Genomic DNA, 72,089 nt, shown 5'->3' with positions numbered 1-72,089 from the left:
CCAGCCTGTCTGGACTACACCACATTTCTGGAGGGTGATCCCCCACGTTACCTACATTGCAAGAGAAGGTAACATTTTAATGTTTGGGCCCTACTGCAGCAAATTTAGGCACAAGACTGAACACTGCAACTCTAATTATCACTAAAGGAGAGAGAATTTTCCAGATACAGCCATTCCATTAAAAGCACCTGAGATTTGATTGTACCAAACACAGAACACCCATAGCCAACAGTTTGTAACTGTTTAGGGCTGGCAATGGGATCATAGTCATTGCAAAGAGGGTATTCACATGGATGGATACTGCCACAAAGCCATGGCAGGCTCTGAAAGGAATGTGAGAAAAGCTATGTTGACTTATGTGGAAGTGCTGGCCAAAAGAAAAACCCAGAACACCCCAGAAAACATACAGCCAGCAAGAAGGCAACAACCAACATAACACAGCATATTTGCACTGTGAAATATCAGTGCAACTCACTGGAGTATAGATGCCAGCTACACCAGCCAGAGCACTCACTGCATTTTCAGCTCAGGCAACAACTCCCTCACCCCCAGTTCAGGGTCTTGAAGCACAAGATAACAAAATAAAAATATTTCACGGGGCTTCCTGGCGGGCAGACTTCACTCTGCTGGTTAGGTTTCTCTGCAAGACATCACACAGTTATGTTGAACTGGTTTGTGTTGGCTTGAGCTCTTCTGCAAAACTCTTCAAGATTGTTCAAGACTCAAGATTAAGGTGGGGTTAGATTAATGGATTTTGCTCTCTCGCAGGTGTATGTAGCTGCTGATGCTAGAGGCAAGAGTAGGACAAAGAAGGCTGAAGATCTGAAATACAGCAGGCAATGACTGCCTCTGGTGGAGATTAGAGACAATTTGTGCAGAAACACTCTATCTGAACAGTATTTATTTGTGCACTGTGGGTGTTAATACAACTCAGATCCATCTTCACAAGCTGCATCAAAGTCTTTGCAAAGACTCTTAGGAAGCTTTTTATTCTCTCAAAGCAATTCCCATTAGTTTCCAGAGGAGATCCAGAGTGATATCACGGGAGGTCATAGGCCCATTAAAATTTGCAAATGGTAACTGTAGCTTCCCATTGGTGAAGCACTTTTATGGAGATGCCCAGTAAATTTAGAAAAAAATCAGTTTATTCAAGTCTGATCAGAGATCACAGTGAGTGAGAATAGTCACCATTTTAAAATCAATTGCAGCTTTCATGAGTTAGGTGCAATTTTCAGAGCAATCATGTCAATTCTGCAGATAATCATTCTGCAAGATTCGAATATAAATTGTATGATATCAAAGAGAGAGAAAAAGCCAATTCCTTTTGAGATCACATGATTGCAAGTGAAAGGCAGCAAGAAACATCACGGAGTCACTTTTAACAAAAGTACAGATAGCAGGTGTTTAATTAGCCTCAGATCATATGTAGCTGACTGAAAACATGTCATGCATAGGTAGCGCTTCTACAGGAGACTAGGCTGATAATCTGTACTTTCAGAAAATATGTAGAGAAATCATCCTGGCCTCAAATAATCACAAACTGACTGCTGCAGACCTGCACAGAGGATAACTTTGGGCATAAAACACCTTAAAGTATTTATTCAGTGAGGCTGTAGTTTGTATATAATAGAAAAAACCTTCCTGCTAGACCTTGCCCATCAGAGATGTGAAATTTAAATTTAATGAAAACAACCTACAGTAAGTTTTTGAGTTACTTGGATTTATTTCCCATCCATCTGACTAAGATGAAGACGTCATGTTTAGGATCTATACTAGTACATTTGGGGAACAATTTTGTAGAGCTATATTAACAGCTATAGGTTTTAAAACTGTTTGACTTCTTGTGCCAAGAAGAGAGAAAAGACAGTGATGGGTTGATCATGGAAAAGATGCTGGTGCCAGGGAGAGTTAAATGTATATAAGTACATTTAATTTCTGTACAAATGAGACACCAGTTAGGAAACACACATGTCTTCTTTATCCAGTTGTTACAAAATCTACCAGCATAGATGGAATCTACTAGCATCTGGGGACTTCTCCTCAGCCACCAGCCTGCAGGAGAATAAATAAACCCAGATTTTCATCTGTATGTTGTTTGTTTGAGTACACAGCTCCAAAAGAGACTGTAAACAAGAGCTCTTCATGACCCAAAACCCAAACAGATTTCTGAAAATGCCACTTGATGAAGCTTACAAATTTTCTTGTGCCTTTTTATATTAAGATTTCTCCTGGCCTCCAATGCTTCTCATGAATCCCTGAAATGCGGGGGAGGTTTCCCTATACTTCCAAAACCCTTGAGGTTTTGGAAGTATAGGGAAACACTTCAGCCAGGAGAATGACAGCTTAGCTTAGTCCAGAAATAAACCTGATTTATGGTTGAACAAGACCAAGAATTAAAGGATGGTCTTTGGGCACTCTGCTGTAAGTTGGAGATATAAATTATTTTTATGCTCAGGTGCTCCTGTTTATGTTATACCTTATGTCATTAGTTTAACAACGTAATATTTCCTTGAACAATTATGACATAAGAAGAGGATTTCAGAATTGGTTCACATCTATATTAGTAGATTACAGGCTAAGTTGCAAAAGTTCTCTGACTTCCAGATTGTCAGGAAATAGAGATGTGATAGTTTATCACAAAACCACTGAAGATTTCTCTTTTTTGTGTGTGAGCTTTTCTCCCTAAGTATTCAAATTCCTTTCTTTTTCACATACCTGTGGACCATGATCAAGTTACCTCTTAACCTTCAACTGCAATAAGCAAATAGATTAAATTTTATATCTTTTTTCTGCCATTTAAAATTTTTCTTAAACTCTTTTAAGCAAAGCATAGTACAAAAGAGTATTAGGTCTGGAGCAGGTTGTTTTATTCCTGCAGTGGTGGTATTATTAACCTGTACAGAAAGAACATATCCTTTCTGCTCATGTGATATTTCTCTGCTTATACCTCCTTTGGTCCAGGACCAGGTAGTCTCTTTACTGTCACAAACTGGTATTTGAAGAGTGCTATAATGCACATCAGAGCAGAGTACTATGTTACTCCTCTTCCCTCAGGAGAAAAAATACAAATTCATTAATTAATCAGATTTCAGTCCCTCTCGTTGACTTTAATATTCATTGATCATGGACTGTTCTTGTTTTTTTAAAAATTAAATATTATTTATAGAATATGAAACAGGTGCATAACGGTACTGGTCAGTTTAGTATCTTGACTAAATACTCTGTTCATGCTTCTATTATGCAAATGTCTTTAGATTCTAAATAAGTAAAGCATAGTAAAAATAGAAAGTAAAAAATAACAATGACATATATATTTATACATATATGTAATATATGTGTGTTAATAGGAATATCAATATGTTAAATAAGTACTTGTAGGCATACCCATTCTAAAACACAGTATTTAAATATCAAAGGAATGATTTTTAAAATACTTACTAATATGGGGGGTTTGTGATATAATCCTCCCTCACACAGTTTCCTGTAGCACATTTGCCTTTTGAGTGTTACCCCTGTGCTCTTCTTGTTTTTTTCCAGAACCACATTCTCCTCCTCCACGAAACCATAGTGTGATCATGCTTTGCTCGTAGGCACCTGTAGAAATTAATTTTTAAAGTAGAAACATGTTTTTAGAGATAATTCTGTCTAGCAGACACAGAATAATCCTGAGCCAGTGGCAACACCTTGTTTGGAAAAGTAATATTTAGAGATTTGACAGGTGTATTGCCGTAGGCAGGAGCAGCCCGATCGTATGTGACCTGAAATTCCCTGTGACAATGCAGATCCTTTCTGCACACAAAGGAGCTGCTAATCTCTGTTCTTCCCTTGATTTGGGCAGGGTTACAGACACCCTGCAGGAAGTCCCATCATGGAACCAGGCACACACCATCCTCCCTCTTCTGTGTGTCAGTAATTACAGCAGATAACATCACGCCTGTGCAAAGTGCTGATCTCTTCTCCCTTCCACCAGCTGGTGGTTCAGTCGAGGCCCACCTTTTTCCTTTTAATTTCAAGGGAGTCAATTAAAGAAAAAAAAAAAAAAAGAACTCCCAACACATTAATAGATCCAGATTTATGGCAAACTAAAAATGATATCCAAGCGTGTTATGACTTTTTTCTTTTTTAATATCAGTAGAAAGCAGGTTTGTGAAAGAGCTTCCACATATTACATAGATCAAATTGTTTGTCAGAGTTTGTTATTCCAAATCTTCATTAGACACGCAATAGATAATTTAGACTTCTGAAAAACCACAAGTGGTCTGCATCTTTTGAACCTAAGGCTGCTTTCTCACTTGAGGCACTTGAAAATATCTTTTTGTCATATGTGTACATAAAAATGAAATTTGCAGTGGAAAGTCCAATCCCAGAAGGTCTTCTTCTGAAGATCTAATGGGATTTATAAATCCCATTTTCACACGCCACTTTTATACGCCATAAACACATGAGCCCAGTTTCTGACTATTTATTTCCAGACTTTTACATCAGCTGCATGTTTTGATCTCTGTTTTTTCCCCAGTAGAACTACTTCATGCTTATTAGGTAGATGCAAATAATCTATGAATATTAAGCAACACAGAAAACAAGTAGAGATAATATATGACTTCCACTGATCTCCAAATTACTTCCATATCCCACAGACTTTGAGCCATGCTCTTCTGGAAAAAGAAAATTAAGGTGGCTGCTCAGTCTGCCTGTGAGAAACAGGTATTGGAACGGGGACTTGTGTGTGAGCCTGAGAAGAAGAGTGTCTTAGCTGCTACTAAAGGATGGAAACATCTGCTGGCAGGTCAAACAGAATGCAAAATCCATGATAAATTGAAGAAGAGCACTGAGGTACATGACGCAAGCATTGGCATGACAGACGGCCTCTGAAAGTGAAACCAGGACGATCACCTGGGCAGTCAGTGAGCAGTCCAGCAACATTTTGACAAGAATCATCCTTCCAATACTCAAACTAAAAGGTAACTTATGTGTCTGGTGAAGCTCAATAGGATAAGAGCATCTGAAAACTTTAGCCTATCAATTATTTGAAGATAAAAACCCATTTATATAAGAAAATGTGTACAACACTTGGGCCAAGTGAAGCTGGATACATGTCTTCCCTCCAAAGTGATGAGGACAGCACAACTATTTTTTTCATAAGTAAAACCATCTACCTGGAAAGCAAGTTGTGGCATCATGTATGCTCAACTAATTGAGAGAAGTCAGGGTGTGAAGGCCCTGGTCCCAGACTGGTACTGAGGATCTGCTGGAGGATGAAAGCACTCAGGTAAGATGTAGAACCAAACCTCTACCCTCTGCAGGTGTCACCTTTTGAGGACAAGGGCAGGGAACAGCAAAGTATTCCAAGAGATCAGGTAAGACATGGGTGATACTTGCTAACACTGGTGCCATGGAGAGCTGGAAGAAGACATGAGACTGGTGACAACCCTCTCACTCAAGAGTGTGGCCATGCTTAGTTAATGTCCTTCCTTGGTCTTTCTGCAAAGGAGGAAAAAGAAGTATATGTATCCAGAGAAGAGGCACTCATACTCATTTTTTTAGTCAGGTGGGCCAGGAATGAAGCTGGCCACTGCTATTTGATACCTCACATAGCCCTTCCAGTGTTCAAAGATGCCTCAGGAGAACTTCATCAATGAGTTTTGGTCAAATGAACTGGCTGGTTTTGAACATACTGAAAAAAATGGGATTAAGAACATTTTTTAAATCAGAAACGGTTTCTTTGAATTGTATATATTTTCAATTCCTTTAATTAATTTTAATAGATCAATTTTATAATTGTACTTATCTGTTGTTAACATTTAATAAAGAAAGAGGTGATTAGAAGTTTCCCCTCTCAACAGAATTACTTTTCATACCAAACTGTCTTGTCAAGAACTCACAAAGCTAAACTTTTCCTTTCAGATTAAAGTATTTCTGACTTTTCCTTTTCTGCTCAGTCACCAAACCAGGAGAAAGAACTCCATTGCATTAGCAATCCCACCCAGAGGGTAGGCAGCAGAGAATAATCTGTTGTGTGAGAGACTGCCTTGTGTGATGCTGACTGTACAGAGGAGGCAAGGGATGAACAGACAAACCCGACCCACACGGAACTTCTCCATGCGTCTTCCCCATGCCCTTCTGCTGACCCAGTGCCGTCCTTCAAACCCTATGATTTCCCACATTGAAAGCAGTTTCCAAAATGCTGTTTAGCTGTTGCTTGAGCTGCATCACTTTTACATTCAATCTTTCTTTGACTTGTCATACCAAATGCGCAGCACACTGCATGGCATTGGCAGTGTAGGCATTATCCAGCCCTATAGCTCTAGGGGGGGGTCTTATAAATTAAAGTCTGACCATCTCCTGGCATATCAGCCATTTACCTTCGTAGAGAATTTCTACTGAACACACCTGCAACAAATCTCTTTTCTCCTTTCCTTTTCTTGGATTATGAGTAAAATAAAACACAGCCTATGACATTAATGGTCTTGTAATATTGGTTGAACTATCTGGATGCTAGGAAACATTACAGCTGAGGTCATTTTTTCAAACAGTGTATTGAATTACAGGTTTCCACTTGCTTTTTGCTTTTCCTTTCCTGTGGGACCCATTTGTACACGGAACAAAGTAGGAGCTTGCTTGATATAGCTATTCAGTGTTTTATCTCACCTTCATTGTTTTGTCTGACCACACTATTTCTGGGTTTTTTTTTCATGAAAAGAAATCTGTTGCCTCTTTTGTGTTTTTCTGCACACTCACACTAATGTCTGAGTACATAAAAATAGGTGTACATTTACTGCCACAGACATCTGGTGTCAAGGGACTTTTGCTTTCTCTTCTTTTCTAGGTGGAGGATAAAGAGAAATTGAAATGTCAGAGCATCCATTCATGGCATGGTCAGCATCAGATGAGAGATTTCTCCTTACAGAGCACTCACATTATACAAACTTGTAACACATGATAATGAGAGAGTTCTGTAACAGCAGATGTGCTGTGGGCATGATGACACTTAGACTAGTTCAGGTATTGTAGGTGAACCAGCAGTGAGAGCCACAAAGGATTGCAGTATTTGCATTGTGCTGGGAGCACCAGCCCTCTCATAACCCAGTGCCACCTCACCTAGGCACCACCTCTAGCTTTGGAGCCCGGTTCCTGGCTATATAGTAGTGGTGTGTTGGAGTGTTGAGTGCCTTTGTAAGTCTTAAATCAGAAAATAGGGGGAATAAATTACAGGATTTGTCCACACAGCAAAATGAGGTGTTTTGGCTTGTGCACATGCTCATGCTGTGGGAGAAGGAGACTCAAGCAGGCTGTGTCACACAGGGAAGGACCCAGGTGGTGGTGCATGTTCACTGCTCATGGTCTGTGTACTCAGACAAAACTTTTTGTTTCTGGTTCTGTTTGTGGCTTGCAGAAGCAACTACACCACACTTACTAGGTGGTTATACACAGTAATTCTGAAATGAGGCCACTCTTTGTCTGTTCCCAAGAGCTGTCACAGTGTCTAAGCAGTGATTCAAGTGGGAGCTCAGTGCCTGAAGGCAGTTTTGCCTGATGTCAGCATTTAATTGCCAGACAGCTCCCTCTCATAGAGGCTTAGAACATGAGTTTTGCAAGGTGTGACCCTCAAAACTGCATCTTCCTAGGAAGAAAACCAACAAGATCTATGCACTTCTCTTCCAGAAGCTGTCACTGGCAACAGTAAATTGTAGAGAATTAAAGCCTTTCTGTCCACATGATCTACAAAAGCTCAAATTATTGCCCCTTCTCTCTGTGTCTTACTTCCTTGTGGTCCCTTTTGGCATGGTCCCTATTTTTGGTCTTTCTTCCCTTGGTGTCCCATCCTGTGTTGCTCTTTTCCTCTCCTGCTTCCCTCAGCTTATAAGCTCAGCTTTCAAAACTCCTGCTCCACCATCTGCTCCCACAGGACCTCGCCCAGCTCTGCCAAATCTTTGTGCAGTGCTTGTTCCCAAACATATCACAAAGCAAATCAGCATTCCAGGCTGCTACAGACATGGGCAGAAAGTCCAAAGAGAGTGGTTTCTCTTTTGCTGTCTTCAAGACCAACAATCAAAGCAATGGATTCTTCTGCCCAAGAGCCCTGGCCATCTCTCTGTCAAGTGATGAACAATTGGTTGCACAGCAAACACAGGGCACAGAGAGCAAGTGAGGCCACAGAGAGTATAAAAAGCAAATTGCCCAGCTGCTGAGTTGATGAAAGCTTAGAGCTGACAGTGTCTGAAAAAGCATTACTTCTTCCAGTGAACACCAGATATTTATTATGAAGTCTGGTCTAGGTTTGAAGGCAGTATTTTTTAACTAAAAAAATTTTCAAATGTGTGAAACCTTGAATCTGGCTGTACTGTTAATGCCAGCTGAACAGCTTGGGAGACACTGGCGTTCTACACACAGAGTTCACAGGATTCAGTATTTTTCCTTTTTTCCTTTCACTCAGCCTTAGTGTTTTGGTAGAATACAGAATTGGAACCACCATTTTTTTGAAAGAAACAAACTTAAATACAGCCATAAAGGGTTTATGCTCCACAGTCTTTAGAAGGAAGTACCAGCTGTTAAGGTTTGTGCACAGGTGACCAGACCTTAGGCTGAACTAACAGGAAAACAATGTAGAAAACCACCAAATATTGCTCAGAAGAGAAGAGAGAAAACAACTGGCCAGCCACACCTGGGACTCAATAATCCAACAAGAACTGGAAAAAACTACCAGGCATTTCAGCAAGTGAAACGGGAACATGGGAAACTCCCTTTAGGTGAAACCCCAAGAGATAGGGAGGTGCTGATTTATTGGCTGTCACTGAGGTCAAATCAACAAAACCGAGCCCTGCAGGTGAAAATTAAATAGAGGCAGGTTGGTTATTTGGGAAAGGGAAGGTGTTAAAAGGGATTGCTAGGTGAAACAACCCCTGTGATTTGGGCTCTGTGGATTACTTGTCAAACATCCATGCAGCAACATCTCAACACAGCCTGGAGCAGGACAATAAACCTGCTGTTGTAACCATGCTCTGTGCATCTGGCTTCCTTCCCTTGTCAGAGGGGGAAGAGGGTGAACTCAAATGTCAGCCTGGATGGGTTTGGAGGATGGAACAAACACCACCTTAACACCGAAGGTCCTAAGCAACCTTCCTAACACAAACCTAACTTTGTTATTTATTTTTGTTTTAATGAAGATTCAGCACAAGAAGAAGAGTTTAGAAGTAGCTCTGTTGATGCAGAACACTGCTCCAAGCCTGTTTACAGTCTCCCGCCACGCTGTCCTTTGTAGCAGCCCTTGGCTTAGCATGGCCATGAGAATGATGTCTGTGCTCCAGCCACACCTTGGTGCTCTGCCTTCACCCTGTCCCACTTGTTTTCCTTCATTAATACACTGCTGAGGGAAGGCTGAGGCACTTGGCAAAGCTGGGCAGTTTCTGGAGCTGCTCAGTAATGGGAGCTTGTGTCAGTCTGTCTTGTATGTGTGCCCTTGTCCTCTTCCTCCTTCATTCCCTGTCAAGTATCTTCCCTGGTCAGCAGAGCAGAAATGAAACTTTAGCAGCACAGAAAAATCCTGGGGGTGCAGTCTCTCTTGAGCCAGTGGATGACTTTGCTAATTACCCCACAAAGAAAGTTAGGGAGAGAAAAAAATCCTTTAGAAGGAAAAAACCCCAATAAAATAGATGTGCTTGTAGCTGACAGTCAGCTAAAGATAAACTCAGAAGCAGGAGCTCTGGCAGGCTGCAGCCATGCAGTGTGGTTTTCCCCAGTCTAGTCACATAAAGGGGGGTTGACAAATCAAACACACAAAAGCTGTAATTCTGCATATCTCAGGCAATTCCATCAGCAAAGCTTGGCACAACAATAAAAAAACCCAAACAAAACAAAACTAAAACCCCCTCACTCCTCTGCCACCTCGCTTGGTGTGGGATGGCGCTGGGACATCCTAGCCGTGTGGGCAGAGAAGAGCCCTGCCAACATCATGGCTTCCTGCAGGCCACAGCTCCCCCAGCTGGGACCGTGTGAGATGCAGGCACGGCATGAGCCTGCCTAAAGGAAAACAAACCAAGGAGAAGGGCTACAGGCACGTGGAGGTCTGTGATTGCACCTGCAGGAGCCCAAACACTACTCCATGCAGCATACCTCCGAAAAGGCTCAAACTCATATTCCATGTGGGCTTGTTCATTGTGTCCTGTGTTGGTCCTCCAGGAGCAGCTCCAGGGCTTGGGCTTGGTGCTTTGCCTTGAGAGGACACCCTCAGTCAGAAGGCAGTGGCAAGCACCTTGGGCCAAGAGACATGCAATTTATGCAGGAAAGAAGAGAGGGGTCCGGTCCTCAGCTCCGGCTTCCTGGGGTGCTCAGGTGCTGTGTCCCCTCCACAGCTATAGGTCCTGCCTCCTCTGCTGTGGGGTCAAGCAGAGCCTCAGAACACATCCATATGCTCCACAAGCCGTGGTGTGGGTGAGGTTTTCATACCAGCCCCGACTCAACCTGGCTGTCCAGCTCCTGTGTACATTGCTGTGCCTCAGCCCTAGGTGATCACCTTCTTCCCACAGGCTCAGCACAAATGTCATGGTGTCCCATGTCCTGCAGGTTACCACCAAGTAGGAAATGCACCTGAGTTGTTGCATGTGGAAAAGACATTTTCTGTGTGAAATTTCACTCAGCCTAAACACAGCCAAGTGCTGGCCTTAGGAGGAGATTGGACAGGTGTCTCCCGTCCAATCTCCTCCAATATCATTACAGGTGTGCTTTAGGGCAATATATACTTCCACCTACCCACAGGAGGATGTCCCATGCAAAAATCTCTCCCAAATAAGCATAGTAGAGACATATCAGACTTCCAGTCTCTGACAGCCTACATTTACCTGAAGGCTGCTTCATTTTTTGGAACTTCATGAGCATTTAACCCTAATGCCTGACACCCCATGGAAGTCAGCTCTTTGGTATTCACTTGGCATCACAATGGGGAGATTTCTTCTCCTGGGAAGTGTCTGGAGCAGCTGGGCTTGTAACGGTACCAGAGACTCACCATGGAGGCACTTTTGCATCCCAATAGATTTTAAATAGTTTTTTTTTAAAATAGTGGCTTTTTTGGTTGTTGTTTTTTTTTTTTTCCTTGGTGAATGGGACAGGGACAGAGGAAAGAAGAGCCCAAGGGATCCCCAGAAGGGGATAGTTCAGCAGGAGGAGAATGGCGACAGGGGTGAAGGGAAGACTGGGAGAAGAAAGGAATGGGCAGTCAAGGGGAAAGCAAGGAGGACTTAAGGCAGCTACAGACACTGATGGGGGATCACTTATGACAGTGATATGGGTGACAGCTGGGATTTTATGAAGCATTTGCAAGAGAGACATGCTTTTTAGGCATTTTGAGTCTTTTCCACTGCTGTGTGATAAGGGAAATGCAGCTGCAAGAAGGCATATGGCTCAGATAAGAGGCAGCTAATAAACATATGAATGAGGTTTAAACCCAGCTAGATCAAAGGAATGTATTTGGCTATTCTCATAACAAGGGCTTTATCCTTGCCTTGCTATTTCCCTCAGATAGGAAACTCATACTTTAGTCCCAGGGCAGTTTAGCCTTTTTCTCTAGGTCTCCAAACAGCACTTATGGGAATCTAAAAAGAAAATTGATCTTCTACCTTACACTTGCTTTCATCACAGTCCTCTGATTCCTTTCTAGTCTCAGCTCCTCACTCCCCAGCATCACCCTCAGTCCTTCACAGCTGCACCCACCCCAGGCATCAGCTGCAATCCCTCACCAGCCCTGGCACCCCTAGATCAGGCCAGGATGCTGCACAGCTCTGACCCTGAACTGGAGAAAGGTACAAGTGAGCAAGAGATGCACATTTGGGTCTTACCTTTTTCCAGGAATGAAGCCAGAGCAGTTGAACATCCATGGATGCACTGACCTGGATAGTCTGCCTGCAAGGCTGCTCACACCTCCTGCCCCTGCCAGCACTGACAAGAGTCACCATCACTCTCTGCTGCAAGCCCCCACTCCACAGCTAAGGCTGTCAGGATTTGTTTCACCAGATGGATTTTTTTCCTTACATTTTCATGATATTCCTTTTAATCTCTCCACAGAGGAGAAACTCTTGCCCTTCAAACCAGCCTCTCCCCACCCAGCCACCGGTTGCCATCACCTACATCAGCTGCCTGGCTTCATTGAGGCCAGTTAGAGGTGGAGCTGCCTGAGCCCCAGAGGACAGACTTTTTCCTTTAAGGAGCTCCACAGATCATTCTGTGCCTGTGCACTCATGTTAATGCCGCAAAGTTAGCAAATATGTTCAGCTAAAAGAAAATGATAACATCTTAAAGATAGCATTGAGTATGATTTGGGGGCAGGATTTGGTCTACTGAGGAATATTAACTCACCCTGTGAGGTAATATCTACTTTATCGGTTCGAAAAAAAATACAGCTTTGTTTACCCTCTGTTGGTGTTTGCCCAACAGACAGTATTGTCTAGTTTTGAAAACACATCAGGCCACACAAAAGAGCTGCCAGGCTCTTACTGAGCTGATGATTCCTTTTTGTACGATTCCTCCATCGTTTTCCTTATCTTGGGATCCAGACTGTCATCTTTAATTATTTTAAAATGAACTGCCACATCTTTATCAGAATATTTGATCCCCTGGTCACTCTTCTATCTCTTCCTTATTCATAAAAGCAAAGAATTGTGATTCATTTTATTTGATTATTGGTGTTTTGCTTCATTGCTTCTTAAATTGAGGAAACTTTAAAAAAATATATATTCAGCTTCCCTTTGTATTCTGGCCCTCTAGTGTGAGTGCTTTTCCCAGCAGACTTTTCTCACATTCTGGATGATCAAATGCTGTGTCCTCCTTCCAGTTTGCCTGGAACTTATCAGCTCTGTGATGCTGGAGAAGAAAGACTCCTGGTGTCTAGAATAGGTGATGCACAAGCCCAGCTGTTCTGTCTGCATTATTCCATTTCTCCTGCTTCATCAGCCACAGATCTAAGGTCCTGGTCCCTGTGCCCTTCCCCACCAGCACAAACACCATGGCCCTTTCCTGTGTACACCAATTTCCTTTATTTTAATTGCAGCCTCCTACTCACAAAAATCCAAGTCTGATTTACACAATCTAATCCCACACAGCATGGGCAATATATCTATCGATCTATCTATCTATCTATCTATCTATCTATCTATCTATCTATCTATCTATCTATCTATCTAGATACAGCTACAGATATAGATATAGATATAGATATAGATATAGATATAGATATAGATATAGATATAGATATATAGATAAATGCCTAGGTAGCTACATTTCTATTGCTTCAGCACAACACATGCATCCAGTGATCAACAAAACATAAATTTGGAAAAGTGGGGGTGAAGTAAAATAGGTTTTTAGCATTTTCATTATCGCAGACAGAATGTAATAAAGTAGCTCTATACCAGGACACCTAAAGAATCATATAATCTACATGTGCCTCTCAAGAGCCATTTATTTAATATTTTACCATATCAGTCATAAAATTAAGAAATACTCTGTGCAGAATTGCAATCACATGAACCTGCAAATACAAGAGGATGGGACATACAGGTAGAGTAGAAGTGGACCAAGTATACAGGCTAGGAAGAAGTGAGAGTGGGACACTGGGCAACAAGCTTCCCTGGTACAGGCAAGAACTTGATGAGAAGAGACCCAAAGAGTGGTGTAGAGAACCCCACAGAGCAATCAGAGCTCCACACCAGAGAGCAGAGCAGTAACTGGCATGAGAGCAGAAGCTGAAATGAAAGCTGACAGTGGAACAAATGTTGGTTGGTGAAACACAGGCTGATTATGTACCAGTTAGCATTGATTCCTGTGCCAAGAATAACAGCAGGCATTGCAACGGAGTGGGGGAGTGTGAGGCACTGAGAAAGAGCTCAGCACAACAGAGCAGGAGATGATTAAACAAACAAACAAACAAACAAACAAACAAGCCCTCACCCCAAGGAAGAAATTATTGAAACAGCATGAACATGGAGCTGCAGCCATCTTCTGTGGGAAGCAAATTCTTCAGAGAGCCTGCAGACTAGGAAAGGCCACAAATGGCACCTCTGCATTACTGAGGAAAAATGGATTGGTGAGAGCTGCTAGCCAGCACATGTTTGACTTTTCTGAGAAAAGTGGCATAAGCACCTTCACTAATGACCATGGCAGGGAGAAGAATGGCCTGGAAGGAGGTTTGATTTCCAGACCATCTGCGATCCTGCCTGCCAAGCAAGGGGAAGGCACCAGCCAGCCCAGGTCCTGGCCAGCATTCCTCCTCACAGGCAAGGGAAGGTGAGACAGGCTTCTCCTCACTTCTCATCTGCAGGGAATCTCATTTAACTCTTGAGCACTTGGGGACCTGTTGGAAATTGTGCAAACAAAAGGCACTGCTCACTTGAGCAGAGGCAGATCCGGGCTCTCTGTGGTCACCTCTTACTGGGAGGAAGGGAAGGATAGCAAACAGAAACACCCAATGGATTAAATCATTTCAGGTCTTGTATTCATATGTCCTGCCAGTGTTTTGGTATCCATCAAGACACAAGACACTTGCTTTTTTCTTTCAAGCACACATGGCAAGTATTTTTCATCTCCTTTGTGACATTTTACCAATGAGCAGGGGTAAAGCTGGAAGATCGCTAAACCCATTATGCTCACTGAAAAGAATACGTGATCATAGAAATATCTGGCTGTTACATACAAATACATACAAATGGGAAGCACTGTGAAGAAAACACAGATTGGTTGGCGTCGTCTCTAGAGGAGAATTTAGTACCATGACTCACAAGAGTTTGTTTGCAAAGTTGGGATGTACTTCAAGAATTACAAACAACCTGAGGACGTGGGCAAACAGGACAGTATAAAGAGATCAATTGGTAGGGATGTTACCAGCCCACAGAGGTGTCTCAAATCACAGATCAACCCATCTCTCTTCGTGCCTATGGTGCAAGACAATGCCTGTATTTATAATGGATGACTGGATTCTCTCATAGGAAGAATTAGGTACTCCTGGAGCTAGTAAGAGTATGGAATGTGATGAGAAAAGATTGTGGCATAATTCACCTGGGAACAAAGAAGAAGGTGTGTTGCCTTGGGCTGAGATGTTTTCAAGGGATGCTGAAGAGGAGGAGGATCTGGTTATACTGCAAAACCCTACACTGCTGCTTAGGCTAAGTGCCACAGCCAGGAAAGATGTGATACTGGATCCAGGAAGAGTCACATGAGAAGTTTTCCGCAGTGTCATGGGAGGTCCTGGCACTGGCTAAGTCACCACAACAGCCTCATTGAGCTGTCAGTGTGCACTTCTCATCAGCTGCCTTTCAAAAAGAGGATTTTAAACAGACAGATGGGAAAAGGGCTGGAGTTGAGTCCCTCTGTTTCTGAAGGGTAGATCAAATAGCCTGTCTTGTGTAGCTGTGTTAACAGAAGACTGAGAGAAGGTTGGATTACATTTGAGCAATAAATACAGGAAGAGACAGGAATTATTGCCATTTAGATAAAAGCTGCTACAAGATTAAGCAGCTGTACACTGACCCTGAAAGAATTTGGCTTGGAAAGAAGAAGATATTTAACTTTCAGAAATAAAGTGCCAGAGCAGTCTTTGAACAGGGATGCTGGGAGAAGCTATTTGACTGTTACAAGATAACCTTGGATTAATTTACAGAAGAGATTGTGTGAACACTGGGATGGTTCTTGGGTTTGGAAATGATGGTGTAATAGATGGGGTTTCAATTACTTTAGTGTTATTCAGAATTCTGGTCAAAAGGAGACTTAGTTCCATGTGCTTGTGACACAAGATTTCACTGCTGAATCTCATGCTAGGCCACGTTCCTGGTTACCCCCTGGTGCCAGGACAGATTTTCTCTTCTGTGCTTGATGCTGTTCATTTTGGGTTTGTTAGAACTTTTTTTAGGGTACTACAGCTTTTTCAGCCAGCACCAGGATGTTGGTCCAGGTGTGTGGATGCCTCAGTGGCACGGGGACAACTTTTCAGCAGTGCATAAATTTGCATTCCCTACTGGCCTCAAAGCAGTGCAGCAAGCAATTTTGCTTGCTCTTTTCCATGAAATTTTAAGTGGCATTAGATAAAATGGGGGAAGACTTTCATGTCTGGCAGCTGGCAGAGCATGAAACTGAAAAAGAATATGATGAAAAAAGGCACTGCCATTTGCAATTGAGATGTACTTGCAACTGAGGGGCTTTTTCCTCTCATCTGAACCGGTTCCAGTCCTGCAAAGATTTCTGCACATCAGTAGATCTGGGTTGGGAGAGATCCTCTCGTTTTGGGGAAAGTTTGCCTACCCTTCCCAAGCTGAACACTCATCCCGGTTTTCTTGTTTTATTAGAACAAGACAACCAAATCCTATTAAGTGACAACAAATTGAAAATGTTGCATATAAATACCTGAAAAGTACAACCCATTTACACATAACCAACAGAGCTGTTATTTAAAGTGCACATTTTTAACCCAGGAATATTTCCCAGCTGCTAGCCTATAATCTAAATGAGCATGAAGTCTTCTTTCCTCAGCAGGAGCACTCTTTAGCGAAAATCTCCTTCAGAACCAGTCTTGGCAGCCATTAAACATGCTGGATGTGCTTAGCCTAAACCATTTGACAGCAGCATCTTTAGAGGACTGATAGCTGAGTAAGACTTAAACCTGTTAAAACCATATTTTCTGTTGTAGCTTAAATGCATACCTGCAGCTGGTATGAAGCCCAAGTCTCTGTTTGTTTTGAATTTGTCCCCCAAATTGAATTGTCACAATTAACTTCCTGTAATCCACTTAGCTGGATTTGAGGATAAACAATACCACACAGAGGAATAGAAGTTAATGTTCTGATTTGTGCATGGCCTTGAAGTTTGGATGCAAAAAAGGCCAAATTTATGTAAAGTTTGCTAAATTCCACGGGAATGTGCACTGTGGCTGCTGCATCAGGGCAAGAATATGAATTGAATCCAAGCAAGACAGGAACAGAAAATCACCTCTGATCTCACTGCCTGTTCTTGCTTCCTCATAGTCCTTTAGAGACCACATTACAGAGACAAATTTGGACTCTTGAGATGGAGGGAGAAACTCCAGGACTCATACATGCTTCTGATTCTTGGATAAACTGTTTGTGTCAATGCTTTAATCTCTGGTAAAATAGCAGCACAAACACAAAGGTTGTATTTGTTGCATTGCCAAAATCTGGTTGCATTTTTAAAGTCTGATAGACCCGTGGTCTACCAAGCAGAAGGATTTATAAAATCATTAAACAAGATAAACTGGGCTCTTTCTGAGAGAAGTGCAAAAATACAGGCTGAAATTGGAGTGGTAATTCCTTGCAATACTTGATACATAGGTTTTCTACTGATTTTATATCTCACATCTAACAAGAGGTGAGGTTAAATGATGAGATGCAATTAAAATTTCCAGATTGACCACATGACCTCAGGGAATACCTCATGGAGCTGCCAACAAGATAGCATTAGCACACCGTGGTGCTGCTGATGTAACAGCATGAAAACATTTTAAACCAAGCCTGTATTGCATTCAAGAAGGGTGACACTTTCTGGATTACAGGATGGTGCAAAGAGTGACAGTGACATAAAGGCAGAAATATAGCAGAAGGAAATTTTTCTCTTAGCTGTCTGCTGGATCAGTTTGGTGCAAACACATCATCTTGTTTCTTGGAATTCAATGAAATTATCTTATTGGGGGTCTTTCTGAACCAGGGTTGTGTGCTTTCCATTCATCCCTGCTTCTCTGCTCCAGCTACCAGCTCAGGGAGTTTCATCCAGGTTTACATTTTGCAGCTGGGGAAGAAAGTCCTGGGTAACCATTTACCCAGGGGATCTATTTTTGTCCAAGCTTTCAGGGTCAGTCTGCTGTCCGTGTACCAATCATTACATTATTTTGTTTAGTCACCAAGCTCACATCTAAGGGCATTCAGGATTAAAACATCTCAAAAAGCTATTTTCATGTTGAGATTGGTTTATGTTTCAATGTATGGCTTGCAAATCAAAAACTGCAACACTTATTAGCCTCCCTTGTGAGAAGATGAGGTAGCAATACTTCCAGCATCAAAATTATCAGTAGCTTGGCAGATACTCACAGGGTTTTGGATTGTTTAGGGGTGATTGGATTGTTTGGATTGTTTAGGGACCTCACTGCCTGTCTCAGGACATTGCCTTACCTCAGTACCATGGAGTTAAGTCTCTTACCTCATCTTGAATAGGAAATTGCAGCCTCAGTACAACTAGAGCTCACCAAGGGGATCACAGTACGAGTGTCCCCAAGAACATCACAGGGGCCCTGTCTATCACAGGGGGATGCTACAGCCCTGGAGCAGCTCCGGTGCATGTAAGATTTTTTTTTACCTTTACCCTGAAGTTAATAAAAATACATCTTCCTACTCTGTGCAATGCCCTCCCTGCAAGGGGCTTCACTCCTCCCCAAGGGTCATTTATACATTCATATTTGTTCTCAGCACCTTGTTGATGCCTGAGGCACAGCCAGGAGAGCAGGAGGATTGATGAGATAGCCCTATTGCCCAAAATGAAGTGCTCTGAGATTGCCTGAAGTAAATGTGCAGTTGACCCTTCTGGCGGGTCTGCCCACGTTTCTTCTGAGCTCTGACAAGCTCTTGCATCCCAAGGGTCTGCACAAGAGGCAAACAACTTCTGCACAGCAGGCTGGGCAGATGGACTAGGAGGCATTTGCAAAGCTCCTGGCTCTTGTAGGGTGCAGCAGACTGTGTTTAAAATCAATGGCTCTGTGTCAGACACTTAGGAGCATTTAGGGCAGAGATGCTGCCACAGATTCTCTGTCCCCAGGCATCTCCCCCAGGTTAGTAGGGGTTAGGACAAGTATCAGGTGTGCTCCATGGGTGGGGAGAGGGATGAAGGGAAACTTGGGGGTTCCCAAAAAGAGGGAAAGCATGGAGGTAGGGGCATGGTGGCTAATGCCATCTCCATTTTCTACTTACTGGCCACAGCACAGCCCCTCTGCAGAGCTACCACCCTGGCTACTGGCAGGAGTGTGGCACCGTGGTTTCAGTGGTGTGCTGAAAAATGCATGTTGAAAAACTGGACTGGGAATGAGCTGAGCTTTTGACAAGATGCTCATGTTCAGCACTCAGAGGAGCATGGCCTGCTTCATCTACTAAAGAGGACATCTGAAGGATGCTCATCTTTTCAGGGCAAGCTGGTAGCTAATATAATGTGGTCTGTCACTTAACAGACAAGCACGTAACAGTCCTATAGCAATGCTGGTTTTGAAACAATTCATTAGAAATTGTGCAGTTAGCCAAAGAAGACAGAATTTTTTAACAGGGAAGGTAATTAGCATGAGGGGCAGATGATGAGAGCTGGGACTGTTTCTGTCAGACCTGGAAATCCTATCTGCTCTAATACTGCACATGTCTTGATTGCTGTAGCAGGCCACAGAAGAGCATTAAAAGGGTCCTTTCTGCCTTTAAAAAACAGAAATTCATCTTTTCCCTCCACTCCTCCTACTTGTTACAGATTGACTAGTTTTGTTCTAGTGACACCACCTCTTTGATAATCCCGCTGTCAAATTATTCCCCTACTCTCTTCACACTGCCTTGGGCACTGGTCCCTCCCAGGGGCTGGGCTGGAGCAGGCTGACTGCCCCTGACCCTCCACATCCCACCATGGCCCCCCTGCACTGGCCATCTTTGCTACTTACCTTTGGCCTCAGAGCAGCTGTGGTCTCTGCTCTTGTGCCCCATGGAAGCTGCTCTCCCTGCGCCACTCCACCTTCTTGAGGCTGATGTTGCTTGCAAACCTCCCCAGGGCAGACTGCCTGACTCCACACTCTGCATGGAAAACCAGGGCATTTTCTCAGCTCTCAGCAGGGTCAGCAATAGCAGGTCAAGCTCCCCAGAAGAGGGGGTACAAAATTCTTCTCTCCACTGAACATGAAGCAGGAATTTGAGTTAAATGGAGTGTGGATTTTCATTTTTGCACAATAAATTTCACACAGGGCTTCATTATCCCATGCAAATAGCATTAATCTGCAAAAGTAGCCTACTAAACATTTGAAGGGACTTAATCCCAAAGGTGATGTTGTACTTCATTACTGGGCAATGATACTTTTTGCATCTCTGTTCAGAAAGCATGCCTCAAATCACAGCTGGCAATCACTAAACAAATTTAACAGATCTTTGCCCATAATCAGGAAACCAGCCCAGAAATGCAGAATTAGGATTTGCTAATTCCTAGTTAAACTGACACTACAGTTTGCTGTCTTCTGTTTATACAAACATGCTGATTAATTTTTGCCCACGTGGGGTTGAGATGGAAGCTTTACAGTTGTAGGATAGTATGTCCAGACATAATATTGCAGTCCAGTATTCAATCAGTCTAATGCTCATAAGCAAAGCAGTAATACACTCAAAAAGAAAAATAAACCAATTTATTTCTTCTAGATGAGCTATTAGTTTTCATGTCATTATGTTACCATTAGCACAAGCACTGGCTGACATGCACAGTACAGATGAGTGAATCATAGTCTTTTTGTGCCAGACATTGGAAATTGTTTCAGAAATAAAGTGGTGGCTGCCGCTAAAGCTAATGGGTGGGGATGGGGCTTTCCTGTCCTCTCACCCAGTCCCCATCAGTAGGGCAGATGATGAAGTCCCTTTCTACTCTCTGAATCTCACCTTGCCACCTATTGAGATGGCCCAGCTAGGTACCAGTGAGAGCTCAAGGAGAGTCAGAGAATACTGTGAGCCATCTTCCAGAATGGAGAATTTCAGAAGGTTAAGAGGGTAAACCAGTCTCAAAAAAACCAAAAATCAGGCACAGAAAAAAGAAGTGGCAGCTCTATGTGCTACTCCCGATACTTGCACATATGCACTATACACACAAGACTATGAAAGCCCTAGGATCAGCACCAAATGGATTTGGGGAATTTTGAGCCTCCCAGAAGAGTGGGTTTCTCTCTTTTCAAGGTAGAGAGTTCATTCCTATCTTTCTAGACAGGCTAGGCACTAAAATAAAAGGGAGTACCTTGAGCCACTTTTGCCCTTGAAAAGTTTCAACAGAGACACTGACCTGTGCTCCCGCTCATGGGGCTGAACACCAAGTAAACTTAAGACAGAAAAAGCTTGTTAGGATAACAAGCATAACTTGCCTCAGGGACCTCAGAGCCATCTATACTGGGGCAATGCCAAACCATTATCCTGATTCATAGAATATATGGTGCAACTGAAGTAACAGAGAGCTGCAGATAAATGTAGATAAATGGTGAAAAATGTCCATTAAACTTCATTTCAGATGACTTTTGGCAATGTCCTTGCTCTTCCTTCCTCTAACTCCTAGTGACAGGCAATGAAGCCAGTGAAAACTGTGTGGTCACTTAGCAGTTTGCCAGGATGATTTCTCCCTGACATTGGCTGTCAGCCCGTGCACCTGCTCCCAGGCACACTGTCCCTCCTCATTACCTAAAGCTGTCATTTGGCCCCAAATGATCTCACTGCCACGAGTGAGATCATCTTGTTATCAGCTAAGGCAATGGCCCTGGCAAACCTGCACCATCACCAGCAAAGTAACTGCATCACAGTCCTCACACTCAGTGGTAACATGATGACCTTTGAAGATAATTGTGGTAAGAACTCTGTGATAAAAAGTAAGTGGAATGGTAACTTAAGAAGCAATGAGACTGACAAGGTAGGCATTAAAATTACATACACCAAGGACCTAATCTGCATTAAGCAAGATGTAGCTCTGCAGAAGCAGTCTCCAGAATCTCAAAAATATGGTTTCTGTTTGAAACAAGCAACAAGAAATTTTTTTTTGCTGTCTAGAAGCTTTTTGATATATGCTGCGATACTGATGGTAATGCAGAGAAGAGAAACCCCATTTTCTTGTACTGGTGCACACTTGGAATAACACTGCTTCCCATTGTAGCAATTTTTTTCTTTATTTTGCTTCAGTAGAAAGCAGAATCAAGAAGAATAAATAATGGAATAACATTAGGGCAGTGGTACTTTTAACAACTTATCTCACTACATTTGTGGCAACTGTTTTACAAAGCAAACGTGTAAATTCAATATTTGGCATTAGCAAACAAGTTCTGTGCAAGTTCCTATCTACCGAGAGAACAGCACTGTTCAAGTATTAGCACATAAAAGGCTTTTCCCTTTCCCCTTTTTCCCTTCCTTCCCTTTTTCAAGAGCCCATTCCATGCAAGTTACCTGCTAACTGCAAAGCACCTTACTTGAAACAGCTTTGTAGGAAATCTCCATTTGATCCTGTGCAGGACAATCTCCCACTGACCAAAGCAGAGAGCAGGCACCTCAGTGTACAATCTCTTCCACACACCACACCTACACTGACTTCCCATTCCTCCTAGATACTGTCATGGATCCAGAGCTGTACACTGCTGGGAGCTAGAACATCCTGGGCAATGGTTGATACATACTTGCCCCTTCCTTACACAAGTTCACATCCTGCTCCTGGCCATTGCTGAGACAAATATTTAATGCAATCCAGAACTGCTGGTCTTATGCAAGTCCTCTGACATAAGCACCTAGCTAGGGAGGTTTTGCAGTGCTGACATTAAAGCTGCAAACCACCCCAGTCTCCGGAATTATCTGCTTAGAAAATAACTCATTTCAACCTCCAGCAAGTCTTCAGCACCCACACAAGATGCCATTGGTGGACCGTGGGAAGAAACGTTCATTAAGGGACAACATGGCTGTCACTCAGCTCCAAAATCAAAACTCAAGTGGGTTTTTCCATTTTCTTTCCTCCAACACAGTGAATATCCTGCCAGTCCTTTCCCTTGAAATAACAATAAAACAAGTTTATATTTAATGACTGACAGACAACGAGAAGATGGCAAATGTCAGCTGTAGCACAGGAATAAAGCTATTAATGGGATATATGCCTGGAACAATTGAAGACAGGAGAGTGAGGACAGAACCCAGGCAATTCTTTTATGTGTACAAGTAATTTGCTTGCATTTCTAACTTTCTCTTGTGACTTTTTTTCAGCACCACTGCTTTATGAGCCATGCTCTCCATCTGGGTTTACATGCACCTGCTTCACAGTCTGCCTCTAGGTAAGGGATGCACTTTGTACTGAGGTTCTTGCATGATACTCTTTCTCCTTCTGATCTGGATTCCAGTTTCAACTAATTTTATATGCTGGCTTCATGTGAAGATGTAAAAGCTGTATGAAATGAGGGCCATTATTTTCACCAGTTTTTCAGATTTCTCAAATTGGAGCAGTTGTTTCATAAGGAGAGGATAAATGCTATGTCATGATTTTTTATTTGCTATAATCAGTCAGCATCTGAAACAAAACCAAACATACCTTGGATTTCTCTTTTTTTTTTTTGTTTTTTTTGAAGGATTAACCAGCACAATACTAAGCCACAATCAATATCAAGGTTAGGCACAACACTGGCATTAACAGAGCCTCCTTGAGCTGAAGAAGGCTAACTAAAGGATTCACAAACGCAGACAGGATTTCTTCCAGGCACACATGCCACTAAAGAAAACACTCCCACTTCATAGTGCAGGCAGGCAAAAGCCAGACTTTTTATTTAAGTTTAAAATAACAACTATTGACCTACAATCACAGTATACTGCTTAGTTTATCGCTTCTGCTTTGAATTCTGTGCTTTCATTTCACGTGTCTACATTTTGCATTTGTGTACACGCTGCAAAAGTAACTTTGTATATCATTTAACATCTGTGCATATCCTTTAGAGCTTAATATTACACGGAAATTAAAAGAAATTTTGAATTTTAAGGTATCGAAAACAATCAATAAAGTTTCACAGAAAAAAAATAATATAAATGTTTCTTATAGTACAGTACTCACAATTTTATGTCAATGTCATTTTAATGCCATAGTTTTCAAATATGGACTGTATAAAGAGGAGACAAGGGGAAAAATTATTTAAAATGCTTTTCCTAAGTCTGTTAGACTCTGATGATTTATGATATATGTACAGTATATAAATATATTTATGTATATATGTACATATATATTGGTTAACATTCATTATAAATAGAACTGTGTTAACCTAAGCAGTATAAAAATAGCCACTTTCCTGGGAACATGCAAACACAATATGCTCTCACCTAATCTATAAAACTCAAAACAACCAAAACCTTTAGCTCTGATTTTCTACAAATATAAATTTCAATTGAAGACTTTCAGCTGATTTAACCATAAAGTAAGTTTTTCCAGTAAAGATATAAAAAATTGTTTGATGCTAGCTATAATTAAGCTCAAACACAGTATATTTTGGGTTATTATTTACTTTCAAGTATTTTTCCCACGTGCGCTAAATCTAGACACGCTGCATTTGTTTTCTTTACAGTAAATTATTATTCAGCTCTAAACACTAAAAGCCAAATTACAGGCAATCTGGCATGCTTGCACTGCAGGTAAAAGGCTCTCCTCTACACTGTTCCTATGTGGGAGGCTGTCCTATTATGGCTATTTGTGCTCCAGATCTTTTGTTCATTGCAAAGCATTATCAGGATTCCCCTATCATAAGATTCTTAAGGCCAGAAGAGAAAGTACTACAACCACTTAAATCATGTCTCATGCTCACTGAAATTCACTCTGAGGTCCCTGCATTCAGCACAGTGACTGGTAGCTGGACTAAAACACCTCTGCTGTTACAGTCAAAGAGGTCCCAGCTTCAGAAGTTGAGCAAGATCTTGACTTTTTAGTGACTTTTCCCAAGGGGAAAAAAATTCAGTTCCATCCGAACCAAATGTGACATTTTTCCTTTTTTCTTGCCATATGAAAAACTGAAAAATTGTTTTGCCCTGAAACATTCCCTTCTCCTCCAAAGTGTTCCGAGTACCAGTTAGAAAAGCAAAAGAAGAAACAGGAGCTATGTTCAAGGTGATGCTGTCTCTGTTCCTCTGTGTAACCACCAGCTCAGCAGAGCACACACTGGGCTGGACTGTGGGAGGAACAGCACCAAGTCCTTCTGCTGAGCAGGTTTCAACCATCTAGTAGGAGAATGCCACAAGCACATGACTGTGCCAGTCATGTGTGGCACATGCTGACTCATTTTCATTCCATTCCAGGCAGCTAAATATCCACTCCTGCCCATTTCAGAAGACTGAAATGCATCTGTCTTCCTTCCCTACCATGTCATCTCATCCAGAGCTCTGAATTGCTTTTGTTATCTCTCAGAAAAGTATTTCATACAAAAAACAAACAGCACGGAAGACCCAAGGCACACTCTCTTCAGGACAACATTTTTCTGGTGATTGGAGGCCCTTTTCAGGAAGTAGGAAATTAAGATGTAAATGGCATGGGCAAAGGAGGGATTCCAGTATTATTTTTTCCTTCCTAGAATAATTGTTTACACCTGCAAGTTACTGGGTAATAGAGGGATGACCTAGATATTCCCCCCTCCACCAGATCTAGAGATATTGCTCTGAAAATGTTCTCCAGATTAAGATGCTTATTGGATTAAAACTGTGACTATCATAAGTGCACATCCCAAAATCTGCTGTCAACCAGTTTCAAGATGGGGCATTTAACTCAATGAGCTGGATGTCAGTGAAGGCCTGGTCTCCTAAAGACGTTCAACAAAGTTGCTCATGTATGCCTTTTTTTCTGGCATCTCTGAATGTGGTACACCTAAATCCTTATCCCTCAACCAAAATGGCCTTATGTTCCCAGCCACATCTTACATTTATTCCCTCTTCCCAGGGTGGCTCCCACATTTTTCCCAGAAGTCTTTTCTATGTCAGAAGTGATAAATCCTTGTTAAAGTAGCACAGTCTTCCAGCTTTTATAATTTGAGAAGAAAATATGAGGCTTTCTATTTCTTATGGTAAGTAGCATAAATGCACCAAAACACTGGTATGGATACCCGTGTATTAATTGTTTAGAGAGCTGTCATTGGAAGTTGGGGACTGGGAATTCACAAAAGGCTCGTTTGCCTTCTGATCGTCCTTCATGGAGGCTGCTTGGTCTGAGATGGAAGAGAAGGAGAGCTGGTCATGTTCCATTATATGCACTTGGTCCTCTTCCTTGTCCTTCTTCACATAAAACAACTTCCTAAACTTTTTGAGTTCATGGAGTTCACAGAAAGTCTCAAGAACCACCAACATTGCGATAAGGCCCATCAACAGATAACCTGAGTGCAAAAAAAAAATAATTTAAAAATTCATTATATTAGCAAACCAGGTAGGGCTGGACCAGTTTCGAGCTTGTGACTTTTCTCACCCCTTTCATCTCTGACCATTATGTTAATTTTCTTTATGGCATAATTTCAGAGCTTTGAACTGTGATATCCTTGGTTTTTTTCCCTTACTAATTCTACAACCAGAAGACCCCACCTAAACAGAAAGAGTGACACTAGTGGCTTCAAATCCCTTACAACTGTGTGAGAAAAAAAAACATGTAAAGGTATTAAAAAAACCATAGCAATAAAAATTTACAATATGCACACTCCCCTACTTACTTATGGCTGCCATAATTAAGTGGCCTTCAAAAGATTTTGATCAAAAGATGGAAAATAAACTTTTACCACAGTATTCCTATATATTACAAGCAGAAGTAAAAATATGGGAGCTAATTATGGTCATTGGTTATTTGTATCAGTTTAGCAGCACAAATCACTTACTACTTCATGAAAACTTTGAAATTATTTTCCTCTAAAAGTATTAGACATACAACACCCTGAAATACCCAGAAAAACAAAGCAACTAGGAATGTGTACAAACCAAATAAAACCAAAATGAAAAATTATTGTAAAATTACTGCTGGAATTTGAAAAACCTGACACAGTTACTCCATCTTTTGGGTGCATTTGCAATATTTTACTAAGGTACACAGATTACCCAAAACCTGGAAGTCTTATCTCAAATGTATTACAAGTGACTTTAGCCATGTACTGACTGACTTATTTTTAGAGATAACAGTCAACTCTCATAGACTGAGATTTTTGGAAATGGAGATCTCTATGACCAGCAGTACACTGTGCTCTTTTTTTTTATATTCTCCAAACATAAATGTGTATAGGTTAAAGGAAGGTATTAAAATGAATATTTATTAATCTCAGTGTTTCATTAGATCCCTTCTTCTGTACATTACAATTCAATGAGGAGAATGACTACATATTTATTTTATCATTTAAAGTAAATGAGGCAGAAGCTAAGTGTATAACTATTAGCAGAATGCACTCGTCCAAGGGCTGCACACTGGACATTTTTCAACACAAGTGTGCTGAAAAATCAACACAGATTAATGATTATAATTTCCATATGGTCACTCTTCTGTTACCTAAAGGCATAAATATCTCACCTGTAGTTACAGATTATTCACTGGCAGGAACACTCTCCTTTTTCTTCCAGGAGAACCATTAATCAATTTTTTAATACTGAATACTCATCTAAATCAGCACTACAGCTAAAATTTATTGTTTTTAAACTTTATATCATAACATCAAATGGGAGCTATGCATTACACAAGGAAGAACTGACAAAGCTATATCAATTGAAAAGCATCTATAAATCTGCACTGAGAATTTGTAATTATCTCTGAGACTCAGTCCAGCTGATTGTCACTTGATTTAGAACAGGACTTGTGTTCTTCTAAAAATTCTTGAAAAGCCTCTAGTACTCATTAAGCATTTTCTGATGTAGAAGTCCAAAATATCTTATAGAAAATTTAGGTTCAGGAGAAAACATTTTGTTTGGTTCCTTGAATTGCTCACATGAAATGAAAAAGAATAATTTAAAAGTTATAACCTTAAAATCTATTGAAATTAGATATTCTAAGGTCTCTATAACTTTGTCTAAAAGCTATTTTTTTCTTTTAGTATTTCCTGCAATTTACTTCCTAATTGTTGTACAGCTTGTAAAAGCTATAATCTGAGCCATAATGTTTTCTTCAGAATTTGAGTTTTCAGAACAGCAAGCTTGTAACGAGGCCTTTGCCATGTGGGACTTTACATTCATTTCACCACTTAGCATCCCCAAATCAGCTCTGCAGATCAGCAAGTTAATAATTAAAAGCTACCATTCATAAGATAAACATAACAAGGAGAGGAGGAAATCTGCAACAGCAACAGGCCTGGCAGGATAATAAAACAAAAAAACCCTGTTGGCTAGTTTAAGGCCCTGCTTCAAAGAATGAAACAACCCCTCTTCAGGTAAAACACAAAACCAAGTTAACAGACTCTTTGCCTACATTATGATTGCTGGATCATGCACAGAAGCATAGCTGAATGCGGACCAGCCTAATAAACGAACCTGACAGGAAAGGTTTGCTTTGAGTGTTTAGATCTTTTAACTGATGCCTCTTATGACCCAAAGACTGCTCAGGTTGAAGCTGTACGAGAAACTGCCAGGCTTCGAAACACTGTCTCTGGAAAATATTGCCCTCAGAATACCAAAATAAAGGTAATTTTCTTCCTAAAATCTTCACTTTCTTAAAATCACTGATCACCATGATTTCTTCTGTGTCAATGATGAATATAATGAAACAATTTAAATTTAGCATTCATGATCTTTCTTTTCTACCATCTCAGTCTACTTGTCTGTCTTTGACAGTTGGTATGTACCACTGCCAGCTTCAGCTACCTTCTGTTACAACTGGAGTCAGAAGCTTTGTTATTCCTCCTCGTTTTCCACAGCTTCTTCACTCATTTCTGTCCACCTGTCATTTAACCTTATGGGATGGCCTTAGGTTGCACAGATCGTCTTGGCTCTGCGATGCACTGAAATGTTAGCCCAAGATGCTCTTAGACATTTTCATAAGAGTAACATGAGAGTTTTTTTCTACTATTAATAAGAAAATAAATATCTGTGGTTAGAAAAATGGAATTCTAGTTTTAGCTTTTTCTTCCTTAACTATGAAAACTGACCTTACTTAAGACAGTTTCCTCTTTACAGAGCTACCTAAATTAATGCCCAGTTTGCTAGCTGACAAATTATCATTATTCACAGAATGGAAAGGAGAAGTCTGATTGTCAGTTTGATGTTGATTTTTTTAATTTTTAATATAAAATGCCTTTTACTTAGCTGGTTAGTTTGACACTCACATGTAATTCCAATTTTATACAGCTCTCGGAATTTTTGATTGTAGCCTTCTCCCGGCACATAGTCTCCAAGACCAATGGTGCTCAGGGAAATGAAACAAAAATAAAATGACTCCAAAAAATTCCAGTCATCTTCCAGGACAGAAAATATTGATGCTGGGATTAAGAAGAAGCAGGAGACAGTGATGAAGCCGAGGACCATAGCATGGATGATTGCAACGACCTGCTTGGAGAAGCCCCAGCGGATGTGGAAGTAGAGCACGGGGCGCCTGGTGACGTACACGATGATGCGCTGCACCACGGCCGTCAGGAACAGCAGCGTGAACGGGATCCCGATGACAGAGTAGATGATGCAGAAGGCCTTTCCCCCGTCAGATAAAGGCACTGTGTGTCCATAACCTGCAACAAAGCACAGCAGGCATGGGCTGAGTGAAAGTTAGGAGCTCAGCTGCCAGCTTGATATTGGCTGTATTGAGTGAGAAGAATAAGATGCACTATCAGTAATTCTGAATTCTGCTACTCTTGACAAATGCTGTTCAATGGTCTGTATTAAGCAGGCAAACAAAACTCAGTACTAGCCACAAACAAGTAAACCCAAATATTTTTATATTTCAAAACTGTGATCAGCATTGTATAAATGCTTATCTCAGAGAAGGAAGAAAGGCCTAGTTAGGAGTGGAAGCTTATGCCAGGAAATTTTTATTTGATTCTGGGTTTCCTGCTGAACTTTTAATTTAGTTTTACCAAGGGATGTAACTTTTCTACCTACTTTGTAAACTGGAATAATACATACTTCAGAAAAATGCTCCTACATCTACAGAAGCAACACACTCTAACACCTTTTGTAAAAATCAATTAAATTACAAAGAAGTACTATAATTGACATTCAAAGCTATCTAATTCCATGTCTCCACAGATTATAATCCATCAAAAGGTATCTAAAAGCAGAACAAACATTTTTCACACCAAAACTCCAAGAATTTAGCCCCTGTGGCTAGATTTTTCCCTCACCATTTACACACCAGGAGGATGAATAGTGCTGCATTCAGAGTACAGGAATGGATCCTCTGGTGTAGGGGCCGATGACAGCCAGCAATCCCAATGTCACAAACCTGTGCAATGGTACCCAGTGCAAGTGGCCATGCTGCCAAAGTACACTCTGACAGACAGCATTTGGTTCTAAATCTAAGTCATCATCACAGAAAGGAACAGTAAATCCAACATAAACCAGGAATGCTTCCTTCTGTTTGCCAATCAAGAAAAGAAAAAAAAAAAGTATTTTGTTTTCATTGCAGCTAGGAAAAGGAAATCCATTGAAATCTAGTCTGGGCAGCCTTTACACTGATATCAAACCAAGCAAATGCAGACAGGCCCTACCAATTCTGCAGCCCCAGATCAGCCAGCTCATTTGGGTTATATTACTGCTGTACAATAAGGCATTTTCCAGAGGAGAGCTACTGCAACTAGCTATCTTGAGCAGCCCAGGCAGAACACACAGGTGTTCAGGTTACAGAACACACAGAATTCAGGGTTATGCTGCTTCTGATTTCTGAAGTGCACTCTGCACCACCCCAGTCTCCCCAGGGCAGCACTAGACCGGGCAGACATTCCATGAGGCCTCCTGGGAACTCTCTGCCTGCTCTCCTGTGAAACTGGCTGTTACACAAGTCCCTTCAAGTTTTATATGAACAAAAGAGACTTCTTCTCTACTTTGATGGATTTAATAATAGAATCATTGCTTTTTAAGTTTTCCAGAGGAGTAAATAAAAAATAACTTTTCCTTTTCTTAAGATGTATAAAGACACTTCCAGACAATGAGAGACAGGCAAAACATCTTATCACTACAAAGTCTTGTAAAAGAAACACATGAGGTGTAATTTCTCTGTGTTAGCTAACCCAACAGGAAATTTCAGTTGTACTTGAATTTTAATGGTATTATGAATAATTTACCCAAGCTCAGTCTTTTGAGCCCTGGTAAATTGTATTAATTAATGGCTTTTTCCCTGCTCGCCTTCTGTTTGCTTTATCTGCTTTGAGATAAGAGGATCAGAACTGCACAGAATAGTTCAATCAGATTTGTGAAATTGTAGACAAGTATTCTACTCTATGCCTAATAATGCAGGAGGTTTGACTGGCATTTCTGACAACTGCCAAGCTGAGGCTTTCTTGGCCCTGTCTACCAGAAGTCTTGGATCTTACAGCCACCAGGGCATATCCCATCACTTAATGTTTGAAACTATGACTGAGCATGATTTTATCCACACTCATTTTCATGTGACACTTTAATGCCCAGTTGCCATGGGATTCTTCCATCATCCTTACTGCCTTAATTAATCTTGTGTATTTAGTAAACTTAGTTGCTTCCCTCTTCCAGGTCATTTAGGAATAAGTCAAACAGCACAATCCCAACACAATTCTACAAGGAACACCACCTGTGACAATTGCTAGGGGAATGAACAAACCAGTCCTTCAAGAACTAACCACTTCTCCTACTCTGTCTGCTACCTTTACATATCTCAGACTATGGCAAGTGGGGAAGAAAAGGATTTCTATTTTTTCCCAGTCTGCAACTGCTTTTATGTAACTTTTCTTGACAACCTTGTGTCAAGAAAGTTGCCTATAATCTTAGTTATCACTGTACAGAAGTCATAAAAACATCCCAAAACAACACAGCTACACTTTAAAGAGCAGAAATTACAGATCCAAGGCCCAAGATACTCCATTGTCTGCTTTCAGACACTTGTGTTCTATTGCCTCCCATCTCTGCTCCTGCACCTGTCTGTATTTCGTACTGTGTCCTCTTCAGGGAGGTGTGTGTGCCCATTCGCCTTTTTCAGTGGAAGCCACCATGATCAGAAGCATTACAGTTGCAATCCTAAGGTATTATTTTTGCTATGAGAAAAGGGCACTACTTACAAAGGTATTTTTTAATTCTATCCGGGGCACTTGCTATGGTTGACCAGAATTAATGCATCAATGCAGCCTGTCTGATAACTGTATTACCAGTTATGAAGAAAACTTATTGAAAGAAAATTTATTGAATGCTATATTTTCATACTGTATAATGAAAATATCAGATAACAATCACCCATTTAAAAGCATTGACCATTGAAAAATCAAACCCTCAGAAATCCTGGCCAAGCACTGCTACTCACAGTGACACTAGAGATAAAGGATATCACTCAAAAAAAAAAAAAAAAAAAAGGAAAAAACCAAGGAAAAGAATGCATCCAAGACCAGTAGAATTTGCCAAATAAGTAAGACCAATGATCTATCTCGCCCAATGTGTTGAGATGGACCATACTGGATTGATCACACAAAGAGTAAAACTCCACAAGATGTTGACAGTTGAGTTTCAGTTCTGTTCACATGTGGGGATTTTTTTCTTAAAAATCTCATATGGCTTGGAGGATTTCTACTATTATACGCTTATATGAATACAGAAAATGTCTTTATCAGTTTTGATGTAATTCTGAAGGTTGTCACAAAAGTGAAAACATATATACAAAAGTGTTTCTTTTTAGAAATAATTTAAAATATTTATATCTTTTTACATTTACTTTGGTGCTGTGTTATACACATCAATGAGGTATTCAATAAAAAATTTTCCTCTTGCTGTACTTCAAGTTAGTCTTCTGCTCTTATATCTTTCTAAAAAGGCTCAGTCATGACTTTTCTACACTTCTCAGTATGTTGCATCCCTCTTGTGCAAGTTTCTCTTTCAGTTATTTTGTCTTCTGTCTTAGCTGTGACTAATTGCTCCTGTTAGATCACTCTGTAGGTAAATACATAGAATTGGCCATTATATTCCATGTAAGATATATTTTCTCCCTCCATTTTTATATGCACCATCAGACTTTGTTCTGCAAAGTCTCCAGGTAGCTTCCAACAATGTCCGATTCATAACAGCCTATGTCAAACCCAGCACTGCCTTTGAGCATTTCATACTCTTCTGTTCTCTGTTAGCTTGGCACTTGCTGGCAGTGGGTGTTTTTCCCCTTCCGTCCTTCTCAGACACTGCTTTGACCAGTCTAAGCAGTTGTGTATCATTGCTGCTTTGTCTCTTTATAGTTCAGTCTCTCCTGTAGCTCATTCATGAGCTCTTCTCTGTGTTAAGAGCCAGTGGCTGCCTTACAGGTCTTTCAGGATCCCAAATTGAGCATTTAGTGCCAGAGTGCAGAGGTGCCATGGTTCTGTGTTAATAACCCAGCCTAGACTTCCACACAAATCCTCAGATGATGCCCCAAAGGGTGGATGTTTGAATGGTGGAGATGGATCTTACATCAAGTGAGGCAAGTAACAAACAGAACTGCTACTGGCCACAGAAAGCTTCCCCCAGCCAGCCTCTCCCAGCCTGTGGGGATGAAGCCTGGCAGGTATGTACCAGGCTGCAGCACTGCCTCTCTCTTCCACTGGCTAGTCATAGTTTAGAGGTACTATTCCTTCTACAATAGGTTCTGTCAAGCCACAGCTCCCTCTGGCCCCAGGTGACCTGCTGCAACACCACCAGCCCTGTGCAGCAGCCTGAGATTGTCAGGGCATGGAGAGGGTTATGTTCAGCACACCCAGTGTCCTCCCCAACACACCCATTCAGATGGCAGAATCACACCATGCAGCATAACACAGCAAGTGTGCTCATTCCTTTGCTGGTCTGAGTCAGTGTCCTTGAAGAGAAGTCACACTTTAAATCAGCTCATAATCTCAAAATGCCCCAATAAATTAAGTGCATCATGTACTATGTATTTTTAAGTTATGCAAAAACCTTTAATTCATCCCAAGCATAACATGACTCACTGGAATATGATGAAGATGGTCATTGATAATATTTACATAATTTCTAGACTTTCATTTTATAAGCCTTTGACATTTTCCACCGTGTTTAACAGTGAAATACATCCTTCTTTATAACTGGTCAATTATCTTCCAAGATGAAAAGGAAATGTCAGGTGATGGTAGATCCGTGCGGTAAGAGAGATCACGTCGGTTGCTGCTATGCTCTTCCTTGCAATAGAAAAGAAGAGTTTGAGACCTAGTTTCATGAAGAAAGATGTATTTAATTGTTAAACTTATTGGGCTATCAAACCAGAAACACTTTGGAGAAGTTCTCTAACACCGTTTTACTAAACAAATCAGGAACTTGGATTTCTAGCCAGGCTGAAATATGCCACCCTGCATTGCAGAAATGAGGAAGAAAAATTCCACTGTGACAGGCATTTCTAAGCAGAGGAAATCCATTTGGAAATTACATTTTGCTATCTCCTCAGCTGAGTTAATGAAACTGATTTTGTGTGCATTAGAAGAAGGAAGAAGAAGAAGTGCTGTAAACCAAAATTGATGAAATAATCAGGGAGGGGAGGGGCAGGATAGGACAGGATGGAGAAGAAGGAGAAGAGAAGGAGAAGGAGAAGGAGAAGGAGAAGGAGAAGGAGAAGGAGATTTTGAAACCTAGTCCATTTCTCTAATAAAAACTTACTATGCAGCTCTCAAAGACTTGCACTGGCACACTTAGAGACGTGATGAAGGGTGTGGCACAAACCTCTCAAACCAGTTTTGCCACTAAAGAAAACAGTCATTAGTTTCATTCTCACACCACACCAGTAAGCGTGATTTAAAACTTCAAGCTGAGGTGATTTACTATGGTGCTGATCCAGTTCTCTTCAATAATAGTATACCCCTCAAACCTCACTAGAATAAAAGTAGTAAAACAATATTTAAATTAATGTAACCATTACATTAATTTACATCTTCCACACAGCAATATCTCACCTACCACTTGTAAGAATAGAATTGTTTTGTTTTGCCAATTTCTAGAATGAAGGGGCTTCTTCCAAAAGTACCCACCAAGTAACCAAAACTCCAAAGACATTCCAACACACTAATTTACATGCATCTAGTATGTGGTTTTGATTCCTTCTGGGGCTGTTCTCTGCTGCCATTAGTTATCAAAGCCAAAGACTGCTAATTCTTCAGAATCAATGTCCTGCAGCTAGGTTTGGACTGTGGAAAGGACTGTGTTCATATAATCAACTCACAAATGTCACCTCCTGCACCAAGAAAAGCCGAAATGGCTTTTAACACAGTCAGTTTAGTAATAAATACTAAATACTAAATAAATACTTGTATGAGCAATTTGGCTGACTGTCAGAAATATCTGGACCAAAGAAACAAGGCATGGATATATTTGCTTCTGTGGTCAAAGCCAGCTTCAAAATCAATGTCTACCAGAACAGCTGTATGTCAGAACATTTTTATCTTGCAAAGCATGCAAAATCTGCCTTGTCTGTTCCTGCACAAGAAGCAATAATTCACCTGCCCAAAGAAACTGCATCCACAGATGCTGGGAAAGGGGGATGCTAATGAATCAAACTGGGGAGAATGTTTGTATGAGGACAAGGGATACATTTGCACTTTATTCATATTACTATGAAGAAGAACAGGTTGCTCTACAGTCTTATGTTTGGTATTGTTTAAACTGCCTGTGGATCTGTACCAGTGCTAGCAAACCACTGATGTTCACTTCCTGTTCTTATACATTCTGTGTTGGCTTAAATAACTGGTGTGAAAATGGGTTTACTGTGTATGGACGTGCAACATATCCTCATTCAGAAATCATGGTGATCAGTAATAATAATAAAAAAATCCAACATATTATGCTGGAAGCAAGAATAGTAATACTTCCAATTTCCTACTGAGTATGTCCTTAGTTGCCTGAAAAGCCTTCCTGCAACAAGCCCATCCCACCTCTTGACTTCCTAGGGAGTCCTACATGAAAGGACTCAAAGGACAACAAAGGCTCTCATTGACTTGGACCTTCGAACAGAGTGGCACTTCTGGTGGAAAACAATTACCCATATAAAAATACATTAAAAATTTAGCAAATTATTTGTGTATCTATGATTTTTAGATAAATGTAGTAAGCCCATAGAATTTAACATGTAAGTATTTAAAACTAAACTAAAACAAATGTGAAAGTATTTTTGTATCCTGTAATAATTCAGTTATTTAATACTTATTGTGCTACCAAAGCAGAATGAAAATATTTCCTTGTCCTCAAAATGTTCAGCTTAAGTAAACAAATACTAGCCAGCCAGTGAACATGAATGGAAAGGTGGAAAAGAATGATCTGACAGGGGCAATGTGCAACACAGCAGCATCCATACGCCACTTCAATATCAGTCCCTAACCTACCCTTTCAGGTATTCATATACACTGCTGAGTTCCCCACAAAACCTTTCTTCTCCAGGTTCAGCAGTCCCAGTCTCTCCCAACCCTCACAGGAGAGATGCTCCAGTCCCTTCATCCCTTAGTAGCTCTTGGATGGACTCCTCAGTAGCTCTCTGGGTTTTTTTGCACTGGGGGGTACAGAACAGCAGCCAGCACTTCAGGAGTGGCCTCATGAGTGCTGAGCAGAGGGGAAGGATCAGCTCCCTCCTTGCTGGCAGCACTCCTGGTGCAGCCCAGGATAACATCAGCCCTCTCTGCCATGTGGGCATGCTGCTGGCTCACCTGCCCCCCTTAATTGTGCAATGAAAACTGAAAGTGCTTTAAGTCTTTTCAAATGAGTCAAACAACTCGGATCAGAATAAGGCCATACATTATGTATCTACTAAATTTCTTAACTAGAGAAAAATTACTGAACCATTTATTTACAACAAGAAGTCCTGTATCTTTTTTGCTACTGTAAGATCATTTACATTTTTCTGTACAGAGAGATACATGCTGTCATTTCAATCAGCAAGAGAAAATCTGCAGTCAGTGCAGGAGGATTCCTGGACACTACATATTTATAGATGGTGATTTACTATTCAAAACATGATCATCTTGATACTCTTCACATACCAGCAAGGCAGCAGGAGAAACTGTAAGATGCCATGATAAAGAAAATGTTTTTGTGTTTGGCTTGTGAGCAAAACTTTAAAACATGAAAATAGTTTGGTTGCAAACAGGAGCTTAGATCTTCTATCTGATTGTCATGAAAAAAGGAGTATTTGACCATATTACTTAAGAGATCAGATATCTGCCAATTCCTGCCCAAAATCAATTATTTTGACCACTGGAATGCAAAGTATAGGCACAGGGAAAAAAAAAAAGGAACAAAAAAAATTTGCATGGTCACCTTGTTAACATTAGTGTCACAGACATTTCTTTTATGAAAAATCCTCTCTTAGGATTTTCCTGCTGAAGCTGAGAAGTTCAGCAACCAGACATAAACAATAGGTTATCTGCTTCTGTGGAATGCAACAGGTCAGTTCTGGATTGGCCCAGATTGAGTGTTTGGAAATAATGGCCAATCCACAACTGAGCTCTCTCGGACACAGTCCGAGAGAGCAAGGTTTGTTGATCATTCTTTACTTTCTATTCTTAGGTAGTTAGCAGCTTCTGAAAACTCTCCTTTTCTTTTTCTTTTTAGTATAGTTATAATGTAGTATATATATATATCATAACATAATAAATCAAGCCTTCTGATCATGGAGCCCATCTCGTCTCTTCCTTCACCCCGAAAACCTTGTGTCCAACCGACGACACATTAGTATTGTAGCTAATAGCTGAGGTACTCTTTACTGCTTCATGTTGTTTAATTAGAAAGAAGTCCAGTCTCCATGCTCCAAAACTGTTCCACAAGTGTGAACCAAAGTAGGAAGTCGAAATGATCTGTAGCGCACTCTTTATCGGAACCCAAGCACAGGGCCAAGAAATAGGCAGACTTCAGCTGCCTTCTGAATTTGAAGTTGAATTCAGTGCTTCCCTAGCATCAGCTCCTCCAGTGGTATTCCACAGCAGAGCTATGCCAGACTGGATTAATTTCACAGCTCCCCATACTTCCCTGATGGGCTCCAGGAAAGACTTTCAGTTATTGTTTCTGAATTTCCATCAAACCTCAGTAAGATGAACAACAGTACTAAAGGTCTGTGAGGCTACCTGAACCCCAGGTCACTTGATAACACATAAGGACACTGTTAATTAAAGGGAAACTAAATACAACTCTGAGCCAAACCAAATGAATGCTAGTATTTCCTAACTCTAATTTTCTGTCATCAGAAAGACCATCCTTGTCTCTCTCACACCACCACGCAAGGAAAGGCACACCTACAGTCTGATGGGAATTGCAAATGGCAGCAAGCTGTACCATTTTGTCCATTTACACTCACTGCTGTTTTAGACAGTATTTGCCCACAGCAAGTAAGTGAAAAACATCACAACCCTCTAGCAGTTATGCTAATAATTAAGTGATTCCCATATCATTAGTTAAGATGTGGGGGGTGTGTACAAGGAAGGACTTGTTACTAGAGCAACACAACAGCAGATGGAATCCACTGCACAGGAACCAAATGCAGACATAAGATTAAGGAAAGAAATCAGTATCTCCCCCCCACACCTGAGATGATTATTATGAGCGTTTGGTGCAGTATTATCTCTTCTCAACAAAAGTATCAGAGGGAAACACAGCTCAACAGACAGTAACTTTAACTGGAAAATGATAGCACTCTTTCCTGCCACCATCCAACACTGGGTTTTGCTCATCCTGCCTGGATAGATTATGTATAACCAAAACAGGTATTATCAACCCAAGGGAACTGTTACACCCTTCCAGCAGAGCCTACATGAAAACACACATTCCTTGCCACCAAAAGGATGCCTACCATGTGTGAGACACGGCTCCAGGTGAGGCACATTTACCATTCCAGGGCTAGTAAATATGCCTGTATAAAAAACACGTTCCCTGCAGGAAGAGCTTGTGCTCTCCAGGCACTCAGACAGCAGCAAAGCTTTCCCACTTTCCCTGCAAGAGAAGACTTTTTCAAACCCTGCCTGTCAGCTACATGGCTCCCTTCAGACTGCCTGTTGAGAAACTCCTTTTTCTTGGGATATGCTAAACCTCCAGCCTGTCATGCAGTCTGTGTGGGCTGGACCTATGCTCCCACAGAGCCCTGACAACTTCAGTCATGTTTTTTGGATGTGTCATTAAAGATTTCCTGTCCTCTGTGTGCTTCACAGTGCTCCAGGGCAGAAGCAAAGACTAAATGTGAGTGGCTTCAGCAGGCAGAGGTCTGCTAAACCTCTGTGCCAAAGCATTCAGGCCTTACTTCTATCACAGATGATGGTCAAGAGGTCTTCATGAATTTCCGGGTTTGCCATTTGGGTTTGTGTTTCTTATTTTGTTTTTTTTTTTTTTTAAGCTAACAGCATATTTCCTTTTTTTTTAAAGCTCAAAGTCTTTATGCTGGAAATTGGTTCCTCTTAGTGTCATCCTGGATTTAAGATCCTGTAAGGGTTTAGTTGCAATCCAACCAGGATCCATCTGGTGTTGGGATATTTTTTCCCCACAGAACACTTAATAATGGCACATTTCTAGGAATACCTATCCAAAACACAAACATTATGATGTTTAGATCTGCCTCTAGCAAAGACTTAGCATAAATAAACAAACTCTTATCTTGCTTCAACAATTCTTTTCTGTTATCTCAGATTCATTTTCCAATGGAGAAAAGAAGTAAAAATTCCAAAAGTCTTTTGAATAAAACTCAACCAACAGGTCAAAAGCAAGGTGAGACTTCCTGAGGGCTCCTCTGAGAATGCAGCCAGGAAAATTCCAATTATTCTTTTATTGGTTTTACTTGCCCGCTAGGCAACAGATGGTCAAAAATCTGTACCAAAGTAGGGGCTCCAACAGACTACTTTATTATTAAGGTTTCGTATATTAATGGATTTTCAAAGCCACTGATCATCAAGATTAACAAGCAATCAAAGAAACAAGTTCTTTAAAAACCTTCGTAAGAACTTCAATACCAACTTCAAGGTATTGAAAGGGGTTGTTGTGGTTTAACCCCAGGTGGCAGCTAAGTACCATACAGCTGTTTGCTCACTCCTCCCTCATGGTGGGGAGGAGAATTAGGAACAAAAAGTAAAACTTATGGGTTGAGATAATAAATTTTAGCAATTAAAACAAAGTGAAATACAATAATAATAATAATAATAATGACAATAATTATAATGAAAGGAGAATGAAAGGAATAAAAGCCAAGACAGACAAAAGAAGCCCACACAATTGCTCATCACCTGTTGCCTGATGTCCATGCCATCCCCATGCAGCAGTTGGCCTCTACCAGCCAACTTCCCCCAGTTCATACACTGGGCACCATGTTCTATGGTGTGGAATATCCCTTTGGACAGTTTAGGTCAGGTGCCCTGGCCACGAGCCCTTACAGCTCCTTGTGCACCTGCTCCCTGGTAGATCATGGGAAACTGAAAAGTCCTTGACTTGGGGAAAGCACTACTGAGCAATAACCAAAATTTCAGCATGTTATCAACCTTACTCTCATAGTCAATACAGAACAGAGCACTGTACCAGCTACTAAGAAGAAAACGAACTCTATCCCAGCTGAAACCAGGGCAGGGTACAAGCCTTTTTACAGTTCTTCCTGAGGTTCACATCCTGAAATATTCAAGCTAGGACAAAAAGAACTTAACATGGACAATGTTTTGGCAGAGATAAAATATCATTAATGATTAGACTTAGCCAGCAGCTTGTCCACGATATTGATCTTCTCATTTCTCATGTTGATTCAGTAAAACAACACAATGAGGATTTCACCTTGACTGCAGCATAGAAGTGGTATATCTCTCACACAATAGATTTTACACATCCAGATTTTGTCTGTAATTCCAGAAGTCTGCACCTATGGAAAAATTCCTTTTAGCAGCTAAGACACATTTAGCATCTAAGAGGCAGCGAAGCTCAGAGGACACACACTTTCTGAACAGACTGATAGAAGATGGATCTTTCTTCTTACAGAAAAGGTCTGGAACCACAGATTCATTCCATGCTGCAACTTTGTATTTCCACAGCCTCTCTAATTTTAATGCAACAGGTTTTCAAGTTCTATCAATTACTTCAGCTTTCTACCACATGAAAGACCTTGTGTATGCATGGTGTACCACAGGGATGTGCCAGGTGCTACTGCTAAACCCAGCACCTGTGCACTGTAGTGCTCTGCTTGAAGCCTGGTACAGTTCACTAGAAAAGAGACTTTTAAAAATTTATAATTCACACCTGTTACCATCCCAAATGCACCCTGGGATGCATCAAAAGCTTTGAATGTGTTGCAGTGGCACTTACTGCAGTGTTTTAATCACATATCCAGTTACTGAAGAATACCTATCTAGTCTTGCAAATTTAATTTCTCTCATTGAAATGAGCCACAGTTTTTCTTCCTACCATCTGGAAATAAAAAGAAACAACCAGCTGCAAATTAGTAGGCTTTCCACCTCCACTTTGAAACAAAGATTGCTTTATTGCGCCATCAGAAATTACAGAGCATGAAAACAGTGAAGGAAACTTGCATTGTGGGCAGTAAGGAATTATCACACAACATTAAAAAATTAGGCCATTTCACGCTGTGGAGTTAAAATCAAATCTGTAAGCAGCATCTTTGCATTAAAATGCAACCTCACGTAGAAGAAAGTGTTATCTACTAGATGCAGCAGGGGAATAGAAATATTTACTTCTAATCTTGTTATTGATTTGACATCTGGAACTCAGGGAAATTACAAGCATCAACTCCCTTGTTTGGCAGAGAAAGACACATAGTTCTTGCCTATTTTGGTAAGATATTTCAATATTTCATATATAAGTCAGTCACCCTAATGTACTTGAATGTGGATAAATCCTATTACTATCTTCTGTTTCAAAAGTTATTTCTCAGAAACATAAAAATTTTAACAACACATAACGCCAAATAGAAGCAAAACAATTTAACACAAATAGGAGAAAATCACTAAAGCAACTAAAAACACACAGAACTGAAGTACTCCACTTTCATGCAAGCACATTCCATCTGGAATAATAAATTATGAGACAATACTTACATAAGGACCAAAGTGAGATACTTTTACAGATGAGATGACTTATTCAAAACTCTAAATTACAGTCTAAACATGATGCTTGATGATACTCACACATCTGAATACAGTCAAGCTGAATATATTCACCATTTCAAGCTCAAAATAGAACACAAATTTGCAAAACTCAATTGGGGAAATACTGTTGTGAGAACTAGTTTACTGAACCATAAACAGATTTTATAGATACACTAGTCCTATTCAATTACTCACATGTTTAAGACATCCCACATAGCAAACAATAATCGTGGGAAACACAAATTTGATTAGTTACACTGGAATAAGGACAAATGGGATAATCATAGCTCTGTATGTCCTATCACTAAATAAAGGGAAAGGAAAAGAACTGTGGTTGCACATACTTCTTATGTTCACAAGCAGATGAAATGTAAAGGGTTTTGCTTATCTAGAAGTTATTTAGAAATAAACAAGAATGTAGCACTTAGAATGGTTAACTACATACACAATACATGCATACATATACACATACATACACCTACATACATACTATTGTGGTCCTGTTGGCAACAGACCTAGCACAGGGCTGGAACCTAGGATGAGAATCAGGGATCCACTTCCTACCACTGGCAAAGCTGTTAGGTAGGCTCAGCCCATTTTGTTTTACAACACCCTGAGCAAACCCTTAGCTAGGTAAAGAGAGGCATCCCGCATGCTAAAGCAGAGAAAATGCTGCCACCTTCTCACAAAGGCTGCTCAGGCATTTGATCAGTTATGTGGGCAGCATTATCTGGGGTCTAGTGTGTCTTCCACACATAGTACACAACTGAACAATTCCCTAGAAGGGAGAGGCAACATTTCTGGATTCTCCACTGAAGTAAAGATACAGAAATGTTCATTGCGCACTTTGATGTGGCTTCTGTAAAACTCTATTCAAGTAGCCGTGATTTCCTCTAATATTACTGAGCAGAAAAACTATTACTAAAGGAAAAGAAGAAAGAACATCAAATTCAAGAAAATAAAAGCCTGCTGAAGTGCACCCACAGGATGGGAAATCAGCTTACTGTATGGGAACACAGCCTAGCAGCATAAATGGAGACAAAACACACTAGTTCCTATTCTCAACCATACTAATGGCTCATACATGGTCTTTCACAATTGTTTTTCCTTTGTCTGAGCTTATCCTTTAGCAAAATACACAGAAATGTCACTGTGATCTCTCAAGATGCAAAACATAACAGTGGTGCACTAATCAGCAAAGCAGTTTCTGGTATGCACATGCTTCAAGATCCACTGATAAAACATTATCCAAAAATGCGAAAGATTATCACCATCTTCCTCGTGACATCTAAGGACATGGTGTAATGCAAGGCTAAAACCAGGAGCTCAAACTTCTGTTTGAGATGTTGAGTGAGCTTCCATCTTTTGCTTTGATTGAGATTCATGGCTAACAGTAACTCCTAGGATAAATGACATTTTCCTCGAAGCAGCATACAGAATACTCTCAGGTGGCAGCTAGAAAACCTGACCTGAACACTCAGGTGGCTTCAATGACTACACAGAGCTGCACTAAAAGATACAACTGAAAATTAAAGACGAATCTTTCCACTATAGGTAGGCAGAATGTAAATACATAACACTGAGGCCTAAATCTAAGACCTGAGATTAGTCTTGGATTTAGTTTTTTTCCTTATCAACATGAATTGTTGATTCACACAGTGCTGTATCCTGTAGTGTCTGAAATTCCTTGAATACACAACCAGAGTTGCAGCAGTAGACCAGGAGTCAGACTGAAGTCCTGGATTTCTCAACAGATGTGTAACTGCACAGAGGTAAATTAAACAATCCTCACATTAGAGAAATCCATTCCTAAGTACTAATCACTCAAATTATTTACAGAATTTTGTGTTAATTTCTGTGTACCACTCAGAGTTTACAGTAGCTGGCATTTTCAAATAGTAACACAATGATACTTCTTTGAGCCCTGTCCATTTTTGCTATACTGCTCAGTCAGCATCCCAACACTAACCAAAACAGAGCCATGGAAATCACTCATCATAGAACTGTTAAAGTTGGAAAAACTCTCCAGGATCACCAAGTCCAACCATCAACCTATATAACATATATAAATAAGTAACAAGACCTGCTGTGAAGTGTTTAAAATTTAATTGTCCATTAGTAAATCATACAGCCTAGAGCTTCCGAAACTACAAGAGATGGAAGTTCTTTGGTTCGCTTTAGAGTTTTCTCATTTCCTTTAGGCTGTAGGCTTCAAAGGAAAAGGTCTATGCAATTCTTGTACAGCATACAGCTGGGAAAACAGCTACTTTGAATAACATACAAAGCAGAGATTCCAAGGCCTTCCCATATTAAATAAAAGGATCAATTTTTAAGGCTCTTTTTCCCTTTCTGTGGAGAGAGATGTATGGACTTCTATAATGAAGTCCCCAAGAGTTTAACATCCAAACAATTTAATTTTTAGCAGATCTCTGGGTATGTTGCTACTTTCTGAACATGAGGTTTTTTCCACTTTAAAGCCACATACAGTAGAGTCTCAATCTATCAGGGAAGAGGTGAAATCAGATTTTTGCCTTGTGCTTACATTTGGTGACTGAAGTAACATCTCCTTTTCCAACTACATTGTAAACAAAAGAGGATACCTACTCTAACTTGCTTCTGGACTTTGGCACTAGTACTGCATGTTGCAATGTCTGAGGCTGCCAATCACTCAACTGAGCAAAACAGGTGTTCATAGTGTGCCACATAGTTTTAAAATACCAAAGAAAGTAGAAGACCAAGTATCATATAAGAGAAAATCCAATACAGACTATAAAATAAAATCATATGTAAGTCCCATTCCAGTCAGTGCTGCATCAGTGGAGATTTTCTGAAGGATTACTTTTGCCTCTTAATGCTGAGAAATCTCATACTTGGAAATAATTATAGTTTTAGTATGCATTTCATAGAGTCTTAGAATGGTTTGGGTTGGAAGGGACCTTAAAGATCATCTTGCTCCAACCACCCGTGCCATGGGCAGGACACCTTTCACTAGAGCAGGTTGCTCAGGGCCCTATCCAAATCTGGCCTTGAACATTTCCAGAGATGGGGCCTCTATAACTAGATTCATCTCTCATTCTGCTTACTGGGAAAAAAAAAACCAAACGTGAACAATGATGTGTCTCAACCTTATAATTTCAGTATCTAATTCTGGTTGGTCTTTCTTTTACCTTAAACCCACTTATATGTATAGTCTTAGAAACCTTCTGTGAAGAAGCTACTGTTGAAGAATTTAAGGTTATTCAGCTGAGTCAATTTAAACAGTGTTTAAATAATTGAAAGACACAGAAGGAGGTACTCATACTGCAAGCAAAATGAAATTCATTTTAGCCTTTTCATTTAATTTTGAGCTATTTTAAGCATATTCAGAAAAAATACTCAGTGTGTCAGACATGCAATACATGAGGAACAAAATATATGACAAAACCCCCTTCTTGTAGCAGCAATGCTCTCAAAAGCTGCATTTGCAATGATATTAAATTACGCTTGAAAACATTCTATACAGAGATTCTGGTCAGGCCAGAAGTTTTCAATTTGTGGTTAGAGGCAGAAAACCTCTACTTGCTGTTATCATAACAGTCTGGACTCACAATCTGCAGGAGAAAGATGGAATTCTGCTGTAAAGTTTCTAGCACTAAACAGTATGCAACTTTGTCAGAGGGCACAGACTCAATATCTCACACACAAGCAAAGGGTACTTGGAAGACTACTGGGCCAGCTTGTTCTGCTGGCAAAACCTGTTTCCCAGCCCAACCTGCAACTGGCATTTCCCTGGTTCCTCAAAGATGATGTGATACCTTCCAAAGCTGCTGCAGTGACTGGCACAGAATCAGTTTGGAGTACAGACCATGGTAATACTCAGTTAGTAAATGTTTGGAGTCTGGTGACAGCTGGTGTACCACTTAGATTCATATGTGCTTTTCCTACAAGGACACTGGTACGTTCTGTTTTCAGAGATGAATGTGTATCTTTTCCTTTCCAAGGGAAAGGAAATCCATATGTTCTTCCAAGAGGCACTTGGATACTTTTGTGAAGCACAGCCACTTGAAAAGCTCTGCTCCATTGATTCCTTTCAGTGCTGCTCTTAACCAGAACCACATTGCTGTTTTGACCTCATAAGAAACAATCTGTTTACGGTTTAGGCAGGGTTCTTCCATGAAAAAGATGGCTGGTACATTTCTCCTAGACCTTCTGGGTCACCATCAGTAACTACTGTAGGTCATCAGCCGAATTTTGTACAAATATCCTAACTCTCAAGCAGCTGAGGTCAGACCCAGCAAGGCAGTAGGTATTTAGGTAGCCAATTCCCAAGAAATTTTTTATTACTTTTCTTGAATCCTGAAGACATCAAAACTCTCATAGGAATCCTATTTTTTCCTTAAAATGCTAAACTTCTACTTCTTCACGGGCCAAGAAATACTCTGGTCTTCATATGGTTTAGTAGCTTGTAACCTACTTTATCATTAACCTGGAGCAGTGACTAAAACAGACATTAGTCCATAGATATGATGTTACTCTATTTAAAAAACTCCATAGATTATTAAAATGATGATGCAGTGGGTCAAAGTGAAACAAGGGAAGAACCAACAAATAAACGAAAACAGGAGAAACAACAAGTTTAAAAGACCTTTAAAAAATTATATTCAGAAAAAAGTGAAAATCCTACCAAGTAATGGCCAGGAACTGCAGGATTTGGTTGTTAAGTTTTAGAAATCCTGCTCTGAAAGTATACATGACTTTTAACTTAGGACTTGATTTGGAGATGTCGGTAGAATAATAATACGAATTCCAGCTTTACAAAAGGGTTGAAACATAGAAAATGTTTAATGAAAGGCAATTTTGCAGGAGATGACTCTCTTGCTTTCAACTGTTTGTGTTTCAGTACAGGAGGAATGACCCTAGGCCAAACACAGAAGGACTACAGAGGCAGCAGCTGCAGTCCTTCGCCTGCTGAGAGCTGCTGGTGGGGCTCCTCATCATTGGCAATTTAGCAAGGCAAGAGGAATTGGAAGATACAGAAGTGAGGACAGAGTTTGTAAGAAAGACATTCCACCCATCAGCAGCCAGCAGCACTGGTAATACAATAATACAGTCTTGGTAATCCATGGCTTCCCCAGTTTCTGTCAGGAGATGTTTTTCCTACTCACTGGCCTGTAAAGAAGGCCAAATATTGGTTTAGAGTGACTCGACACCCTTTGTTTCAGCAAGCACAAGCAGGATTTTTGGCTTAGCTGATTGCTGTAGTCCCATGAGAAACCAGGAACTACCACCCTGCCTGGAACACAAGACAGGGACAGACCCAGATTTCCTCTCTGCCACTGCTTACTGCAGTAGAAGAAAACAAGACCTTTGTCCTGGGCACACAAGAGATAATGTGACCAATCTGCTGGCTGATCTCTGTTACTCATCTCTGGTAACTGAGTGCCTTCTGTTCTTAAGTCCAGAACCTAATACCTTTCTCAAAAATGTTTATTAACATGGATTTTGACAAAATACAGGGGTTTTGGAGATATTCACACCACACATTTTTGGTAAGTGTATTTTGGTAGGTTTGCTTGGTTTTGTGTTTTTAGGGGTTTTTTTCAGTTTGCTTGGGCTTTTTAACTTGTCAAGTGCCCTCTTTTCTGGTTGTAAATGTGATTTTTTTTTCTTTTTTACTATTTCATTGAACGTTCCCATTATTTTGTGTTGTAAGGCAGAGATACCAGAAGCATCCAAGACAGTTTCTCAGTATGACTCCATACATACTCAACTTTCACAACTTCCCTAGATGGTGGTCTTTTTGTCTCCTCTTCCGAAGGAGTTCTAGAAAACCCTAGTTCAAATCCTTGTACTGAGAATAACATTAAGCTGAACTCAACTGAAATCTCCCACATCCCAGGAGACAGCATCTTGACCCTGGGGCCAGACTAAAATATGACAACCGCAAATCTGCAACTGCTCCATGGGTACAGAGTGAAGGAACTTCACTTGAGAAGAAAGCAGACACACAGGCAGACAGAATGACTCTTTGACTTTGTGTTTATAGCACTTAATGCAAGAGGTAGGATGCCTGGTTCCAGGACAGTCTATTGATCTGAAGGCCAACAGCCTTGGGGCCAGTAGCTGTGATCACCCTGTCCCAGAAAACCCTGTAGGCTTCAACCACTTGGCTTCAGATACAAACAGTTAGCTTACTGAATGTAATCCCTTTCCTCTGGCATCTTTCTCAACCTACCTTTTCTCTCAGAATGTCTGCTGGATAAAAACCATTCTGTTGCAGAGTACAGCACAACCTCCCTTTGCTTCCGAGATCATCCCCAGCAAATTACCTTTTCCTGTAGATGTTATTTCCAAGTAACAAACACCCCTTAAAAGAAAAACAAAGTTCCCAAAGTTTGGCATCCTTACCCTGGTGAATAGCTGCAATTCATCACAACAATTTAAATAATCTATGAGTGCTGCAGTCAGGGCAACAGCACAATGAAGCTTCAGTGTTCTGCTGGAGTCAGGAGGGACTACCAGTGAGACAGATCTGAGTTTAATCCATCATCAAGCTTGTATATTTTCAGATAAGAGGCAACAGAGAATCTTATGTCAGGTCTCTAGACAGACATTTGGTATGAATTATGAAACACATTTATTTGGTGTGTATTAATGAGATAATACAGGCATCACCAGGGACACAGCCCACATATTCTGACAGCAGCAAAAACAACATATGCATTTTACATTGAATTCAAGCATGGGACAGAAAACCTTGTTGTCCCTAAAGCCTCTGTAAACTGTCCTCTTATTTATTATTTATACCTTAAGTTATATTCACATCTTTCTATACAGGTTTGAGAGATCTCAGTAGTTTCTTCCACCTGAGGGCTCTACTGTAAGAGCCTACAAATCTTATGATGTCTTTGTAATGCTCCACTGTCATGCTTTCATGGTCCTCACTCATCTTCTATGGATTTGTTCAGATCTGTAATGCACACTAAATATGCACTGGATGTAGGGCCTGCTCCCCTGAGGGAGAAGAAAGGCAAGAAAATCAAGCACTTGTGAGAAGAACATGGAGAAAATGATGCAGACTGCCAGGTTTCTCCTTCCCTGGTCTCTTCATACAGAATGCACTTTCTTTTGCAGTACATCACAACCTCACAGCCTGCTACATGTCATAAATAAAGGCATAGTTTAGTTTCTCTTGCAAGTAGCAATGCTTATGGGAGTCAGATCTAACAGAGAACACCCTTATAAATCAAATTATAGGTGCATTAACTCCTCATACAGCTTGGCAGTTAAATAACCTGAATGCAAAACTTTTCCTGAAAGCCATACTGTATCTTTACTTGCCCTTCAACCAAGCACTTTCAAAGTGGCAGCCTCTGTCAGCATTTATCTGCAACTACTGAATTACTACTACCCCTTACTCCATTCAAAATACAGCGAGCAGAAACCCAAATTCAGTCCATTGTGGATCTTGGGTGATGGTCTCTGAATGTAGCACAATACACCCATGCTCAGCACCAACAATGAGATTGGTACAGGCTGAATTCTGGAGAAAACGCCGCTTTCACAAACCACTTTGCAGACAACCATGTTACAGGCTTCAGAAGCAGTCAAATACAGACAATCCTCCCCTCTCCTACTGCCTTAACTCCTGTGGTTCAAATGACAGGCCAGCTGACCTCAATCAAAAAATTTAAAACGTGTTGCCATCATGAAAGAGGCAATTTCTCACCTTTCCTCTGCAAATCCCTAAATCAGGACAAGACGATCCTCACTTCCTTCTCATGGGTATCTTGCCAACCCTATCACAGCAGAGAAGGATACAAAGCAGCTGTTCCTCAGCACCCCTCTGGTGTCTAGATGTTATATGAAACCTCCAGCCATGCCTGTAGGTGGCAAGGCTTGTAGATGAAGGTAAAAATACTCAAAGCTGGACAGTCAGAATAAGTCTTACAGCCCATTTGTATAAAATGCCATGGAATATCTTTGCACTGAGAAGACTCATTCCAGAAACAAACATAAAACTAAAGGCCCCAAGTTCCTAAATTGGCTGCTCCTTTCCTTCCCTACCTATTTTCCTTCAACAAGCAGAAATCAGTTACTTTTCATATCTGTCAACACAACCAGTATCAACTTCTTTGGTTGCTTCATTCTGCTTACAACTCGTGTAATGCAGTATTCCCATGTTGTACCAATATGGGATAAGATGTTAGACACCGACAGCACACCAAGATGAGTGAAAACACTACCTGCAAGGGTGAGTGCAAAAAATTACTTCTTTTATTGTTAAAAATAAAAGACTTTAGTACAGATGGCAGCACAACAAAGCCAACCAGAAAGAACTGCTTCAGCATAATGATTTGATGGCATCTAGCACTGAGACAAGCAGACCATAGATGTGTGTCAGGTATTAATTACAGGGCATTTCCAAGGCAGACACTACTTAAATGCACAACTGTATATTCTTAGTGTTTGGGTTATCAATTATTAATGACCAAAGTGCTTCACCTTACACATTGCTCATATGGCATTCTGCACAACTGCTTAAGTTGCATAGGGAGGAATAAAGTCAGAAGAGAAACTTGCTACCTGTCACTGCTACAATCTGCTGAAGCCTCACCACCAGTCCATTTCACTGCCCTTTGCTCGCCCGTCCTTCAGGCAGCTTGTGACAGTCCTGTGACAGCCCATGCGCACAGCAATATTAATTGCTTTCAAGTAGCAATTTGCCTTATTCTGCAATCACCTTTAAGATTTTTTTTTAATTCGTTAACTGGCTTTATCATTTTCTTCATGGATTTTCTCTAGTGAGTAAGAAGCCAAAGACTATAATAAGGACAGGAGGGAACAAGAAGAAAAGTCAGGGTTGCCAAATTTAAACACTTCCCCACATGCTTTATATAGAAAACTGAAAGGCTATGAAAGAAGCCTTGTCCTCTGTACAAGGGGTAGGTGTGCATTTATTTACATATGAGAGACAAATTCAGTCAGCTGAACATAAGGAACATCCAGCTGCTCCCTGTAATTTCAATTACACACAGAAACAACCCTCAACTGGAACCACAAGTAACAGGGTTCTCTTTTCTGCTTTTGCCCTTACTGTACTTGGCAAAGGGAGGGCATTTCAGGTGTACACTTTATAATAATACAGCATATTTTGAATCGTCAAGCATTTCTCAACAAGTGTTTGAGGTGGCCAGGCAGGTTCTTCTGCTTGTCATCCCTTTGAATGACCATTTCAAGAGACTGGAAAGATTTCTTGCACAGGTGCAGAGTCAATTGAAGGGAAAAAAATGCACCTCACCAGAAATACCTGTGCTCTGGGGAGAATTTGAACAAGCATTGGAGGTACTGTACTGGTCTGGATTTATACTTGTCTACTTGTACAAACTCAAATTTATATTAAATAGGGATTAAGTGCAGCTGAAGGCCACTGCATAAAACAAGAAACAGATGGATTTGGTTAAAAAGGGCCCAAGTCAAAGGACTATCAGACACAGAAGGAAGTACCACCACTTGATGCCTGGTCTACCACATCCGTGATGACTGGATGACCTCAGTTTATGAAGCTCACAGAAATAACAAAACTCACCTCATGCATGTCAGACCTCTGGGTTTTCTGCACACATGCCATGTAAGTGGCATTTTCTAAAAGGTTTTCCATTTGGACAATGGTATCTTGAGTCTTCTTCCCTGGCAAGGCCTCTAAGATCAAGCCAGCTAAACACGCAGGGCCAGCTTACACCTTGCCCTTCAGCAGAAATGCAGTGGGAAAGAGATATCCCTGCCTGAGCTGTACTACTCAAGCCAAACATCCTTAGCTGTGCATCAGCAGGAAGTGTTAAGGTGTTACCAACTCAGACCCAGCCCCACTGTCCCAACAGTGAACATTTTTTGACTGAGTCATTTAAAAAAAAAGTAGGATCTTTTTTAATTCCTTTTTTTTATTATTTTAATGTGATTTACTACACTACAGAAAAACAATTTGAATATAAAAATAGCTCTTGGACAAAATAATTTACATTTTATAGTACCTAACAGTACAACTGATTAGAAATTAAAAAAAGCAGGTCAATTCAGCTCCTTAAGTTTTAAGTGCTTTATAGCTTTACTGAAAGAAAAAGAAAGAAAAAAACTGAGCGCTGAAGTACTATCACAGTTCTATGCTTTTTTCATCAGCAGTATTCCTATATGTGGATTAATGCTTGGAAACTTTCACTGAAAGCATTTAGCTGCTTTAAGTGTGTAACTTTCTCTCTTCTTACAAACTCTAGTAATTAAGAAGTGGGGAGAGGAGGTGTTGGGGGGACACCCATAACCCTGTCTGACTTTTTAAAAACACAACTTCCTTATAACCCTAATCTGTATGCTCAATGGCAACTATTTATAGGACAAGTGCTGCCTGTTTGAGATCAGTCAGGAAGCACTAACGTATGAACAGGTAAGCAAATTATTAAATGTCATTATTAGTATCAGCTGATTAAATTTCCCATAATAGAAGGAGGGCTAACCTGGGGGCAAGGAGGGAAAAAAAATAAAGAAACAGTGCATCTTTTATAGCAGTATCAATGTACTGCCAAGACACAAAGCCCTCTCTGGTTAGACAAATTTTGGGGTGATTTTTTTAAAGCTTTTCTTATTTGACAAGCCCTTATTATTAGTGTTAGTGACCTGCATTCAAATCGCCAGAACCCAGCTTCCCCGCACAAAAGCCTGCACTCATCCTTTAGAACTGTCCACTTTAGCTGTGCACTGTGATGGTATGTGAAATGTAACTACTGTAAAAATAAGTGCTTGTAAAAACTATGGTCAGAGGAACGTTTCCTCGAGTTTTTCAAAACACCAATGCAAACTGCTATCTGGAAGAAAAGAAGCATTATCTTTCAGTCACTTATATGCAAATATTAAATGGAAATTGACAGTAAAACATGAAAATGAAATTTAACTTCATTATAACCGGGTTAGCAGTCCATCCCCGTCCATCCGTGTGTGTGTATCCCCCCTCCCCCGGGAAAGAATCAGCCAGGAAAAAAAAAAAAGAAAACACCAAAGGAGAACGCAAAGGAGTCACCTCTAGAAGCTTTTAAAAGTTCAAAGAAAGAGCCGGGCATCTCGCCGGATTTTAGAGACTGCCAACGATTTCAAGGTGGGGGAATCGGCAGCCTGGCTCTTGGCGCCGAAGTCACGGGGGGTCAGTGATGGGCGATGCACCCTAACAAAACACGCCAGTGGCACGGGAGAGTTTGGGAAGTGGCCTCCCTCCTGAGCCCCCCTCACGCCCAGGGCCGCGGGGTCGGCGGTCGCTCCGTGCCCCGGTCCCGGCTGCCCCACACCGGCCCCGCCGCCGCCGCGGGGCCCTCGGGGGTCCGGGCCTCCCCGGAAGGCCTCCGGCAGCGGGCAAAGCGCATTTGCCTTACCCGTGGTGGAGAGGACGGTGCTGGCGAAGAAGAGGGAGGAGGTGAAGTCCCAGTTCCAGTTTCCCGAGGCGTTGCTGAGCACCGAGACGCCGTAGTTGCTGGCCTCCAGCACCCGCACCAGGAACTGCTCCAGCTGCTGCTCCGAGAGGCAGGCGTGCTCCTCCAGGAAGCGCTGCTTCAGCTTGCCCAGCTCCTGGCGCAGCAGGTCTTCGTAGGGCAGCTCCACCGAGGAGAAGACCACGGCGCCGAACACCAGGTAGAGCAGGTAGCCCAGCACCAGCAGCGCGAAGCACCAGGCGGAGCGGTGCTGCTCCACCAGCCGCACGCAGGAGCTGCCCGCCAGCGACTGCAGCATCTTCCCGAGCCGGGGCCGGCTGAGCCCCGGGCCGGGCCGGGCCGCTGAGGGGAGCGGGGGCTGAGGGAAGCAGGGAAGGGAAGGGGGAGTGCGGCCGGCGGCTGCCCCCCGAGCGGCCGCGGGCTGGCTTGGAGGGCGCGGAGCGGCGCTGATGTGGCGCTCACGTGGGCGCGCGGCGCAGGTACCGCGGCGGAGGGAGGGACGCAGGCAGGGAGGAAGGGCCTCCCCCCCCCTCCTCCTCCTCCTGCCGCCGATGCTGGTCCCGCCGCCTCGTGCTGGGACGCCGGCGCTTTCTCTCGCTGCTGTTCCCTGTCTCCGAGTAACGCGTGGAATCCCCCCCTGGCGCTCCGAGAAGCCGAGCCGAGAGCCTCCCCCCGCCCCGCGCTGCGGCGGAGGTTTATTCCCCTTTCCGCACAAAAGTCTCTGGAGATTTCCTTGCCCCGCTGCTCCCCGCCCCCTGCGGTGAGAAATCCCCAAAACAGCAATTCCTTCCACTATTTGTTGTTATTATTTATTTATTCATTCATTCACGCTTCAACGCAGCATAAGGTGACGCAGTGTGAAGCGGGAGGCTGACTTTCATTCAGTGCAGGATGAGTTCAAGGAGAAACCCAGATGTCAGGTGTTGAAGTCCTCCCTCAGGGCTGTAACTTCAAAATGGGGCCTGTTTGGGGGTGCGGTTTGAACCAGGTGACCTCCAGCAGCTCCCCAAACAAGCTAAAGGAGTCTTTGCTCTTGTGAGACGCTTTAATAGTGTGGAGTGCCTGGCTAGTGCTCAGAGCAGCATCCTTGGTGAATACAAATGTGCTGTGCAGCCAGCCCTCTGTGTAGCCCCAGCCAGAGATCTTCACAAGTTTCACTGTGAATGCTTCTTTCTTCATCCATCTCAAACTCCAACCAGCAACCACACAGTCAACTTGCCAGATGAGGCTCCCCACCATATGAAAAGGAGCAGTAAAAAGTACAGGTTCCCAAACTATCCCTTAGGGTGAATAAAGACAGCTTCTAGTAAAGCAGAGAGAAAGGGTTCCCCAATCACAAAGTTCTGCCATGGCCCTTCCACCTCTCAGCTAATGGCAATTTATACAGACACAAAGGAGCAACTTGCAAATTAGATATTTACCAGGGCTGAGCCAGGGAGTTTGGACAGAGTAAATAAAATCCAGCAACCTATCTTAAGCTGTGACATATCCCTCTAAGCTTTAAGGACTAGTGTGGGAAAAGAATAGAAAAATGAAAGGCAAAAAAAAATAATTCAGGCTTAAAACTTAAAATTATATGTCAACATTTCCTTTTATACAAGAGCTACATGAAGCTATGGGCTAAATCTGGCCTGACAGAACAGCTCATCCAGTTCCTGGTCTGTTCCCCACTGCCAGCCACAGCTGGGTCATTCCAGGGCCTTGAACACATCCCCCACCCCCGTGTTTCATTAAAATATAAGTGTGCTCTTGCATGCAAACAGCAGCTGCTTGAATGGTTGGTCAGTAGAGCACTGGGGGGATGTGGGTGGTACACAGGAGACAGGCTGAGCAGGCAGACTCACAGACTCTCCATGACGTGCTGGGAGAACACATGTGATATTCATGATAGCCAGTGGTCATGTCTTTGCTCTGAAACAGAATTTTCCCAACCTTCAAGCCAAATATTTGTTTAAAGGTTAGAAAATGTTTGCCTAAGAACACACCTCTCTTCAGTTATAGGAAACTGTGGCTGGGTAAGCTGAACCAGCCTCCTTCAGTTTTCCATTTTTATGAATCAGTCACTCTCCATTTTTAGAAGCCTCTCACACTTGGAGGTTTGTTGGGCTGAAGAGAAAAGGAGGACTCTCTGCTGAACAGAGCCTGCAGTACCCTCCTAACTCAATTTTTATCTCCGGCGCTTTTTAGAGGCATGGGCTGAGGAGAACAATTGCAGAGCATCACAGCTGTTCACCAAAGCAAACATCTGGAAAGTCTGAGTTTTAGCCACCATTATTGATATTCATATTTTTACTCAAAGTGCCTAACATAATGAATAACTTAGTTATAGATTTCTTTGGGATAGGAAGGTGTCTTCATATTCAGTTTTCTGATTTTGAGTGATGATATTTACCTTGATAATATCACATGTGATGGCAGTTATGGCATTCCAGCTTCATTCCACAGCATGCTATATCCATTTACATGTTTTGCTAGTCAAAGATTAGGCTAGCCAGGGATTCAGTGTACTGAATTCTGTGTTATGTCCTGTTTAACAGGATGGCACAACATGCTTCAGCAGGGAGTCACTGAAATTGGGGAGCAGGATGTTACAGAACAGACTTTCCCCAGCAGACATTTCATTCTCTGGTGATCATCGCTCTTAATAAAACATGAATCCACATCATCACATTGCTTGTCCACCAGCCATGCTCTGTGGTGACTGGGCTCCTTACTGTTGGAGAAGTCCAGCTGCAAGCAGAGTGAAGAAACCCACTCTTGATAGGTACTGGTGCTCTCCATTGCACAAAACTTCCTCTGAGCTACAGAAAATGCAAATACAAGCTGCCTGTCTACAGGGGCAGAAAAGAAGGGAGACATTCTAATCCACCATAGAACTGAGACAGAAACCACAATTGTGTCCTGGGGTGCTAGAAAACCACAGAGAAAATTAGTAGTCTCCAGCTCTGCTGCCTAGGGAGGTAGGACAACTCCCCTATCACATCACTGGGCTAGCAGCTTCTGAGGCATAGTCCAGAGGCTGAGAAAACCCTCTCTGGTACATAAGTGTAAGGCCCTTTCAGAGCTGTATGAATCACTGACATTTTCTGTTGGGAGAAGTGAAATTGAAGTAAAGACGCTTTGTGTTAATGGCAGTCTGTTCTTCTCTGAGGTTTTTGGTTAACTAGAATAATCTTTAATTACAGAAATATTTCCAATGAAATGCTGAGGGGCTTGAGACATCAGAAGATAAGGAAATGGTGGCTAGAGGAAGAGGACAGCCTGGTGGCAGAGAGCGACCAGAAAGGGGGATTGTTGGACTCTAGTCTTTTGTCCAGTGACTGAAAATGACACTGGATAAAAATAGTAGCTTCAGTGAAAAGCAAGAATAGCTCACAGCAGTGCTCCAGTGCCCAGAGCCTGGTCTGTGCTGGGTGGCATAGGCCAAAGAGGAGATTTGACATGGAGACTCTGATGCTGTAATCACTGAGTTCTAGTCAGTGAGCAGGAAGGAGTCTGGGGAAAAGGAAACACCCATGTTTGGCACTGCTCCTTCTGTCAAGACTATAAAATATTTTCAGCACCAAAAAGAAAACTGAAAATTACTCATATGCACAGAAACTTCAAGTTGACTGAAAAGATTATTTCTTTTCCTTTTTTTCCCCCACAAGAGTAGTCTCTTAGTCAGATCACAAAACTTTTTCCATCAGTCTTGGAAGAAAAAGCCCTTCCTCTCATTATGTTGTAGAACCTTAAGTCCCAGAAGCTGAGTAAATAAAATTAGTTACCAGGCAATACTTATCCTGCCAAACCTGTTCTGCTCTGGCATAGGTACAGCAGGAACTCACAGTACAGGGAACAGAGGAGGTGGTGGTGAGGAACAGTGGGATGAACCAGGACAGTGTGGGAGGCAGTAGAAACTTAAGTGGGGAAAATGTGAGGCAGTATCAAAGCTGTGTTACCCTGACAGCTGAATATTGAATAGCAGTAGGGAACTGATTTGTCCTTCAGAACCTTTCTTCAAATCTGGATATAAATTCAGTGGTTATGGCAAGTTTGAAGTCTGATCAGTCCTAAATTATGTATACATGAAGAAAGATTGCTATAAATGTGAGATTCTCTGAATTCACTTCTATTAATGATTCTGCCCCTAGAATATTTTTAATGAAACTGATAAGAAGTAGAATCCTTCATGATTTGGTCTATCTGTTAAGTGAAGGCTGGAACATAATGCATTTCCTGTTATAGAAGAATTTTTTTCTGATCAATTGTTTCTAAATAGTCCATTTGCAAGCTTTTGCAGAAGTTAGTACAAGGTTGGCTAGTGGCTCTGATGGAATGTCATGGCCCTGTGGGCAGACAGGATGTGAATTTATAAGAATCACATCCTCTCAGGCACTAACACAAATGTAGTTAAGTTGAGAAGTAGTCAGATGGGTTGCCATGTGTTCTGTTTCCAGTGGGTAAGGTGTTCTATTTTGGCTAAATGGAATCATATAGATTTGGGTCAAATAAATTAAAACTTAGAAAAGTTGAAACAACAGAGCCTGACTTTTCAGGGGAAAAAAGTAATCTGTGAAGAGGGGATTCATTCCCCTCTTAATTTGGCAGGAGGATGGAGATGGAATAAGAGAGTACAGATGTATTTAGGTTTTTAAAATTTAGCAGCAGCATACTGGTGACAGTAGATACATTGCTATGGAAGAAAAAGAGTCAGCAAATTCTGTGTCCATGGTCATGCCACTTCCAACAAAACCTGCCTGGCTAAATTCTACTTGAGAGGGAAGGGAGAAGGCTTGAGATTTAGTGGCTTCCTCAAAACCCATTTTATGCTGTTTACTTAATGGTGCAATGCTGTCCACAAAGGTTAAGACCACTGCTGTGTGACAGCAAAGGAATTAATGTGCCTAGTTTGGACCTATATTTAGGGGAAGGTTTGCATCATGAAGTAGTAGTGTTTAGAATCAAGGAAGTTTATACGCATGGTCAGGCACAATTTCTTTCTTGAGTGAGTCATCCTTGTTCAGTGTAAATATAATTGTCCTTAGAGTTGCAATAAGTATTCATATCACACCAATGATCTTGGTGTCCAGGTAGAATAACTGATAGATAACTGTTTTATCAAGATAAGCGCTTTATGTCATGGAAAAAGTAATGTCACGTATATTTGCCATCAGGTTTACCAATGACATTATCCAGGAAGCAGCTTGGTTTCTCTAACAGGTATAGGTCCAAGGGGGATGAGGGCTGCATAACTGTACATAAATATACACACCCATGTATATACATATATGGTCTTATATAATTATATATATAGCATGCTTCTTCAAACTCCTCACTCCTCACTCCTATTATATTCCAAGTTGTGCCATATCTTTGTAGAAAGGCAATTACCTGTTATTTGTTAGATTGTGTTAACACTAAAGAAATATACTAGCTCTGAGAATTCAGGATGTCAACATGACCTTATTAGTGAATTACCTTAAATAAAATTCAACGTTTTCAATAAAGTGACCTTGCCTTCCTAAGTTTGACAGTCACCCAGCAGAATTGGTCTTTTTAATCTCTTGTTCAAGATGTTGAAAAGACAAATGGTTGATATACTTAATACTTTGTACTGAAAAATAAGGGTTCAAGTCACAAAATACTTTATATCTCTTCCAGCTACTCTGTAGAATTTTTTGTCCTTCTTCCCCAGATTGGCGGTCTGCTCTTAAAGGTGGTCATGGTGAGAAATAAAAGAATGCAGTAGCTAAAGTGGGCTCACACAACTGTGGGTGTCCAAGCCTCCGTCCTGATCTTACCAGTGCTGAGACCAGTTTTGGTTTTGTTAGACATGTTGTGCCAGTTCTTGGGCACCCAGGAAATGATGGGGTCAGCAAAGCCCACCAGCTTTCTCTGGGCCAGTTTGAAAACGTATAGACTTTGAATGGATTACACACTAAATGGTCTGTCTGGAATTACTTTTTACAGTAGTTGGGCTCTATTTCCATGGTTTCTGATACTGGTTAACTAAAGCGCAGTCCCAGTCTTAGTTTAAGTGGTCCTGTTGGGCTATACTGTACATCCTTTTACCTCTTTTAATTCAGTTTGCATCGCTGTAGATTTTGCGTACTTGTTGTAAAATCAATTTTATGCAACAGGCTGAGTTGAACTTGTGTTACAGTGGCAGACAAAAACTTGGACCCAGCAGTGGTGACATTCTCTCTTACCCATTCACAACAAGGTCACATTAACTTGTCAAAACAGCTTTCAGCTTCAGCTCCATTTGACTCTGTGTTCCTGGGCCACAGCACGTGTACACAGCACAGCACTGCTCTCTGAGGCCTCCTTGCCCTGGGCTATGAGTTTGGATGGAACAATATGTGCATGCTTGGACTGGATGTACTGAGGCCAGTGTGCTGCAGCCTGGTCTGGACACTGACTGCTCTTTGGCTCTGCCTTGGGCAGCTGGGCTCCAGCGACTGGAGATGTTTCTGAGGCTGTTAGCCTTTGTAGCAGTGAATGTCTTCATGCCTGCAACGCAATGGTTCCAGCCGATAGGAGACCCAGTGGATAGTGCACATCATCTCCAGGCCAAGATTCTTCGCTAAAATAGGGAGGTCTGGTGCTGGATGTAGCTGCCTGCATGTGGATCATATAGGGCAGGTTCTTAGGATGAATTTCAGATGCTGCCTATTTGCTGCCCAAGAAGTAATCAGCCGTGGAAGAAGTAGGGTTGAAAATCTGGGAAAGGATCTCTTTCCTGCTGCATCCATAGGTGATAGCTAGGATCTACTGCAGCTTGGCTTTTCAGGGCTCTAGGCTCTTAGAGACCAATGCTAGTGAGAGGCCCATCTTTGCAGTGTCTGATATGTAAAATACATTCTAACTCAGGCATAACTGAAAGCAGCACTTGTGTCTGACCTTGTGTATTTCCTGTGCTGTTTGGATCCTACAGTTTAAAGGAGCTTAATGTTTAACTGTAGGGTGGCATAAGTTCCAATGCTTCCCTGAAAATGTCCCAGCAGCATGGAGGACCCAGGCAACCTCTTCCCTGGGCACAGGCTTTACAGCCAGCACATGGTGAAGGGGAGCACTGAAGCAGGTATCCTTCTCTCTTCTGTACCTTCTTCTCTCTTCTGCATCTTCTTCTGTCTTCTGCATCTTCTGTATCTTCAGGTATCCTTCTCCTTCTGCTGGGCAAATCCATGTGTTTCCATGGTTGGTCCTGACAGCTGAGAGACCCAATAGTTCTTCTCTGGAAGTGCAGCACAAACCAACACACTGTACCAGATGCCCTCAGCCGTGGCATTTATTCCTTGTAGCTGAAGGCCCACATTACCACAATGAAGTCAGCAGGAATTACTACTCAACAATGAGGAAACACAGGCAAACCATCTAATTTGGGATACTCCCACCTAGCCATGCTATTTAGACGGGTCCATTTTCCAGGCAACCCTTCTGCCTCAGCAGTGTTAAGTTTTAATAAGTGCTATTCATTGCCTTACTGAAGCAATGTCTGGAACAGCCCATGGGTACTATTGCCACATGCACCTGCTATAATGAACACCAAAGCCTATTTCAGTGACCTGAATCTTTTGAAAATTTAGTCCTTTATTTTTATCCACTTAGAGGGAGCACAAGCTACAGTGTCCTACTTTTTCTCAACTGTGTCATCTGACTCATCAATCAAAATTGAGGCTGAATCTTCTTATCTCACCCACTGACTTTCAATCAACCTAACAAGCTGATCAGAAGTACAAAGGAAATGTTTTGTCACTCAGCCCTATACCTTTGCAAATCTTGAGTCATGTGAGATATTATAAAGTTTACAAAAATACAATTTCAGCAAGGCCAAATCCTACACTCTTGGAAGTGTAGGTAAGTTTACATTGGAAAGGTACGCTTAGATAGAAAGAACATCACAGGACAAAGAGAAAAACTTCTGTGAAGTAAGACAACTTTCATATGAGCTTCTGTACTATTGGGTTGCTTAATTTTGAATATAATACAGTAGTAGTATTGTTTTATCTACTTCCATCAGAGTCTACTGTACACTCTTATAACATTTACCAGATACAGAAATATAAAAGATGTTTGGCCTACAGGCTGTTAAAGTGGCTTAAAATGTAGGTCTATGCAGAAGAATCTCCGTTAAAAAGGTTTTTCCCCTGTACTTTAGAAAATGCATGAAGCACTTTAAAAATAACACGTCACCATCACCCCTACCGCCAAAATCTGTTTTTCTTGTTGTTATGGCAAAACAAGTGTCAGTGACCTGATCCTATTCTGTCTGACTCATGAGACGTATATAGGAAACAATTACAACACATGCTAGAAGATCATTCCTTCCTTCCTCTTAGAAATTCTTTCCCAGAATCCAGCCTGCCATCCTTCAAAATGTCTTCAGCCTGGCCAGGAATAAACAATAAAAGACTGAAATATCCCAGTTTCCAAGGTAAACAACCCACATTTCTCACTGTGCCATTTGTCTTCTGATGTCTCACACCTGATTTTAAGACAGATCTACAAAAAAATTTGAAAATATGTTAGGTTGGGACCTAACATTCACAGCCCTTTCAAACATTGCCAACTGTGGATTTTCTTTTTCTGCTGTGTTGTGATTGTCTCTACCTCCCCCACTTCTTATCTTTTAAATGAGTCCTACCTGTGCCTCTTCTTGCTCCTAGTTCAAGTCCTCTTCTCCTACACATCCCATGAAGTAAATTTAGGACTATGCATTCATAAACGGAAAAATGAAATAAAATTAACACTGTGTATATTTTTCAAGCTATCCTTTCATAAATCAAGTCCTAAGCATTGCCTCAGTGCAAACAACCAATGATCAAATCCTAAACCAGGCTGCAGAACTGACCGTCAGCACGGGTTTTCCAATGAAACTGAATTGGTGTTAAATTAATTTTGGGACATTAGATACACAGATTAGTATTAGGAACAATCTTGCTAACAGGTTTTATGCTTTGGATAATCCTCTGTTTCCAAATCAACCACCTCATCACCTCATCATACACCTCATCAACATAAAACCAATCAAAATATTAATGATTTATATGAAGTTATAATTAATAGTAATCAGATGTATTGCCACAATGACGATTACTTTTATTTTGTGTTCATTAATTAAATTGAAGTATTTTTCTGGGTAGTGTGCAGAGAAGGAAAGATGAAAGAGAAAGTCTAATATTATTGGTTGTTTGAGTTAATTTTAAGATCACCAGTCAAAGGGACAAATGAATAGTTTTCACATTGTACTGATGTCTTCGGTTTCACTGCAGTAACATTCTTACCATGGGGAGTTTGACTATAAAATACAAAAGGCTTTCATAGGCTGTGTGCCTACCATACCACATTAAATGTTTCTTTTTGAAAAAGCATTATTAATAGAGTGCAATTTACCTGCAACAGCGCAAAACATTGGTAAACAAAAATAAATCTGCCGATGAAATTCGGTACATCTAAAACCTATTACTGAATTGAAAAGGAAAATATTGTCTATAGAGAAGCAACTTCTGGGCTGTATACTCTTCTTCAGTTATTCTGAGCTTTGATTACAATAATGTAGTATAAAACATAATACATTCCAAGGAGCAAAACCAGAAGAATCAGACTGCAATAAAAGAATGTGTCAATAAGATTTTTGTGAGAATAGGGCGTGGTGATACATATTTAACATTAAACTTCACTGATACTAAGCATTTAGGTTAGTGCTGAGTAGACCTCTTAGTCCTCAAAGGATTCTCAATCCTGTTCCACAAGGGAAACAAGTATGAGAACTCAAGTAGAATATGCAGCAAGCAGCTAGAGGCTAAATGATCTACTGTCAGAATTTCAGTAAGGAAAAATCTCCCCTAGCCAAGATCAGTGAAAGGATCTTGTGGAAGTGCCTCAAATGTTTAAGGCAACTAGAAGAGAAATAATATTTGTCAGGTAAAAATAGTTACAAGAATCACACAATGGGTGAGGTTGTATGGGATTATATTGATGAAGAAAATGATGATGGTTATTCCTACTATCCAAATTCATAGCAATTTGGTCCAGGGTTACAAAGAACCTCAGTATTATTGAATATTTATATCTTCATGCTATTATCAAATCCGTTCAGCCACAAAATTTATCTAATATATTATATTACTGTGATATAATTACTGAACAACTTAATAATTTTGAACACTGAAAAGAGAGAAAGTTTCAGTGCTTTAAATCTCCTGACTGCTTGTGAGTGAGGAAATTCTGGGTTTCTGATTTTCTATCTGAAAAATGGAGTAATAGAAACAGAAGATCACTTTCTGAAAGCCAGTCCCCGTGAGATTGGGAGAGGCATTTAATAACATAGTCAGGAGTGCCAGCAAACCCCTACTGACATCATTAGGAGTTGACATGTGCGGTTGATAGCAGTACATTTTTTGCAATCCCATGAAGGACTTGCCTGCCTCCTAAGCCTCTAATCCCCAGTGACTGAAGTCCCTGCATGGAGGAGAAAGCAATGATGGAATCAGTTGCCTGCTGCCTGGAAATGAAATCCATGTGCAAAGCACAGGGAAAGCGGATTTTTCTACAGCATATGGAAGGGATGTCTGATTTCCAAGCTGGCCTCTGCCAGAAAGTTTTGTTCCCTGGCAGGGTCTTACCTTGCTCCTTCTCTGGGCCACATTCTTTACCTGTCACTAATTCCTGCAGGATTTTCGGAATGCTTGTATGCATGCAGCCATGTCCAAAACTCATTCAAGAAGAAAGGGCTGATGGTGACTGGCATCAGAGCACCCTCCCCTGCTAATGATTCAACAAACATAACCCCCACTAAAGAACAACAGTTGTTTCCAGTTTAAATGGCAATGGATGAAGAATCCGGTTGGTGTGCAGTCCTTACCTTCCAGCACAGCACCTCAGGCAGAGCTGGCCTGAGTGACCTCCCGTGGTGTCCAGGCTGTGGTGGAAATGCTGGACATTTCCAGCTGGCTGCTGGCTTGTTGCCTTCTCCTCATGTGGCTTTGTGTGGCTCATGTATGGTTTTCCACAGGCAAAGGGGACAACAGACCTGAAGGACCATTGCACAAAAGAACCTGTAACAGCTCAGGAAAGCCAAGAGTCTTGCGGTTAATTCCCCAAATGCCAGTTCTGAAACTTGAAGATAGACACTCCAAAATTTTTAGCCACAGGCTTCTTTCTGCTTAGACATTTCCATTCATATTCTGTGATAGATAGACATTATTTTGGGAGAACAAAATGGGCTATTACCACAGGATCATATAAATTCTCCCTGTCTTCTGGGAAGTTCAGACTGAAAGATAATCTGGATGTAACTATCCTAAAACATTAAACATTTATGAAAAATATATATCACAGCATCTTACATACAGTTGTGCAATATTCTTTCGTGACTTTGCTCCCAAGGCACTTCTTTTAGATATTAAATTGATGAAAAATGGTGTGATGCTTTGCAGCAAGAAAAGATCTCTCCTCCAGCCCCCCAAATGAACTCCCTAAGACATATTTCTTCTGCTTCATGTTAAAGCAGAAATCTGCATTTCCACCTCATCATTTTATATTGTAATGGTTCTGGTTATGAAAATGGAATAATCAAGAAAGCTATTTTTAAAATAGCTTCACTAAACTATAGAGGAAATTATATTGTCTGCTGAGTTAGAAAATCTGTCTATAATTAGATTTAAATGTAGCTCTTTTCAGTGCATTTTAGCATTTCTGCAGACCGTAGTCCTTATGAAGTATATAGTTCCAGTATATAGTTCCAGAGTATTGCCTTCCTCTTTTGAAAATTATGACTCTGTGGCATGATTTCAGGAGATGATATCTCTTATATCAGCTGTAAAAGATAATCTAATAGTTGATGCAGTCTCACTACTGTGGCGTAATTTGTTTTCATTTGCTTTTCTCTATGTATTGTGTGTTGTAAGATTGTGAGGAAAATTATTCATCTGTATCTAAGGATAATACAGAATTTTACTATAAATGTCTCTATTTTGTATTTTACAAATGATGCTTGTGTATATGAAGTGCTATTTACTCTACATAAAGAGCAGTGGAATTTCAGCAATTGTAGTATTGTTTCTCATTCTGCAATCTTACTGTATAAATAAAGAAACAGTTATTAGTATGAAAGATATTTATATAGCTGTCGTTTTGCAGAAAAAATGCTAACTGACCAGCTCTTGTTGAGTTTTTTATTGCCTGCAATAATGCCATCAGTTATGAGGTTAGGTTTTTTATTCATCCATCTGTGATGGCTGTTTCTAAATTGAGATTTGTTTTCTGAAAACTATGCTGGAGAGTAAAAAGTGATTCCTAAAGAAGCTGTTGACACCATATTGCTAGTTCATCTGGTTTTCAAGACATTGCTATGCTTTAGTGTCTTCTACAGTATATAGGATATGTATAGGGTGGAGAGATGGACAGAGCAGGGGGACACACAAGCAGCTTGTGGTGTCCCCTGGCCGCGTCACAGTTCTTCCACGTGTCCTCGTGGTGTGTAAGTAGTTGCTGCAGTGCTGGCAAACCTCCATGATTCTTTCCTCCTTGTCTTCCAGTCCATTTCTAACATTTGATCAGCTCAGATATGTTCCCCAAATCAGTCTCTGAGCAGTGACAGGGAGGGGAGGGAATGGGGAATAAAGGTGCACAGGGCTAGATCATCAGCCAGCATTGAGAAGAGTACACAAGACCAGTGTAGATGGTTTGTCACACCTGCAATTCTGATGTGGATGCCTTCATCTTTGAGAACAGCAGAGCTGACCCTCTCCTCTACCAGGTACACCTTGTTCTCAGGTGTTCAACCACTGCTGGATTTGTGTTTAAATCAATTGAAGTATAATGCAGTGGAAATATTTTCCCTTTGGGACCTCGGGTTTTCAGAAGATATAGTTCCCCTTGTTAGCCAGAAATGAACTGTAAAAATCACACCTCAGCCCACATGAATTCTGACTGTACTTGAAATTTTAACCTAATTAAACTGTTAACTTTAAACTCCAGCATCAAAAGAAAAACAAGGAACAATTCTTACATTATGTAGGTAACATCTCCCATTTTGGTGGCCTTTGTACTGCACAGTGTTGAGTTCCAACATTTCAGATCTAATTAGGACATATACACGGATGTCGACAAACTTGTGATGTAAGTAAGTAGAGCCATGATTTCCAGCTCAGGCGACCCAGTCTGTCTGGCTCTCCTTGCTTACCAACCATGTGGCTGGTGAAACAATGCAATTTCTTTTATAAAAAAGTCCTGACTCCAAAGATCTGTACTGCAAACAGTCATGGGAGCAAATCACATGCCAGCCTAAGAAATCAATATTGAAGAATAAATTGAACTATAATAGCATGTCTGTCTGGTTATTTAAAAATAGATGAACAAAGAAAATGCAAAGCACACGAAGCAGCCAAGAGGGGTTTACAGAGATTACTCAAAAGGCTAAAAAATTGCAAGGAAACTCCCCTTCCAGAAACAGCCTAGCTCAACACCATATGAAATCCAAGAAGTGCCTTGTTCCCATGACTTTGAAAGTCTTCTCAAACACATCATTTGTGTCTTTCCAAACATAAAGAGATAGTAGCTAATTTCCTTTTTTGCTTATATGCTGCTACTAAGGCCCGTTGATAGAGCCCAAATAAGGCAAAGGGAAGCGTCTTGAACATGTAACAATTCAGCCTTCAGGCCATGAACTTTCAAGGAAATGGTACACAGCAAATCCATCAACAAACAGTGAGCTGAGACTGTCTCAGGAGGGCTTATTAAATTTGCAGGAGAACTATGAACTCATTCAAAAGGTTCTACTGAATATTGCTATCAAACCTCTGAACTGTTACAAGCATCTTCTGGTAATACTCTTGAGGCTTCTTCTAACATTCTAGAGAAGATGCAGTTTTCCTTTAAACTCCACAGGGTACTTCAAAAGTCTGCAAGGGTTATAATTTTCTAGTAAATATCATTGTATCAAACATCTCTTTTAAAACTCTCTTTCAAAAGAAAAAGTAATGAAAAGCAAACAAATAAAAAACACTTAGAAAACAAGGTTTTGACTATCAAGAAAAAGTGGAAACAGCTGAAAAAAATTAGTATATGTGAATATAGTGAAACTCAAGGATTCATAAAGAAATTAATGGCATTAATGAAATACTAGCAGGGATCTACAAATAATTACACATTAAACACTTCTAAAAGTGACACTTTAGTTGGACAAACATCTCTTGACATCTGGATCCATAGGAATAAACCTTTCTGGGTGCCATATCAGACTCAGCAGTTTTTCTCTAGAAACTAACTTTAAATTGCTAATAATTTTTAAAAAGTTATCTATGAATTATTCCTAGAATTATTCTGTGCAGCTGCTCCATTTCTCATTTCTTTTGGGGTTGTCCTCATTGGGCAGGGGAAACCTGTGAGCTCCAACTTGATCAGTTGTTCCTCAGAACCTGGCATGGGGATTCATCATGGGAAGGGCTGATCTGATACCAGTTCCCTAAGTGTTGTGCTTGAGTCAGCTCCTGGCTCAGTGGTTATTGGAAGCCTGAAGAGATTTTCCTGAAGAATCTGAAATAAATGAGGTATGTTAGCTTGTTTTACAAGAAGTCCACCCTGCTTTTAATTAGCTAATTACTCTGCAGTCTTATTGCTGATTGTGCTTTTATAATGCATTGTGAATTCTGCTGAATCTGGAGGCAGAGCAATTATGACACCTCAGGTTTGTTTGTGATTGCAGTTTGTCACTGTGTAAGCAGTGACTGTTCTCACAGCTCACATTGCATCAGAGAAACAGAGCATTTTATGAACACTCAGAACAGTTGGAAGAATATATCAATTATTAATAAGATACATTCTTATGTTTGAACATTGTATGCTGTCTTTTCTTCTCAGAATGTTTTCCAATATACAAATACACTAACAGCCTAATTCTCTGTGGCACTGTATAGAGTTTATGATCAATCTAATAGGGTTTAGGGTAGGAAGCAAAACTATGGTTGCTAGAGAAAAGGACAGAAACCAGTCAGAGATACAAAAAAGTAAATACTCAGTTAGAATTTGGCTTAGGATATGGAAGCTAAAATCTGCGTACTCTTGGAAATGAAATAATGCCGTTTTTAATGACTGCAGTGTCAAGGGTGTGCCCTTACAACTGTTTAAACACAACTCCTATTAGCAGCAGTCTGGATTTTATGTTAACACAAGGTCAGAGAGATGAGTCACGCACAGTGCAGTTATAGCAGATCACTGAACCCACACCCGGGTGAGTGTCCTCTACACTAGCTGGGCATTAATGGTGTGTGACTGCTCTGCTTAAGGTGGCACAACTGCAGCACTCAGCAGGGACAGGATGGATTTTCTCTCTGTCCACAGCAGAGAGCATCCTGGGTCACACAGAGGATAGGCAAACGTGCAGAGGAAGGGCAAGGTTTAGGTAGGGACAGGCAGTCACATCACTCTGCTCATTCTTGGGCTCTGTGCAGTAGATAAGGGTTTTGGATATGGGAAACTAGCTGATGCAGAGGTTTGGCATACGTGAGAAAAGGCAGCCATCCTGGCACCCTGCAATGCGAGAAGTGTTGGTGCTGAGGCAGGGTCTGTTTGGTACCTGGGTGAGGGTGTGTGCCAAAGAGCCTGCTGGCTAATGGTAGGATGATTGAGGCAGAAGGAGTCTAAGTATTTTTGAGTAGTTGTGCCACTAGCTGGTAAGAGAGAGGATATTTTACAGGCAGAGAACTGAGACAGTGATGAGGTGACTAAATCAAACCTGAACATGGGAGACAGCCAAGAAATTAACTAATATCTCCATGTTCCCTGCCCAGGTTCTTAGAGCAGACAGCGTTACGTGCTCTACTTTTTATCTCTGCCTCTGTGAGAGGCTGTCCCTGTTGAACAGCGTGCACTGCTTTGCATGCTAACAAAATACTGTGCATGATGAAAGGCTCAAAGCCAATGGCTGTAGCAGCCTTACTTAAAAATGCAATTAAAACCCTGGAATGAGTTACTGTTAGCCAAAGGGGCTAGGAGAAACCAGAAGGTTGGTCTGGATAGGTTTTTTTCCCTCTAATGTACTGGAGTTGGAATGGAGCTAGAGAGATAACACAGCAATTAAAAATGAGAAATGGAGGAAATTAATGATGAAAATGGCTGGGAGAGGCTGAACTTTTTAACTTTTTTTTTTAATCTGTCTGTAGTATATTCAATAAAGAAGTTTGAATAATCAAGAAGTCTGAATGATGCTGTAAAATTAATTGCTAATTAAGAACACAGAAAAAGTAAATGAAAAATGGAAAATTTATGATGAAATGGCTCCAGTTATGCATATCTCTAAGGAGCTAGAGGAGTTGTGGTGTGTGAATGAATTTGGTGGGGTGCTGTAGGGTGTTGGCTTCATCTGGGTTTATGTGCCTAAAGGCAGTGCTGAGTTATAAGACTCATCCCTCTGTAGTCAGGGCGAAGGAGCCACTTCCAACACCTCAACAGTCCATGGAGAGACCAGAACAAGTGTTTTTCATCAAGGATAGATATGATGAAACCTAATGATGATAATTCTACTGCTTCACTCAGCTTATTACAGTGTTCTTGTTACCAGGACTTTAGAGCCTTACTGATATTGAGTTCACACTGGCTCTGTGTTCCCTTAACTCCATCAGCTTCCAAAGGAAAAAAGGAAGGAAACATTGAGACAGAAATGAGGCATCTTCAAAGGGCAGAGTTGCCACTTCAGTTACTGTACCAGCACTAAGCTCAGAAGGGTAAACTTCAAAGGGAGTGAAGCCTCTTTTCTCCAGCAGCTGGATGAAGCAAATATGACACATATCAACACAGAGTTTTTTTCTGAATCCAGAGCTAAGAAACATCCTTCATGCATCTAAAGACTTGGAAATCAAAATTGATTCCCTCTCAATTTCATCCTTGTGCTTTAATCCTTTAATCAGAAATGATCCCTGGCAAGAATCTTTGTTAATAAGAACCCACAGCGAACTGTAGAGGTGGTATACCTCAAAAAGCTGCTGAAATTGCGAAAATAGCCAGCAGCGGGACAAGGCAGGAAGATATCCAGGGATCAGTGGTTCATCTTTCCTTTGTGTACCAGCCTTGCCTTCTGCTGAAGATTTATGTATGCATCCTTGATCATTTGATCTGCTGCCTGGGCTCTGAAAGCAGTGTGGAGTGACTGTGCATGGCGTAGTCTGGAGGGAACGTTCCAGTTGTCACATAAGGAAGCGCTGCTGTGCTGGTGTGAAAAGAGAGAAAACAGCTCTGACAAGCAGACCATGTCTGAATTATTAAAATGCTGCCTACCCTGGCTGCTGGAGTCCTGTATCCAGCATTAGTACAACATGTGCTACAAACAGGTGGCACCAGGGAGTTTAAGAAAGCAAGGGAAAAACTATTTTGCATATTGTGGGTTTTTTTCCTATAAGCTGCTAATTAAAAACAGACATATCAAAAAAAAAAACCAATAAACAAAAACCCAGCCCCACAAAATAAAGTATTTTCTTTGCTGCCCTGCCCTGCCTGAGCAGTCTGACAGGGACAGGGCTATCTGCATGCTGCCATTCCCAGCAGGACATTGTGTCCGCCATTCCAGCTCCACATAAACATCCCAGAGAGGACAGAGGGATGGCAGCTCACTGGCAGCATGTTTCACTCATCATTTTGAGCTGGAATAAGGGTAGAGGTCTGAAATTCCCAGTTCAGTCTGTAAATAAGCACAGAACATCATCACACTCCATCTCAGAGATCAGCAAAAGCAAAAGCCCTCAGTGGGTAAGACATGACAGCAGAAGACCCAAAGCCTCTAAATGAACAAATAATCTATTTTAACTTGTGCTTCCAGGGCTCATTCCCAATGGCCTCCACCCTGCCCATCAAATCAGCTGGGATAAGGCTAGGTTCATCAGATTCCAGTGGCTTCCCCTGGATGATTCCTCTTAATGCATGTGTGCAGAGGAAGGCAGGAGAACCTTGAGTGGCATTTTTAACAGCTTTAGCCTGCAGCAGCCATCAATGTGTCACTGATAAAGAAACCTGAGTGTACCAGTGTATCTAATTCCTTCATAGTAGCCATCACTGGTAAAACACTACAGACTCTCTGTAGTATGCACTAAGGGCTTGTTAAGTGGGGCAAAGGAAAGCAGAGATTCATAGCATGAATTTTATATGGAATTTTATGACACGTTTTTTCTTTAGCCTGTTTGCAGTCTTGAACTCCAGTGCATCCCATTTGGTATTTTTCAGGCAGCATTTTGATATTTAGTCAGAAGGGAAGACCTACTGCAGGCAAATGAAAGATGAGCAAAATATTTCCATCCAGTTCTTCCATGAGCACTGGCTGGTCATCTACATATTTCTTGTTTAGAAACCCTGGGGATAAATTTGCATGGAACTGTAAAAATGCCCACTGAGAAAACAAGCAGTGCACAAATTGGGAAAAGCAAGGACCACAGCAGAAAGATAAACTTGAATCTCTTGGTCAGATTTGTTTTAATACCTTGTACTTCTTTAGACAGATCCACACAGTGTTTCATCAGCTCCTCTGACCTGGTCTCAGTGTTATTCCTTTGACTTTACTTATTGTCTTCTGTCAGCAGAAGATATAGAGAAAAAAGGCCTACCTCTGCTGGGTGTGGAATGCATCACTCTCTATCCTAATGTTCCATGATGTGCTCCCTCTTCCATGTCTTCTCAGTTCTGATCTGCTCTTTTAACAATCATCTGCTACAACCTCTGAGATTCAAATGAAT

The 72,089-nt window shown here is 41.1% G+C and overlaps 1 protein-coding gene across 1 annotated transcript; it reads right to left on the bottom strand.

Annotated features, from left to right (window-relative positions):
• Positions 1 to 22,720: 22,720 nt before the first annotated feature.
• KCNK1 (potassium two pore domain channel subfamily K member 1) lies at positions 22,721 to 53,976 on the bottom strand. The gene is made up of 3 exons (XM_030946257.1): positions 53,329 to 53,976; positions 29,021 to 29,416; positions 22,721 to 26,110 (listed from the first exon to the last, which is right to left on the bottom strand). Exons 1-3 carry the CDS (start codon positions 53,681 to 53,683, stop codon positions 25,851 to 25,853), a joined length of 1,011 nt encoding a protein of 336 aa, XP_030802117.1. The 5' UTR covers positions 53,684 to 53,976; the 3' UTR covers positions 22,721 to 25,850.
• Positions 53,977 to 72,089: the final 18,113 nt, after the last annotated feature.

This window comes from Camarhynchus parvulus, chromosome 3, assembly GCF_901933205.1.
Source record: "Camarhynchus parvulus chromosome 3, STF_HiC, whole genome shotgun sequence".
Taxonomy (NCBI): Eukaryota; Metazoa; Chordata; class Aves; order Passeriformes; family Thraupidae; genus Camarhynchus; species Camarhynchus parvulus.
This window is presented reverse-complemented; position numbering and strand designations above follow the sequence as displayed.

Excerpts from the sequence above, each read along its gene's own strand:
- KCNK1 (XM_030946257.1), bottom strand. The coding sequence starts at position 53,683 with ATGCTGCAGTCGCTGGCGGGCAGCTCCTGCGTGCGGCTGGTGGAGCAG. Across the intron at positions 29,417-53,328 it reads CACCGTCCTCTCCACCACGG|GTTATGGACACACAGTGCCT; the intron begins GTAAGGCAAATG and ends GCTTTGTTGCAG. Across the intron at positions 26,111-29,020 it reads GTATAAAATTGGAATTACAT|GTTATCTGTTGATGGGCCTT; the intron begins GTGAGTGTCAAA and ends TTTTGCACTCAG.